General features: G+C 35.0%; 3 protein-coding genes and 2 pseudogenes across 4 annotated transcripts; 1 reads left to right on the forward strand and 4 right to left on the reverse strand.

Annotated features, from left to right (window-relative positions):
- Positions 1 to 22,924: 22,924 nt before the first annotated feature.
- On the reverse strand, positions 22,925 to 24,074 carry LOC18446991 (cytosolic sulfotransferase 5 pseudogene; annotated as a pseudogene).
- Positions 24,075 to 26,106: 2,032 nt separating this feature from the next.
- On the reverse strand, positions 26,107 to 27,830 carry LOC105421651 (cytosolic sulfotransferase 12-like; annotated as a pseudogene).
- A 16,495-nt stretch (positions 27,831 to 44,325) lies between these two features.
- Positions 44,326 to 46,299, forward strand: LOC18446993 (uncharacterized). The gene has a single exon (XM_006857095.3). It carries the CDS (start codon positions 44,727 to 44,729, stop codon positions 45,918 to 45,920), a length of 1,194 nt encoding a protein of 397 aa, XP_006857157.2. The 5' UTR covers positions 44,326 to 44,726; the 3' UTR covers positions 45,921 to 46,299.
- FRO1 (NADH-ubiquinone oxidoreductase-like protein) lies at positions 46,264 to 57,831 on the reverse strand. 2 transcript variants are annotated; one of them, XM_006857096.4, is made up of 5 exons: positions 57,653 to 57,831; positions 47,890 to 47,978; positions 47,421 to 47,550; positions 47,076 to 47,105; positions 46,264 to 46,556 (listed from the first exon to the last, which is right to left on the reverse strand). In XM_006857096.4, the coding sequence occupies exons 1-5, from the start codon at positions 57,806 to 57,808 to the stop codon at positions 46,497 to 46,499; spliced, it is 465 nt and encodes a 154-aa protein (XP_006857158.3). In that variant the 5' UTR covers positions 57,809 to 57,831; the 3' UTR covers positions 46,264 to 46,496. The 2 variants fall into 2 exon arrangements, with proteins under 2 accessions (XP_006857158.3, XP_088709921.1); XM_088853795.1 differs by lacking the exon at positions 47,076 to 47,105.
- A 7,078-nt stretch (positions 57,832 to 64,909) lies between these two features.
- Positions 64,910 to 67,694, reverse strand: LOC18446995 (exocyst complex component EXO70I). Its single transcript, XM_006857097.4, has one exon. The coding sequence runs from the start codon at positions 67,122 to 67,124 to the stop codon at positions 65,088 to 65,090; it is 2,037 nt and encodes a 678-aa protein (XP_006857159.2). The 5' UTR covers positions 67,125 to 67,694; the 3' UTR covers positions 64,910 to 65,087.
- Between the last annotated feature and the right edge of the window lie 4,395 nt (positions 67,695 to 72,089).

The raw sequence follows: 72,089 nt of genomic DNA on the forward strand, positions 1-72,089 counted from the left end.
GTTTTTTTTTTTGTAATCCATGATTGAATTTTTTGTTTTTTGCTTTTTTTATAACCCATGATAGAGTTTTTTGTAATCCATGATTGAATTTTTTGTAATCCATGATCGAACTGTTTTTTTCTTTTTTTGTAATCCACGATTGAATTTTTTGTTTTTTTTTGTTTGTTTTTTTTTGTAATCCATGATCGAATTTTATGTAATCCATGATCGAATTTTATGTAATCCATGATCGAATTTTATGTAATCCATGATTGAATTTTTTGAAAATTTGTGATTTTTTTTTTTTAATCCATGATCAAATTTTTTTTTGTAATCCATGATAGAATTTTTTGAAAATTTGTGATTTTTTTTTTAATCCATGATCGATTTTTTTAAAAATTTGTTATTTATTTTTTTTAATCCATATTATTCAAAGAGAAAATGAGAGAGATGATGATTCTGAGGCCACCCTATCCCAGCCATATTATTCACATATCGAGTCCCAACAGCAACAGTGAAGGGTTGAGCACGAAATACTGTAAATTTAATGCTGAATGGCGGTTCATGCAGGGAAAGAACATATCAATATTCGCATATTCATTCAAAAACATGAAAATTCTTAATGGAGTACCCTCATTTTTTAATGAATTCCTAAAAAACAATATTTATAATGAATTTTAATAATTTTTTCGAATTTTTTTTAAGCTTTATTCTGACCGATTCACCCGATTCCTGATCCGGATCGTCGATTCGCCGATCCGGATCGGTTTTTTGGAAGCCCGATCCAGGTCACCGATCCGTTTTTTAAACCATTGCTATAAACCCATCCCGATCAGTGAATCTGTAGTTCGGATCAGGAATCAACCGAATCAGTCGGATTGAGAATCGATTGAATCGGTCGGATTCGGCAATAAAAAAATCCAAAAAATTTATTTATAAATGTTGTTTTTTAAAAATCCAATAAGAAATAGGGGTACTACATTATTAACTTTCATTTTTTTCATCAATTCCCTGTATGAACTTATATTAACCGTTAAATTTACATCACACAAAAGAAGAATCGTAGAATTATCATGGATGAAGTATATAATCATACATGGACAACAATAAATCATACAATTCGTAAAATATGGCCTAAAACAAAAATGAAATGTGAAGTTCTTCTTCTTCATTTTGATCACGTTATTCCTATTCATTAAATTCGTGTGACAATTCATTTACTCGATCTAGAAACAAATCATCCAAATTAGTGGCCACCTCATGTGGGAATTAGTTCCCCACATTTCCTGCATTTGTTAGTTGTCATTGTGTGTCAAACACGTCCACCCGATACCTAATCCGAACTGTCGATTCACCGATCCAGATGGATTGTTTAGGTGCTCAATCCGTTTTTTAATTATAATATAGTATTATAACTATTAATTATAGTATAGTATTATAAACATCAAACTAATTTAAAAATATTAGAAAACACTTTCAAATAATTTAAAAATAATTTTAATGTATATAAAAATAATTATATTGACATAAATTTAACATATTTATATTAAGTTATTATATAAAATTTTATTTTTGCAATTATATGTAATTAAAGTTTAATATATGTACTTTATATTTGTATATTATAAATAAATAAATAAATAAATAAATATATATATATATATATATAAATAAATATATATATATATATATATATATATATATATATATATATATATATATAATCTTAAAAAGGATTATATCTTAATACTAAATAAATTAATTAATCTTAAAATATATTATAGACCATTTCATTTGATAGATGTCCTTGTATAAGAGAGATCTATTTATAGAATCTTTAATTTATATACCATTGTATTAAATACACCATTGTACATATGAGAGAGAGAGAGCACTATTTATAAATTATTTAATTTACTTTAATGATGTTTGCAAGCACCAATGTTCGCAGAACCGGCCGGTTAGATTGCTACTGGTGGGGTGGCGATTCTATTTAGGGCCGGTTTTGCGGTATACATGGTAAGACGAAACTCTCCAAAAAACATCGAGACCAAAACCGGCCGGTTCAATGTCGAACCAGCGGTTTTTCTTCAAAACCGGTCTGGTTTGCTTTTGTTTTCGTGCGTTCTAATGCCGTATAACGCATCAAATAACAGCCGTTATTTGACACATGCCCATTATTTTCATAGATCAAGATTTTACAACTTTTTTTCTTCCATTCTGTATTTTTTTTTGTTTTTTAGTCAAATGTTGATGTTATACACTGTAAAGTTTCTATAGATTATCTATTATTGAATCAAAAGTCGAAAAACAAAGAGTTCTTGGCAGATTGAAATGAGGATTTTTCAAAATTAGAAATTTCCTCCATTATCAAATGTCGCTTTAATACCTTATAGATTTTCATAAAAATGGAGGGCTTTGATTGATTGTTGAAGGATTCAATGTTTACATATTTCAATTTTTCCAAAACAATGAAGATTTGAGGTTTTTTTGGGCCTGAAGAACTGTTTTTATCCAAACAATTTGATTTCTAATCGATCAATTGATCGATTTTTATAGAATTAATCACTGAAGTTTGATCATAAAGTCCTTATCTATCAAATAAACTAGTTATTTTGATTTACTATTGATTAAATTTTTTTATATCGATTTTGTTTTGCTGCATTTTTCCTGAAATTTTCGTGAAGTAAAAAATTCACAATTTTTTTAATAAAGATGTCAATAGTGAATAATTTTTCATGAAATTTGGAGCATTTGAATCTTAATTGAAGTATATATCATATCCCCATATCAATTTGTTCAAAAGATGAAAGATTTGGGGTTGATTTCGACTCTAAAGTTTCTGTATTCTTTGGCTCGATTTAGGTCTCTTAAAACAATTTTTTTTAATAAAATTACGTTTTGTTTTTATAAAAATATAAAATTTGTGATGAATATGAGAAAAAAGAATATCAATTTATATATTTTTGGTGAGCTTGTTGGTTTGTTTTTAATGTTATATATTTTTTTACAAAAATATGTTTATTTGTGATGAATATGAGGAAAAAATTTGTTTCTTTTTAATGTTATACATTTTTGGTGAGCTTGTTGGATTGTTTTTACTGTTTTATATTTTTTTTTATATAAATATATTATTTTGTGATGAATATGATAAAAAATTTATTTCTTTTTAAGGTTATTTTTGGTGTATGTTATTGATGTCTGTGTTCTCAACTTCTTGTTTAGTTGTGACTTTTTCTTCTAATTTTTTTTTTTATTTGTTACAAGCTATCTATCGTCAACTTCATACTCCTTAAATCTGTTTATTAGCCTCTATGAAGAAAAGAGGTAGAAACTAAAAAGTGTTTTACTCATCTCTCATGTTTCCACATGTTGAAATGGATAAAACTTAACCAGGTTTTTTTTTTTTTTTTTTTATAAAAAAATATGCATCTTATATAAAATTTTTTTTTTCATATTAAAACCCAATTCAAAAGGTTACTGAGTAAATGAGATTTGGCCATTTCAAAATCGATTTGGTCATTTCAAAATTGATTTGCCCATTTGAAAATCGACTTGGCCATTTGAAGTAGCACTTAACACCTTGACTCACACCCTGCATTTGATAACCAAGTTACTAAGTAAATGAGGTGCTCTCACTTACTACCTTGACTCACAACCCTTCGAAAAGTTGGGAACATTATGCTACAAAAAAATACGCTCTCAAACGTAATTCTAAACCGTATTAAAGGGTTTTTCAATATTAAAACAATATTTTTCAACATCAACATTAAAACAATATAGAAGCATATATTGTTGCATCATCATCCATTGTTAGTTGGACTTTGTAACTTCACCCATTGAATTTACGTGAAATTATAAATTGCCTTGCATATTTTCATAATATTCAAATATTAAATTATATAAAAAGTTTTATCAAATTTTTTTGTAAGATAAATGTATGTAATATGATGGTGTATACTTAATCTAAGTTTTCCTATTTGTTTTTAATTTTTTTTAGGATTTTGACCCATTTTTTAAAAAAAAACTCTACTTGACCGGTTAGTCCGATTAACCGCTCAGATTAGTCCGGTTCCAGTTCGAACCGCTCCCAGCCTCATGACCGATTAATTGTTTCGATTCGATTTTACGAACATTGGCATGCACTCACAATGTTTGATGCTATATTACTCTATATAAAACCAAGGCTTTGTGAATTCCTTCCATATTAGTTTCAGCTATTCTGGATCTTGACTTCGTCCCAGTCTGTAAACGCAATAAATGGGATTTTAAGTACATTCTTTTTAAATTTTCTAAGAATCTTAAACCTATTGCTCTGATACCATAATTGTCACACCCCAAGAATTTACAATACTGATATTCCTGAGATGTGACAGTCAAAACATATATACATCTCTTGATATGACAAATTTACAGTGGCGAATTCTTACAAAGTAACAAAAGAAAGCTTAGGCACAACTATAATATCTTCCAAAGTTGCCCTTGACGAGTACTCAAAATGAAACCGCAGTTATCCTGAAAAATATTTACCATAATTTGATGAGTTTAGCTACTCAGTAAGTGATCATCATAATCCTAAAAATAATCATGATTGAAATATATCAATATTTTCAAAAAGGAGATCTATTAACAAGAATGCATTAACAGTTTCACTTTCAAAAATGCATAATTAAGTATAATCCGAATAATTGAAATGCATATCACATTTTAACATCAATGCATAATTCAAAAGATTTCACAAAATACCCTACTGGCGTCCCAAGTAGGTCACCTATATACCCCATCAGCGTCTTGATGAGTCCACTTAATCCCTATCGGCGTCCCAGATAGGTCCACTTAATCCCTGCAAGTCCACTTATACCTCATCGGCGTACCGGATGAGTCCACTTAATCCCTACCGGTGTCCCGGATAGGTCCACTTATACCTCACCGGCGAACCGGATTAGTCCACTTGCATACTTTAAGTATTTTTAAATCTCTTTAAACATTCGAAAGCAGCAATATCATGTACTCAACATATCACTGAAATCATTAATATGAATTTCACTGAAACCATTAATAACAGTTACTTTCAATAACATTTCAAAAATAACCAATCAAATATTTTGGGCTCAAATTTAGAAAGGTAGCAGTTCGTAAAGACATTCTAGCATAATTGCCAATCTAATATGCATAGAAAAATTCTTATAGAAATTCAAGAATATGGAGTCATCACAATTTATAGGATGTCAATTCGTAAATAAATATTTCACAGACAATGCTATAATTAATTACAAAAATATCAAATTAATTGCAAAAATTACAGTTTTTAAATAACTACCATCCCATATCTAGAAAAACTACCAATTACCGAGGAGGACGGATAGCTACCCACACACGTAGATGTATATAGACAGAGTTAACTCCCATTACACCACTACTATTTCGCATCATCGTCTTCAACAATCCATCGAATTTGTTCACAGTTAAATTCTGCCTTGCAAATAAGATTTTTGAAGGAGGCCCAAAGGTTTTCAAGCATCAGACGTTATTCATTCCTCTCTCTCTCTCTCTCTAGAAATCCTAGGTAAAAATAGTGGTAAAAGGGGGTGATGGATTTGATCCTTTGTAAATGTGTTTCTACCAGCGTTTTAAAAATCGCCGAGTCGAACCGGACTCGCCCGGTTCGACTCGGAATTCACGAAAAAGGGACCGGATCGGTTCAAAAACCGGGAATCGTCCGGTTCTAGAGAGAACCGGACGATTCCGCACAGTGACTCGCCGATTCACTGTGCGGAATCGGCGAGTCCGTGAAGAACACGGGTTGCACAGTGTTCTTCACGGATTTTTTTCAAATTTGTCATTTTTTGATCATTTTTTTTGTTTTTTTCGGCACGTGATCTGTTTTTCAGGCTGTAAACAGCTTTATTCAGCTTTTTTAACGATTTAATGGTGGAAAAATTGGTTGTTTTTGGATCAAGAAAAATTCGGGGTTTAGGGTTTCCGCCATTTTTGAAATTTCATGCCAAATAGGGCATGAATCTTTCAAAATTTGTTGGCATATTGATCTTAAAGCTGTGAATCAAAATATTTTGTTACTAATTTGTGAAAATCGTTGAGAAAAACAGACTTTTTTGGAGATTGAAGGCTTCGGTTCACAAAAACAGGTAAGAACTTTGGGTTTTTTTGTTTTTCCGCCATTTGATTTATTTCATGGCATATTTTGAACAAAATGAGTTCAATAATTAGGGTTTTTAATCTTTATTGTGTCTAGTATGATTTAAAATTTTTAATTTTACGTAATCTGGTCAATTACAGCAAGAAATTTGATATGAACAGTGAGATGTCAGGGGAAAAAAATTCCGCTGTTTTTTTTTTTTTTTTCCGCCTTTTGATTTTGTTTTCATGATATATTAGAAATAATGTGTTAAAAATTTAGGTTTTTGATTCCTTATATTGTTGTTTATCAGAAAATATAGTCAATTGGATGTAATTTATTCACTTGGAGGTGAATTTTTGAGTTAAAATCGCTTATGTAAAACGACTCTGTGAAGAACAAATTTTTTTTTTTTTTTTTTTTTTTTTTTTTTTTTTTTTTTTTTTTTGTAGCCCATGATAGAATTTTTTGTAATCTATGATCGAATTTTTTGTAATCCATGATCAAAATGTTTGTTTTTTTTTCTTGTAATCCATGATCGAATTTTATTTTTTATTTTTTATTTTTGTAACCCATGATAGAATTTTTTGTAATCCATGATCGCATGTTTTGTAATCCATGATCGAAATGTTTGTTTTTTTTTGTAATCCATGATCGAATTTTTTGTTTTTTGTTTTTTATGTAACCCATGATAGAGTTTTTTGTAATCTATGATTGAATTTTTTGTTATCCATGATGTAATTGTTTTTTTCTTTTTTAGTAATCCACGATCGAATTTTTTGTTTTTTTTTGTTTTTTTTTTTTGTAATGCATGATCGAATTTTATGTAATCCATGAACGAATTTCTTGTAATCCATGATAGAATTTTCTGTAATCCATGATCGACTTTTTTGTAATCCATGATCGAATTTTATGTAATCCATGATCGAATTTTTTGTAATCCATGATCGAATTTTCTGTAATCCATGATCAACTTTTTTGTAATCCATGATCAAAATGTTTGTTTTTTTTACTTGTAATCCTTGATCGAATTTTTTGTGTTTTTTTTTTTTTTGTAACCCATGATTGAATTTTTTGTAATCCATGATGGAATTGTTTTTTTTTGTTCTTGTAATCCACGATCGAATTTTTTGTTTTTTTATGTTTTTTTTTTTTTTTGTAATCCATGATCGAATTTTATGTAATCCATGATCGAATTTTATGTAATCCATGATCGAATTTTTTGTAATCCATGATCGAATTTTTAGAAAATTTATGAATTTTTTTTTTTAATCCATGATCGAACTTTTTGAAAATTTGTTAATTTTTTTTTTAATCCATGATCGAATTTTTTGAAAATTTGCTGTACTTTTTTTTTTTATTTCTTTTTATCCATGATCGAATTTTTTGAAAAATGATGATTTTTCGAAAAGATGTGAAAATCGTGATAAAGTTTTGATTATCATGATGTATTAAACATTTAAACCTAATTTTTAATTTTTATTGTTTGAGTTTGCTGTAATTTTTTTTTTTTTTTTTTTCATGATCGAATTTTTTGAAAATTGATGATTTTCCGAAAAGATGTGAAAATCGTGACAAGGTTTTAATTATTATGAGGTATTAAACCATATTTTAAATTTTTATTGTTAAAGTTTTTGTTGAAAAAATTGTATGTTGATGGATTATTTATGCAAAAAAATGCATGTTATTATATTTTCAATACAAAACTGTATTTTTTTTATTTGTTGTTCATGGATTTTTAAGTTGGAATGACTGATGTTAGCCGGCTCTTTGAAGAATTGTTTTTATTATTAATTTTTTAATGCAAAAAATGTATGTTCTTGATAATTGAGTTGTAGCCATGATTGGAGCTTGCATTTTGTATTATTCTAAATGTTTGTAATTGATATGTACGAAATATTATTGTCAAAAAAGGTATTTTGCAATAACAAATAACAACGAATATGACTACATGAACTACCGCAACATATTATCACTACATATTGTGATTATTTTTCTTTTTGAACTGTCAGGTTAATTTAAACTTTTTACATCTTAAAACAGTTGAATCATGTCAAGATCTATAGAAGACCCTGCATGGCAACATGGGGTCAGACTTGATCTCAACAAGAAAGACAAAATTATTTGTAATTACTGTCAAAGAGTGATAAGTAGTGGGGTACATAGGTTCAAGCAACACTTGGCAGGGGTTAAGGGAGAAGTTTCTGCATGCACTAGTGTCCCTAGTAATGTAAAAAAACAGATGGTGGCAATTCTTAATGCTAGCAAAGGTAAAAAAATTGCCAAACATAGGACATATCAATATTCGCATATTCATCCAAAAACATGAAAATTCTTAATGGAGTACCCTCATTTTTTATTGAATTCCTAAAAAACAATATTTATAATGAATTTTAATAATTTTTTCGGATTTTTTTGAAGCTTTATTCTGACCGATTCACCCGATTCCGATCCGGACCGCCGATTCGCCGATCCGGATCGCCGATTCGCCGATCCGGATCGGTTTTTGAAAAGCCCGATCCGGGTCACCGATCCGGTTTTTAAACCATTGGTTTCTACTGTTTGCTGACTAGGAGGGGGGACAGCGATGACCTTTGATCTGAACTTTGTGTCATATATGGAATCATGGATTTTATTCATATATAAAAAGAATCATATTTCTTTTTGGTTTCTTGAAGTAATAAACTGTACTGGTAAAGCATGCGTGATGTCTGATACATGTGAACCACTCTGATAGGAAAAAGACAGGCACTGCAGTGAGGAGATAGAGACAAAGGTCACCTTGAATAGGGTGTTGGTTCTTCGATGGAACAGGAGACTCTCTCTCTATATATGATGGTTAGTGGCGGCCGTGGGGTCTGCGCCAACCAAAACAAAATAATGAGGTTTTGCAAAATAGAGTGCCCAGATGTTTGGAAGAGATTAAGGGATGAGAGAGATAGGTTTGTTTTTCTGTTGGGATAAAAATATAGTTTGTTATATGAGCAATGGTGAGATAGATTGATGAGAGAGATGAGCCCTTCGAGAGGGAATGGTGGAGAGTCCAAAGATCGAAGAAAGAGATGAGCCCTTAGAGAGGGAATGGAGGAGAGTGAGTGGAGAGTCCAAAGACCGAAGAAAGAGTTGGAAGGGTGGAAATATACCCCACAACACAAACTACTTCACTTTGAAAGTGATGTTTGAAAGCCATGAATGTATTCATTGCTTAAATTTATCACTGTATCTGTCAAGTTTTAGCAGTAAATCTATGGGTTATGACTGTCAAGTTTTAGCAGTAAGTCTATGAGGTTATGACTGTAAAGTTTTAGATCTATGAGGTTATGAGAAAAGAAAGTGATGTTTGAAAGCTATGAATGTATTCATTGCTTAAATATATCACTGGATCTGTCGAGTTTTAGCAGTAAACTTCATCAAAGGAATTCGGGAAGAGATTAAAAAAAGGAGAAAGGGATTCGGGATGAGATTAAAAAATTTCCTGCCCTTATGAGGAAAGGGATAATCCGTCAAGTTTAAACCTCAGTAAACCTCATATAGAAGGCATTCGGGTAGAGATTAAAAAAAATGAGAAAAGGGATTGGGGTTGAGATTAAAAAATTAACTGAGGTTATGAGAAAAGGTAGAAAAGGTATTCGGATTGAGATTAAAAAATTCTACAAGGTTTCTATGAGGTTATGAGAAAAGGAATAAGCGAATTCGGGTAGATAAAGAAAAAGAATGAGGTTATGAGAAAAGGAAGGAGGGAATAATGAGGGAATTCGAGTTGATAAAGAAAAGGAATGAGGTTACGAGAAAAGGATTGAGGGAATTCGAGTTGATAAAGAAAAGGAATGAGGTTATGAAAAAAGGAATGAGGGAATTCGGGTTGACATTAAAAAATTCTATGAGGTTATGAGAAAAACAATTCGGGTTGAAAAAAAAAAAGAAATGAGTTTTAATTCTATGAGGTTATAAGAAAAGGATTGAGGGAATTCGAGTTGATAAAGAAAATGAATGAGGTTATGAAAAAAGGAATGAGGGAATTCGGGTTGACATTAAAAAATTCTATGAGATTATGAGAAAAACAATTCGGGTTGAAAAAAGAAAAGAAATGGGTTTCAATTATATGAGGTTATGAGAAAAGGATTGAGGGATTTCGAGTTGATAAAAAAAAGGAATGAGGGAATTCGGGTTGACATTAAAAAATTTTATGAGATTATGAGAAAAACAATTCGGGTTGAAAAAAGAAAAGAAATGAGTTTTAATTCTATGAGGTTATGAGAAAAGGAATTCGAGTTGAAAAAAAAAAAGAAATGAGATTATGAGAAAAGGAATGAGGGAATTCGGGTTGATATTAAAAAATTCTATGAGGTTACGAGAAAATGAGGTTATGAGAAAAGGAATTCTGGTTGAAAAAAAGAATTCGGTTGAGAAAAATATTCTATGAAGTTATGAGAAAACGAATTCAGGTTGAAAAACTGGATTCGGTTGAGAAAAAAATTCTGAGGTTATGAGAAAAGAAAAGGAATTCAGGTTGAAAAAAGGACTTCGGGTTGAGAAAAAAATTCGGTTGAGAAAAAAATTCGGGTGAGAAAAGGAATTCTGGTTGAGAAAAGGAATTTCGGTTGAGAAAAAAATTCTATCAGGTTAAGAGAACAGGAATTCGGGTTGAGAAAAAAATTCTATGAGGTTATGAGAAAAGGAATTCGGGTTGAGAAAAGGAATTCGGGTTGAGAAAAAGAATTCGGGTTAAGAAAAAAATTCTATGAGGTTATGAGGAAAGGAATTCGGGTTGAGAAAGTGAATTCGGGTTGAAAACAGGAATTCGATTGAGAAAAAAATTCTATAAGGTTATGAGAAAGAGTATTTGGGTTGAGAAAATGAATTCGGTTTGAGAAAAGGAATTCGGGTTGAAAAAAGAAATTCGAGTTGAGAAAAAAATTCTATGAGGTTATGAGAAAAGGAATTCGGGTTGAGAAAAGGAATTCGGGTTGATAAAAGGAATTCGGGTTGATTAAAGGAATTCGGGTTGAAAAAAAGAATTCGGGTTGAAAAAATAATTCTATGAGGTTATGAAGAAAGGAATTCAGGTTGAGAAAAGGAATTCGGGATGAAAAAAAGAATTCGGTTGAGAAAAAAATTCTATGAGGTTATGAAAAAAAGAAATCGGGTTGAGCAAAAAAAATCGGGTTGAGAAAAGGAATTCGGGTTGAAAAAAGGAATTCGGGTTAAGAAAAAAATTCTATGAGGTTATGAGAAAAGGAATTCAGGTTGAGAAAAAAAATTCGGATTGAGAAAAAGAATTCGGGTTGAGAAAAAGAATTCGGGTTGAAATAAAGAATTCGGTTGAGAAAAAAAATTTATGAGGTTTTGAGAAAAAGGAATTTGGGTTGATAAAAGGAATTCGGGTTGAGAAAATGAATTCGGTTGAGAAAATGAATTCGGTTGAGAAAAAAATTCTATGAGGTTATGAGAACAGGAATTCGAGTTGAGAAAAGGAATTCGGGTTGAGAAAATGAATTCTATGATGTTATGAGAAAAGGAAATCGGGTTGAGAAAAAAATCTATGAGGTTATGAGAAAATGAATTCGGGTTGAGAAAAAGAATTGAATTCGGTTTGAGAAAAAGAATTCGGGTTAAGAAAAAAATTCTATGAGGTTATGAGAAAAGGAATTCGGGTTAAGGAGTTGGGGTTGAGACAAATATTCTATGAAATTAAGAGAAAATTCTATGAGGTTATGAGAAAAGGAATTCGGGTTGAGAAAAAAAATTTGGTTAAGAAAAATATTCTATGAAGTTATGAGAAAAGGAATTCGGGTTGAGAAAAAAATTCTATGAGGTTATGAGAAAAAGAATTCGGGTTGAGAAAAAGAATTGGATTCGGGTTGAGAAAAGGAATTCAGGTTAAGAAAAAATTTATATGAGGTTATGAGAAACGGAATTCGGGTTAATGAATTTGGGATGAAAAACAAATTCTACGAGGTTATGAGAAAAGAAATCGGATTGAGAAAAGGAATTCGGGTAGAGAAAAAGAATTCGGTTGAGAAAAAAATTCTATGAGGTTATGAGAAAAGGATTTCATGTTAAGGAATTCGGGTTGAGAAAAAATTTCTATGAGGTTATGAGAAAAGGAATTCGGGTTTAGAAAAAGAATTGGATTCGGGTTGAGAAAAGGAATTCGGGTTGAGAAAAAAATTATATGAGGTTATGAGAAAAGGAATTCGGGTTAAGTTATTGGGGTTGAAAAACAAATTTTATGAGGTTATGAGAAAAGAAATTCGGGTTGAGAAAAACATTCTATGAGGTTATGAGAAAAGGAATTCGGGTCGAGAAAAAAAATTTGGGCTGAGAAAAGGAATTCGAGTTGAAAATTGGAATTTGGGTTGAAAAAAGGAATTCGATTAAGAAAAAATTTCTATGATGTTATGAGAAAAACGAATTCGGGTTGAGAAAAGGAATTAGGGTTGAGAAAATGAATTCGATTGAGAAAAAAATTCTATGAGGTTATGAGAAAAGGAATTCGGGTTGAGAAAAGGAATTCTACGAGGCTATGAGAAAAGGAATTCGGGTTGAGAAAAATATTCTATGAGGTTATGAGAAAATTCTATGAGGTTATGAGAAAAAAAATTCAGGTTGAGAAAAAGAAATCGAGTTGAGAAAAAGAATTCTGTTGAGAAAAAAATTCTATGAGGTTATGAGAAAAGCAATTCGGGTTGAGAAAATAATTCTATGAGGTTATGAGAAAAGGAATTCGGGTTGAGAAAAGGAATTGGATTCAGGTTTAGAAAAGGAATTCGGGTTGAGAAAAGGAATTCGGGATGAGAAAAAAATTATATGAGGTTATGAGAAATGGAATTCGAGTTAAGGAATTGGGGTTGAAAAACAAATTCTATGTGGTTATGAGAAAAGAAATTCCGGTTGAAAAAAGGAATTCGGGATGAGAAAAGGAATTCGTGTTGAGAAAAGGAATTCGTGTTGAGAAAAAGAATTCGTGTTAAAAAAAAAATTTGTGTTGAGAAAATGAATTCGTGTTGCGAAAAGGAATTCGTGTTGAGAAAAAGAATTCGTGTTTCTCTGAGGTTATGAGAAAAGCAATGGAATTTGTGTTTCTCTGATGTTATGAGAAAAAGAAATCGGGTTGAGAAAAGGAATGAAATTCGTATTTCTCTAAGGTTAAAAGAAAAAGAATTCGGGTTGAGAAAAGGAATTCGAGCTGAGAAAAGTAATTCGCGTTTCTCTGAGGTTATAAGAAAAGGAAACGAATTCGGGTTGAGAAAAAAATTCTATGAGGTTATGAGAAAAGGAATTCGGGTTGAGAAAAGGAATTAGGGTTGAAAAGGAATTGGGGTTGAGAAAAAAATTCTATGAGGTTATGAGAAAAGGAATTCGGGTTGAGAAAAGGAATTCGGGTTAAGAAAAGGAATTCGGGTTGAGAAAAGGAATTCGTATTGAGAAAAGGATTTCATGTTTCTCTAAGGCTATGAGAAAAAGAATGGAATTCGTGTTTCTTTCAGGTTATGAGAAAAGGAATTCGGGTTGAGAAAAGGAATGGAATTCGTGTTTCTTTGAGGTTATGAGAAAATGAATTCGGGTTGAGAAAAGGAATTCGGGTTTCTCTGAGGTTATGAGAAAAGGAATTCGGGTTTCTCTGAGGTTATGAGAAAAGGAATTCGAGTTGAGAAAAGAAATTCAAGTTGAGAAAAGGAATTAGTGTTGAGAAAAGGAGTTCATGTTGAGAAAAAGAATTTGGAATTCGGGTTGAAAAAAAAGTTCTATGAGGTTATGAGAAAATGAATTCGGGTTGAGAAAAAGAAATGGGGTTGAAAAGGAATTGGGGTTGAGAAAAAAATGAATTCGGGTTGAGAAAATAAATTCGGGTTGAGAAAAGGAATTCGGGTTGAGAAAATGAATTCGGGTTGAGAAAAGGAATTCGTGTTGAGAAAAGGAATTCGTGCTGAGAAAATGAATTCGAGTTGAGAAAATGAATTTGTGTTTCTCTGAGGTTATGAGAAAAGGAATGGAATTCGTGTTTCTATGAGGTTATGAGAAAAGGAATTCGGGTTGAGAAAAGAAATGGAATTAGTGTTTCTCTGAGGTTATGAGAAAAGGAATTCAGGTTGAGAAAAGGAATTCGGGTTTCTCTGAGGTTATGAGAATAGGAATTCGGGTTGATAAAAGGAATTCGTGTTGAGAAATGGAATTCGGGTTGATAAAAGGAATCATGTTGAGAAATGGAATTCGTGTTGAGAAAATGAATTTGTGTTTCTTTGAGGTTATGAGAAAATAAATGAAGGAATTCAGGTTGATATTAAAAAATTCTCTGAGGTTATGAGAAAAGAAAAGAAAAATGAATGAGGTTATGAGAAAAGGAATTTGTATTGAAAAAAAGAATTCGTGTTTCTCTGAGGTTATGAGGAAAGGAAAATTCTATGAGGTTGTGAGAAAAAATAAGAAAAGGAATGATGTTATGAGAAAATGAATTCGTGTTGAGAAAAGGAATTCGTGTTTCTCTGAGGTTATGAGAAAATGAATGAGGGAATTCGGGTTGATATTAAAAAATTCTATGAGGTTATGAGAAACGAAAAGAAAATGATTGAGGTTATGAGAAAAGAAATTCGGGTTGAGATTAAAAAGTTGTATGAGGTTATTAGAAAAGAAATTCGGCTTGAGAAAAGGAATTCGGGTTGGGAATATGAATTCGTGTTGAGAAAAGGAATTCGTGTTGAGGAAAGGAATTCTTGTTTCTATAAGGTTATGACAAAAGAAATTCTGGTTGAGAAAAGGAATTCGTGTTTCCCTAAGGTTATGAGAAAAGGAATTCGGGTTGAGAAAATGAATTCTCAATTCGAGTTTCTTTGAGATTATGAGAAAATGAATGGAATTTGTGTTTCTCTGAGGTTATGAGGAAAGGAATTCGGGTTGAGAAAATGAATTTGGGTTGAGAAATGGAATTCGGGTTGAAAAAAGGAATTCGGGTTAGAAAAAAATTCGTATTGAAAAAATGAATTCGTGTTGAGAAAAGGAATTCGTGTTTCTGTGAGGTTATGAAAAAATGAATTCGGGTTGAAAAAAAGAATTTGGGTTTCTCTGAGGTTATGAGAAAAGGAATTCGGGTTGTGAAAAGGAATTCGTATTTATCTGAGGCTATAAGAAAAAGAATTCGAAAGGAAGGTTATGAGAAAAGGAATTCAGGTTAAGAAAAAGAAATCGGGTTGGAAAAAGGAATTCGATTGAGAAAAAAATTCTTTGAGGTTATGAGAAAAAGGAATTCGGTTTGAGAAAAGGAATTCGGGTAGAGAAAATGAATTCGGTTGAGAAAAAAATTCTATGAGGTTATAAGAAAATGAATTCGGGTTGAGAAAATGAATTCTATGAGGTTATGAGAAAAGGAATTCGGGTTAAGGAATTCAGGTTGAGAAAAAAATTATATGAGGTTACGAGAAAAGGAATTCGGCTTGAGAAAAGGAATTGAATTCGGGTTGAGAAAAAGAATTCAGGTTAAGAAAAAAATTCTATGAGGTTATGAGAAAAGGAATTCGGGTTAAGGAATTGGGGTTGAAAAAAATATTCTATGAGGTTATGAGAAAATTCTATGAGGTTATGAGAAAAAGAATTCGGGTTGAGAAAAAAATTGTATGAGGTTATGAGAAAAGGAATTCGGATTGAGAAAATGAATTGGATTCGGGTTGAGAAAAGGAATTCGGGTTGAGAAAAAGAATTCGGGTTGAGAAAAAAGTTCTATGAGGTTATGAGAAAAAGAATTCACGTTAAGGAATTGGGGTTGAGAAAAAAATTCTGTGAGGTTATGAGACAAGGAATTCGGGATGACAAAAGGAATTCAGGTTGAGAAAAAAAATTCGGGTTGAGAAAAGGAATTCGGGTTGAGAAAAAGAATTCGTGTTGAGAAAATAAATTGGTGTTGAGAAAAGGAATTTGTGTTGAGAAAAGGAATTCGTGTTGAGAAAAGAAATTTGTGTTGAGAAAAATAATTCGTGTTAAAAAAAGGAATTCGTGTTTCTCTAAGGTTATGAGAAAATGAATGGAATTCGTGTTTCTCTAATGTTATGAAAAAAGGAATTCGGGTTGAGAAATGAAATGGAATTCGTATTTATCTGAAATTATAAGAAAAGGAATTCGGGTTGAGAAAAGAAATTCGTGTTTCTCTAAGGTTATGAGAAAAGGAATTTGGGTTGAGAAAAGGAATTTGGCTTTCTCTAAGGTTATGAGAAAATGAATTCGGGTTCGGAAAAGGAATTCGGGTTGAGATTAAAAAATAATTCGGGTTGAAATTAAAATATTCTATGAGGTTATGAGGAATTCGTGTTTCTATGAGGTTATGAGAAAAAGAATTCGGGTTGAGATTAAAAAATTCTATGAGGTTATGAGAACCTTTTCTCTGAAGTTCTGAGAAAAGGAATTCGTGTTGAAATTAAAAAATTCTATGAGGTTATGAGAAAAAGAATTCGGGTTGAGATTAAAAAATTCTATGGGTTATAAGAAAAAGAATTCGGGTTGAAATTAAAAAATTCTATGAGGTTATGAGAAGTTATGAGAAAAGGAATATGAAGTTATGAGAAAAGGAATTTGGGTTGAGATTAAAAAATTCTATAAAATGAATAATTTGTGTTTCGCTGAGGTTATGAGAAAAGGAATTCAGGTTGAGATTAAAAAATTCTATGAGAATATGAGAAAAGGAATAATTCGTGTTTCTCTAATGTTATGAGAAAAGGAATTTGGGTTGAGATTAAAAAATTCTATGAGGTTATGAGAAAAAGAATTCAGGTTGAAATTAAAAATTTCTATGAGGTTATGAGAAAAGGAATAATTCGTGTTTCTATGAGATTATGAGCAAAGGAATTGGGGTTGAGATTAAAAAATTCTATGAGGTTATGAGAAAAGAAATTTGAGTTGAAATTAAAAAATTCTATAAGGTTATGAGAAAGGAATAATTCGTGTTTCTCTGAGGTTATGAGAAAAAGAATTCTGGTTGTGATTAAAAAATTTTATGAGGTTATAAGAAAAGGAATTCGGGTTGAGATTAAAATCATAGTTACCTAGAATGGATCATGAATAATTAGAATTAGTACCTATAATGGATCATGAATAACTAGAAGACTATGAAGTTCCCAACAATACAGAGGAAAAAACAATTCAAAGAGAGAGGAGAAAAAGAGAAAAATTGAGATTAAAATCATAGTTACCTAGAATGAGAAAGCAATACAAAGAGAGGGGAAAAAGAGAAAAATTGAGATTAAAATCATAGTTACCTAGAATGAGAAAGCAATACAAAAAGAGAGGAGAAAAAGAGAAAAATTGAGATTAAAATCATAGTTACCTAAAAAAAGATAAAAATGGAGATTAAAATCATAGTCATGAGTAACTATAATTAGTACTTAGAATGGATCATGAATAACTAGAAGACTATGAAGTTTCCAGCAATACAAAGAATCAGTACCTATAATGGATCATGAGTAACTAGAAGACTATGAAGGTTCCAGCATTAAAAAGAGAGAGGAAAAAGCAATACAAAGAGAGAGGAGAAAAAGAGAAAAAAAGCACCAGCAGGAAAAATTCCCAGCAATACAAAGATAGAGGAGAAACCAATACAAAGATAGAGGAGAAAAAAAACAATATAAAGAGAGAGGAGAAAAAAAGCAATACAAAGAGAGTGGAGAAATTCCCAGCAATACAAAGAGAGAAGAGAAAAAAAGCAATACAAAAAGAGAGGAGAAAGCAATACAAGGACAGAGGAGAAAAAAAGAACCAGCAATACAAAGAGAGAGGAGAAAGCAATACAAAGAGAGAGGAGAAAAAAAGAACCGGCAATACAAAGAGAGAGGAGAAAGCAATACAAAGAGGCAATACAAAGAGAGAAGAGAAAGCAATACAAAGAGAGAGGTGAAATTCCCAACAATACAAAAAAAGAGGAGAAAGCAATACAAAGAGAGAGAGAAGAAAAAAAAACCAGCAATACAAAGAGAGATGAGAAAAAAAGAACCAGCAATACAAAGAGAGAGGAGAAAAAAAGAATCGAGAAATAAAGAAAGGGGTTTGGTAGACAGGGAGAAAAAAAGAAAGAAAAAAAGAAATGAGAAATAAAGAAAGGGGTTTAGTGGACAGGGAGAGATAACGTGAAGAAAGGCGGTGTATTTTCTTAGTTTGTTTGACCTAAAAATATAATATAAAAATCGGTAAACTTGATCTAGGGGATAAAAGTTATGGGAAAGGTTTCTATGCTTCCCCTACAGCATAGAAGTTCTATCCTACCCTTATCATCCAGTCGTCCAATTTTGGTCGAGAGAATCACCTATCGTTTGATCTTAGATCTGACGTTTCAAAGTATTTTATTTTTAGTGTTTTTTATACAAGTTGTATGAATATAAAATTTGGTACCTGCTATCTTCTCATTGGGGTGCACCTATAAAAAATAATTTTTTGATAAAACATGACCAAAATACCCCTTGAAACTTTCAGGGGTATTTTGGTCACTTTATTTTATTGATTCTGTTTTTAAAAAAAATAAAATTCACTTGTGTAACTTTAATAAATACATTCCAAAATTTGGTATCAAAATAGATTATAGAAAAAAAATTAAAAATAAAATAGTGTAGAGACGTGACATTATGATTGGGGCAATCTTTAGCCCTCCATTTAGAATGGACAATTAGATAAAAGGGAGGATAAATAGAAGAAGCATAGAAAGCTTGCCCAAAAGTTATAAGGGTGCAGTTGGCATACAGATGCATCGGTAGTTGTAGAGGTAACATGCACCTTCCGTAAGGTGCACCTCCAAATTTTATCATGGTATATAAGTAAAATATTCTTAAGATTATCTCAAAATCTATTTTTATATCTAATGGTAAAATTTAAAATTTAAAAAATGGTTAAAATCAAGTAAATCTATAAACGTATGAAAATGGAAAGTGTAGAAAATATGTTATAAAATGCGCTATTTATGGGACTTAAAATCTTTTTATTTTTCATGGTCATACATCTCGATGTCGAGATGATCAATCAAGGAGTTTTTCAACATTAAAACTACCTTTTCCGATGGATTTTTGAGGTGAATCAGTAGTTTTACATTTTAAGGTTGCATTCTTATATAAATTTTTTCCAAGTTATAATTGATAGAATCTTAATGATGTTAGATAGGTTTTGAAATCATGGGTCTATAGAGAATAAAACTTAGAAATAGCGTATACAAAGATATTTTTCTTTATAAATTTTATTTTATAATAGTTAAAATTAATTGGATTTATTAATGAAATAAAACAAAGATTTTAAAGATATACTCACAAAACAAAATTATTTTAATTATGTTTTAAATTTTTAAAAATTGCTAAATTTGATTTATACCATTTAAAACAATATCGATAAATAAAATTAATTTGAAACTTATCTAAATTGAATATGTATTGTTCCTATACTATTCAAATTACTTTCAATGTGTGTTACTTTTTAAGAAATTATGAAATTAGTGATATAATGTTTAAAATTTATAAAGGGCATGTTGTCATTTGGTCTTATGATAATGGTACTTTTTTCAAAAAAACTAATAGTTGAATGTCGGACATGTGGGCACCGTAGTACCACAACAACCATGTGCCCTTTTCGTGTTTTGCTATTTATTTTTTTTAAAACAATTTCAAACCACTCACCGTAAGAAAACAAAATCGTGCGGAACAATTTGTTCCCAATCACTAATTATAAAGATTTAAAATAGTCTAAAACTAATAGTTCTGGGCAACTCATGGCAATGCATTAAAGTGGTCTGGATTTTTGTGCGTGTGTATTATGCAAGTCCTTTTTTTTGAATAGTAATCCTATTAAGGCATAAAATGTTTAAAAAGAATATCTAATATTCTAAAGCATGTTCTTCATACGTCAACATGCCCAACGTATCACATGGTAAACACGGCACAAAAAGAAAGTAAATGCAAGCAACCCATTCTCCAAGGATAACACCTCCCCAATTGAGTGGTGGACAACAGTTATGGTTTGGCCCCTCTTACTCATTTGGGTCCCAAGTCTAGCTTGTCCATTCTTTTCTTTGGAATTGAGCTTAGTGCGTAGCCTTGTAAATCGTCAAGCCGTGATCAATTAAACCCGAGCTCTTTTTTTAAATAACATATATTTTATTAAGCTTGGGGTCTAATACATACTTCAATGAATATATATATATATATTAGAGTAGATTCTTCCTATAAAATTTCAATGGGAGATTATTGCAGAATTTAGAAATATGGACTCATCATTGAGAGGTACCAATTTTGAACCTACAAAATCTAGGAACTGTACACTGAGTTCTGTGAATATTTTCATCAAGCAAATAATTTTATTTCTAAGTAATATTTCCGACTCATAAAATTTGAGTCTACTTTAAAAAAAAAAAACTTCAACCCTTGTAACAAAATTTGTTTCAGTGACATGAATGTCATGATTTTATTTCAATTTTTAACATAATGTTTTGAGGCCCACACTGAGTTCTTAAGTTATCATTTTGAGTTCAGTTTCTAACAAAAAATTATTTGAGATATAAATTTCTGTGGGAAATAAAAAAAAAAAATTTCTTTATTGAAAGTGGGTCATCCTGAATTTTGGCAGTTCGGTATGTTTCATTGAGATGTGAATATCTATATTTGTCAAGCCTACTTAACGGGCCGCCTTTTGAAACTGCCTGATCGCACTTTGTATAATGCAAGAGCCCTGTTGCCGGCGAGAGCCTTTTGCCAGACAGTATTTTACACATTATCCGAGCTCTACTTCCAAATGGTACTTTGCACAATATTGGAGCCCTACTACTGGATTGCATTTACACAGTGCCGGAGCTCCTTTTTGGGTGTAGAGGAGAGGGGTGAATAAAGTTAAAGTAAAGAAGGGTAGTTTAGATATTTTTTTTGGTGAGGGGTATTTGTATAAAGAGTGACTTTTGAGGGTAAATTGCATAAAAAATATAGTCCTGGGCTTTTTTGGTAATTTACCCTCGTAAAATAGAAACGCTCTTCCATTTAGGACGTCTGAGCTTGAGTGGTCAATCCCTATTGTAACCGGTGGACAAAAAAAATTCATTTGAAGCAAAGCTTTACATGGTTGAATGGGCAGATCCTATTCTTTCTTCTTGTTTTTGTTTTTTTTTGTTCGAGATCAGTTGTCAGGTCCGAGAGGTGATCTCCAAAAATTTGTGCCTAAAATGTATTTCTGAAGTGAATTTTACCCGAGAGAGTAAACGTACAACATCCTCCCATGGGAGCAGCGAATCTTTTTACTTGTAAGACTTACGTCTATCCGGTATTCACTGAGATCTAAGGAAGGCAAGGGCGAAACTAAATCCCTTGTTTCAAACTCTTTTAAACACCGACATTTTTGGGATAGGGTGAAATGCTGCCATTTGGAACCTTTTTTTTAGCTTGTTTTTATTGACATCAAATTCCAGAGAAAATTACCCAAAATTTCTACAGTAGAAAGATTGGGAAAACTTAAGAAAGAAGTGAAAAGACCTCGAATTTATTGTTTGCAAATTAGGATTCTGATATGATTTACTGGATTTGTTTGTTTTGTAACATATAAGGTACGCCACATGCTCCCTATGCCTTACTATTCTCGAGGTTGGCTAGTAACCAGACTCATAGAATGCTTTAGTCAAGTTAAAAAAACAAAAAAAAAATTGTCTACAAAGAGACCATTTATCTTTAGGTGCTGTTTGTATAGAGCCGAGGCTTTGAACAATCAAATTTGAGCCCACCTTCAAATAGTATCAAGAAATATGGTTTTAATGCCGGAAAGTTTTGCTATAGCCTTGAATTATATTTTCATCTTTAGTTATAAAATTTAAAGCTTAAAAAATAATGTCGATCGATCAAATCTATGAAAACTTGAAAATCTTAAAAATTGATGGCCGAAAAATGCGTTACAAGATGCCCTATGTCCAAAACTTGAAATTCATCTTGATGTCGAGATAATCAATTGGATGATATTCGAGCATCAAAACAACCTATTCTAATTAATATTTTGAAGTAGGCTCTAATTTGATTGCTAAGAGCTAGGCTCTATATAAACTTTTCCTTTTATAGAGGTCACAATAATTGTTGTTTCTTAATTTTAAAATGGGTAGTTGTAAGAGTGTCATTGAATAGATATAAAGTTCCAAAAAAACCTCTTAAACTTTGTGATTGACGACAAGCCATCAAATGTGATATATGATAAGTGGAATGATTGTGACCACCTTGTACAAAAAATAATAGTTTCTTTGTCGACAATCCAAACAAAAAGGTTAGCTTAGCTAGTCTGGAATTATTGAGAAAGAATTTAAGGGTCAGAACACCCATTGAAACGGACCGAAATGTAGAAATTCCACTAGGCCGGGCCCGGCCTGGCTGGGCTTGGTCTCTATAAGACCAGCCCAAGCCTCGCCCAGGTAGGGCTAAATATAATCAAATAAAAAATGAAAATAACTATCGGGATATGTGATCCAAGCCCTAGCTTTTTAGTATCAAGCCAGGCAGACCCCGACACATCGCTAGCTGAACAGACATAGCCCAGAGAGCAAGCAAAAAGTCCATCGCGAGCCAAACTGACATGGCCCAGAGAGCAAGCAAAAAGTCCATCGCGAGCCGAACTAACATGGCTCAGAGAGCAAGCAAATGGTCGGAAATCTCATACTGTTTTAGAGAAACCCAATCTAAGTAACGTGAGCTTCGTTTTGAGTCAATGCTGAACGACATGTAGCATAATGAGTCGACGACATTGAATAAAATAGTTTAGATGAGATAGAGGAGGGAAGTAGCAGAAACATGGGGAAGCTAAGTAGGCCAATAGCAATTGCTTTATTAAAAAGGAACAAAGATGCTTATAAGCACAGCAGGTGACAGAATTGGAAAACACACATAGCACACGGATTTCTCATCTAAACATTTCACTGCAAACCAAAACCTGATGAAAAAAACACAAAGGAGTGGAAAAACTGCTGGTAAAGAAAGAGTTGTACACATCCTAATCGAACCTAAACTCAAGTCCTGACCCTTGGAGCTTTTGCTGAGTGATGTGATCGAGCCGCTCCATCATCTCAGGCGTAAAATGGTTCATCCAATCTCCCACCACCCCCTTCCTGAAAAAGGCGCTATTGGGAGGTCATTTAGATGTTTTATCCTCAATCTTGTTCACCTCCAAATTACTCAGCTTTCAAAACTGCACATTTCCACTATCTTCTCAACCTCTTTCTCTTCCTCAACTGGCCTTCCAAGGAAAGCAGCCACCCTCTTCACAACTTCTTTTGTATCAGCGATCATTTCCTCATAGGTAAGAAACATAATCCTTTCCTGCTTGTCCTTGCTCTCCTTCCAGTACTCTAATACAGTTTCAAAAAAGGGCCCAAAGGGAAGAGCGCCTTCGCAAAATCTCTCGAATGTCTCCTCAAAACTCAAATTTTCAAAACCATATAAGGGGAACTTTTTCATGTACTGCCAAAACTGAGACTCTAGGATTCCTCGTTACATAAACAATTTGGCAACCACAGTAAGCGAGGTGAGTGGTAAAAAGCCTTGGAGATGGGATACTAGTGATATCGGAATCAGGTCCTTTAAGTATATATCGAGCTCTAGATTGGGAATTAGGTCATGCGGGCAGGCAGAAAGAAGAGGGTTTGGTGACTCTTTTTCTTGCTTGAGGCTATGTTGATTGATGATGGAGAAGATTAGCGACTTGAGCCAAGTGGTGCCACATTTGAGGTATTAGGCCACAAAAAGGTCCGTAGAGCACGCCGAGAAGTGTTTATAGGCAGCCATTGCTCCTTGGTGGAGACGGGGGCTGAGCACGAACCCTCTCGATTGAAACATGTTTGTTCCATCGGGCAGCTCCGCCTTGGGCAGGGAGGACGATATGATATCTTGGGGAAAGGTGAAACTATCCATTAGAGAATGTTTAATCGCTCTTTCCTGTGTTTATAGGAGTCTCCCACTACAATTTCAGGCACACTATTAAATATCCTTCTCCCTGTTTAATAACATTTGCTAGTAGTTGAGCCAGCTATATTATTGCAATATGATGTTACATGTATGCTTATTTTCACGAGGACCACAATAGAGTTCGATATTTTAAATCGTACTAGCACCACATGAGTTGAGTCCTTTCCACATAAATCAAAAGTTCAACTAGAAATGAGAAAAATATGATGTTAGAGAGAGATTGTTCAATATAATAAATGAATAGTACGGTTTGTATAGAGCCTAGGCTCTAAACAATCAAATTAGAGCCTACCTTCAAATAGTGTCGAAAAATGTGGTTTCAACGCTGGAAATCTTTGTGATAGCCTTAAAATATATTTTTATCTTTATTTATAAAGTTTAAAGCTTCCAACATACTGTAGATCGACAGATCTATGACAACTTGAAAATCTTAAGAATTGACGATCCAAAAATGCATTACCAAATATACTATGTTCAAAACTTGAAATCCATTTTTTTTTCATGTCCATGCATTTTGATGTCGAGATGATCAATTTGAGGATATTTGGGCATCAAAACAATCTCTTCTAGTGAAATTTTTGAGGTAGGCTCTAATTTGATTGTTTAGAGCTTCGGCTCTATATAAACTTTTCCCATAAAAGAATTAATATAAGATTAAAATACGATGTGGTGTGATCCCTCGTGTGAAATTTATTATTTGAGATTATGAATAAATCCAATGTACATTAGATAAAATTTATAGAGAAGACTTACATTTATGAAGTAGGAACCCAAATTTTGGGGATAGGATAACACCGTAAATGGACCTCGCTAGTTTTCTTTTACACTCATGTGTGTAGAACCTCAAATGATCACCATTAAATTTGGTATAGATCTCTAGAAAAGTTATCACATGGGTGTGGGAGTTGACTTTTTTAGAGATCTGTACCAAAATTAATGGTGATCCTTTGAGGTCCTACGCACATGGATGCAAGAGGGTCTTATAGGATCATTACTCACATATATATATATATATATATATATATATATATATATATATATATATATATATATATATATATATATGTGTGTGTGTGTGTGTATTATGCAACTCCTATTTTTTGAATAGTAATCCTATTAAGTCTTAAAATGTTTGAAGAGAATATCCAATCTTCTATAACATCTAGTCGTTTCATGTTCTTCATGCGTTAACATGCTCATGGTATCACATGGTAAACATGGCACAAAAAGAAGTAAATGCAGGCAGCATGCTCAAGGTATCCATGTCTGTCGCTTAGTATAGATAACACCTACCCAATTGACTGGTGGACCGCTATGGTTCCAGCTTTTCCATGATACATGTCCTGACTCAAACCGAAGCTCAGATTAGTTGGATTGGGCTTCTCTAAAACAATACCAGATTTCCGACCATTTGCTTGCTCTTTGGGCCATGTCAGTTCGACTCACAATGGACCTTTTGCTTGCTCTCTAGGCCATGTTTGTTCGGCTCGTGATGGGTCAGGTTCTGCCTGGCTTGACACTAAAAAGCTAGGGCCTGGATCACATATCCCGATACTTCTTTTCATTTTTTATTTGATTATATTGAGCCCTGCTAAGGTGAGGCTTGGGCTGGTCCTATAGAGACCAAGCCCAAGCCAGGGTAGGCCTGGTCCAGTAGAAATTATTCGTATCAGTCTGTTTCGGTGGGTGTTCTTACCCTTAAATTCTTTCTCAATAATTTCATACTAGGTAAGTTAGGCTTTTTTTATTTTTAATTGTCAACAAAGAGACCATTATCTTTTGTACAAGGATGTTACAATCTTGCATGAGTCAAGAAGTCTAAGAGTTTTTTTGGAAATTTATGTTTATTCAATGACACTCTTACAACCACCCATTTTGAAATTTAAGAAATAATAATGATTGTGACTTCCATGTGCAAAAATAAATGGTCTCTTTGTATCCAATCTATGCGTTTGGTTACTAGCCAACCTCGAGAATAATAAGACATAGGAAGCATGTGATGTACCTTATATATTACAAAATAAACAAATCCAGTAAATCATATCAGAATCCTAATTTGCAAACAAGAAATTTGAGGTATTTTCACTTCTTTCTTAAGTTCCCAACCATGGTTTTCGAGAGAAACCCAATCCACCTAACCTGAGCTTAGGTTTGAGTCAATGCTGAACGACATGTAGCAGAATCAGTAGACGTTTCAATGACACTGAATAGAATAGTTTAGATGAGAGAGAGGAAGGAAGTAGCTGAAAAATGGGGAAGCTAAGTAGGCTAATAGCACTTGCTTTATTACAAAGGAACAAAGATGCATATAAGCACAACATGCGACAGAAATGGAAAACACACATAGCAGACTTATTTCTCATCTTCCTAAAAAATATGCTATTGGGAAAATAGGCGCTATTGGGAGAAAATCTTTTAGAAGTTTTATCCTCAATCTTGTTCACCTCCAAATTACTCAGCTTTTCAAAACTGCACATTTCCACTATCTCCTCAACCTCTTTCTCTTCCTCAACTGGCCTTCCGAGGAAAGCAGCCACGCTCTTCACAGTGTCTTTTGTATCCACGATCATTTCCTCATAGGTAAGAAACATAATCCTTTCAGGCTTCTCCTTGCCCGCCTTCCAGTACGAGTTTTGAAAAAGGCCTCAAAGGGAAGCGCATCTTCGCAAAATCTCTGGAATGTCTCCTCAAAACTCAAATTTTCAAAACCATATAAGGGAAACTTTTTCATATAATGCCCAGTCCCTAGGATTCCTCGTTACAAAAACAATTCGGCACAGACAATGTTTAACGATTCAGGCTAGCCACAGTAAGGGAGGTGAGTGCTAAAAAGCCTAGGAGATGGGATGCTAGTGATATCAGGAATCGGGTCCTTTAAATATATATCGAGCTCTAGATTGGGAATTAGGTCATGCGGGCCGGTGGAAAGAAGAGGGTTTGGTGACTCTTTTTCTTGCTTGAGGCTATGTGATTGATGATGGAGAAGATGAGGGACTTGAGCCAAGTGGTGCCACATTTGGGGTATGTCACAGAGATGCCCGTTGAGCATGCGGAGAAGTGTTTATTGGCAGCCATTGCTCCTTGGTGGAGACGGGGGCTGAGCATGAACCCTCTCCATTGAAACATGTTTGTTCCATCGGGCAGTTTTGCCTTGGGCAGGGAGGACGATATGATATCTTGGGAAAAGGTGAAACTAGCCATTAGAGAATGTTTAATCGCTCTTTCCTGGGTTTATAGGAGTCTTCCACTGCAATTTCAGGCACACTATTAAATATCCTTCTCCCTGTTTAATATCATTTGCTAGCAGAGGCTACTGTGGGCAAGCTATTTTATTGCAATATGATGTTACATGTATGCTTATTTTCACGAGGGCACTGTGCACATGATTTGAGTCCTTTAAAGATAAATCAGAAGTTTAACTAAAAATTAGGTAAGTATGATGTTAGAGAGAGAGAGTTCAATATAATACAAGGGCTAATATAGAAATAAAAGCAAAATACTTTCATACTTCTTATTTTTAAGTTTTATAGGTTTTATATCTCCATAGACTTATCGTTTGGAAACATATTTTGAGTTATAGATATCATAGGGTTTATATATTTTAACCCTCTAAACTAACTCTACCCACTTTAATCCTCTTTTTTAACCCAAATAAGTAATAAAACGACAACACTTACTAAACTACATCCACTCTCTCCAGGTGATATTCTCCTAATACCTATATCTTTCTCTCTCTCTTTCCCCGTGACTCTCCCCAAATCCCTTCTATTTTTCTCTCTCTCAATATTTCCCCCAACCCTCTCTCTCCCCATTAACTTCTCCATCTCTCACTTTCCATTAAGTTCCATCATGTCTCTCTCCCTCTTTCCATTAACTTCCATCTTCTCTCTCTCTCCGAAAGGGATGGGTAAGGCCCGTCTTCACCACTAAATTACCCCAATAAAATAAAATAAAAACTAAAGGGAAGAAAGAGAGGGGGCTAGTGGAGGCGTAAGTTCTATGTGAGAAAGGTAGGGAGGGGTTTGGATGTTCAATATTTGAAACTTGATTCTCTAATCATTGGACTTTATGGCACCAAAATTCTAGGATGGGAAGGCATATATATTTTTCCTTGAAACTGGCCCTCCTAAATTGTCTGACTCAAGAGCTTCTTTGTTCCAAAACCGGCTCGATGTGCTAGATCAGCCGAGTTGAAAAAACCTAAGGTATCTGAGTAAAGAGATAAAACCAATGAGGGTTTAGTAGGTTAGCCCATGATGAAGTCGAAGTATGCCCGGATAAGAGCCTAGGGACTGTGTGACCCTTGTGTGTGATGAATAGTCTATAGATATAGAACTAAAACATCATCGTTGTATCATCACATTGCATGTACATAGATAGTCGTATTGATATAGTAATTCACCATTTAGGGTGAAGTGTATACATGTACGAGAAATTACCCCTATGCACCATAGAGTCATGATTACATCATGGTCTCTCTCTTGGGGTGAACCTGAAATCCACATACTGGGATTATGTCCCCTAGCCCATTGATTGACTTTAGTGATCCAATCATGAGCCCCTGCAGTGGACTAGGGGTCATGGGAACCGCTGGGTGAGTTTGATAAAGCTAGTGTTGATCGTGGTCCACAGTTGAAGGTAGAGTGCTCTTATGCGTTGATTAAATTCTAAACCTATTCGGATCTGATTCCTATCAAAATTAATTTTAATTTAATTAATTTTATGTTATTTGATTTTTAGAATTTTTATTTGAATTTTTATAAATCTTCTGATATTTTAATTTTATCATTTGGATTTATAAATCAAGAGAAATTCATTTCTAAAGTTTTAAATAAACTAGGAGGTTTGAAAAATCTAAAAATCAATTTTTAATTGTTTCTAAAATATGTGGGACCCTCTATAAATTTTGGAGGTCCAATTAAATCACATGGGATAATTGGGTAGGGCCCATGAGTGGTCACCAAAGGGTGGCACGCCCCAACCAAGGGGATTGCATTTTCTTGCTAAAAATTGTGAGAGATATCTCATCCTCGTTGGCTTTCTTTTTGTGGAGAGAAGCCTACTTGAAATAAAGGAAAGAAATATGTAGTTTTAGAAAATCTTGATAATCAAGAAGATTTGATTGAGAAATAAAGCATGAATATTTACTATTAGAGAAAGTAAAGAAATATGTTCCTTATTTAACTTGTCTGATAGGAATAGGTTTCGAAATAGGCGGATAAAGTTCTAGCACCTTCTTTAGCATCTAGATGGTGGATCTAGAGAATAGATGGCTCACATCTCTCGCCCCACAAGTCTCTTAGATCGACGGTCAAGATTTGCTCCGACAATTTTATGGTAAATCCTAATGCTTAAAACATCTATAAACTGGATCACTTTTCTCCCTTGTCTCTACACCTCTTACTTACTCTCTCTTTCCTCTCCAAATAGAATCTCTCTCTCTCTAGCATCTCTAAGGAGCACGCCCCACATAGGTTTCTCTCTCTCTCCAAGAAACCTAAGAGGTCATGCCCCACTTTAACCTACCTCTCTCTCTCTCTCTCTCTCTCTCTCTCTCTCTCTCTCTCCCTCACACACACACACAAAAACTATCATAAGGGTGGCATGCCCAAGCTAAGCTTGGTTAAGCTTGAATCTCTCTCATAGGTTATAAATCAAGCTAGGTTTTGGTTATGTAATTTTGTGGGCAGCAAACGGATCATCCATAGCTAATAGTTTTCTTCCTCCTTTCTTGATTTCTATCTCTCATAAAGATCAAACCAATGGGTTTGAATTAGGCCTAAGCATTAAGACTTTAGGTCGGTGATTTTAGATTGGGATCCATATGCATGGTTTGGGTTTTTGCCATAAAAAGAGAAATCAAGAGACCGATCAAAGATCCCAAGCATCATCGGAAGAAGGTGACTCGACGTGAAGTGTACTAAACCGGGTTGAGGTAATGTCTGGTACCCTCTTTTGTTTCTTCCATATTTATTTATTACATCTTTTATTTCCAAATATAGGTTGTCTTTTCTTTGTTATTGAAATAAAAGTTTTAAATGGATTCAAGTTCTTGAGATCCTAACTTATTATTTTATTTTATTTTATTTGAAGTTGTTATATTGTAAAAGAACTATTTACAAGTAATCTAGACTGTGAAGAAAAAAAATAATTTTAAAAAAATATATATTATATACTCCGATTAGATCACACGTGTCCTTTCACCTAGGACTTTTTTTTCTTTTTCTTTTTTGAGAAATAGGCATGTCATAACATGGGCCATGGCGAGGAAAAGGAAGCTTTCAAAGGGTCCACTTGGTCGTATAACTATTGAGATGCTGCATTAAATTAAAAATTACACACAAGTGGCACCTCACTTTCATCGCAGATGTATAAATATTGTTCCCTTAAATTTATTATGACTGCTTTGAGAATAGGAAAAAGATTTGGTAGCTCGCGAGTCCACTATCAGTGCATCATCCAGCAGCCAAATGATATATTTATTAATTTCGGGGATCCTTATGTCTGGAAAATTTTGAATCATATTTTTCATGCCTATGATTAAATATTATAATAATAATAATTTGGATAAAAATACTCCGAATAAGTTGTCCTAACCACCCCCACCACCCTCCTTTTTCTTAAAAAAAAATCTAGATGTTTTTCCATTTAGAGGAACGATCAAATATAAGGATTTAAGAGGCTCCCAAGCATTTCTTTTTCTTTCGGGATCATTTATAAAATAGAGAAAAGATGTTCATAGAGGTAATATCTATGAACCGTAAAAATTCTGCTAAAAGAGTTGTTTCTCTCTAATTACTCGACAATATTTTTTTATTTCTAGTTTGTTTTGAATCTAGTGAAATCAGCTTCAAAAGCCCTGTACAAATTTGTTTTCCTTTTTCTTTAATATCGATTGATTTCATGCATCAAAGAGGTAATATTGACGAACTGTCAAAAATGCGCAAAATCAATTATTTCTTTCTAATTTCTTAACAAATTTTCTTATTATTAGTTCGTGTTTAAGCTATTGAAAAAAACTTGAAAACCCCTCTACTGGTTTGCACGTTTTTGCTCCAATATTGAGTGACTTAGTGCATCATAGAGGCAATATTGATGAATTGCAAAAATTTCACTAAATCTACTCCGTTCTCTAATCACTCAACAATTTGTTCTAATTCTTGATTTGTTTTAAAGTTATTGAAATCAACTTCAAAAGTACTCTAATGATTCAAGTTCTTTTTGTTACAATATCGACTGAGTTAGTAAAAGTTGGACTATGTAACCCCCACATACCCATTAAAAATTTTCTTTCTTTTTTTTATTTTCACCACGCAGATTACTTACGAATGTCCAAATACATAATGAGAAACAATAAAAACTAAAAGAATCTCAAGGACTCTCACTTGTTGTTACTTTAGCAAATCTTTTTTACACAAATAAAATTGTGTAAACTTGATCTTGAGATTATGAAACACATAGTACTCATGGGGACAAAAACATATGAGCCTGCAAACTATAAAAGAAGATTGTCAGAAGATTGCTTCAACTGGACTTTGCACACCCCACTCTGGATCTCCTCCTCCAATGGCGTATGGGATCGATGGTCTATCTCAGATTTTTCAAGCATAGATAGCCTTGTCTATAACCCTTAATCAATAGGAGAGCAATATGGTGAGAAAAGGACTCATGTGATCTAGCCGAAGTACATAAATTTTTTTTTTTTTTCAATTCTTTTTCTTTTCTTCATGGTCTAGATCACTCACAAGTAGTCTTTTTACAATATAATAACTTCAAATAAAATAAAATAAAATAATACAATAGGATCTTAAGAACTTTAAGCCATTCAAAAACCTTTCTTTCAACAATAAAGAACAGATACAACCTATGCTTAGGAATAAAAGACGTATTAAATAAATATGCAAGAAAAGAAAGACGGTGTTGGAGATAACCTTAACCGGCTACTTACACCCCACATCGAGTCTCCTCCTTCCAATGTTACTCAAGATCTTTGATCGGTCTCTTGATTTCTCCTTCTTATGGTAAAACTCAATCAAAGCACATGGATCTCGATTTAGAGCCACTCACCTAAAGCCTCAATGCTTTAAACCAGTGTTTGAAAAGTCGACGAGTCGAATCCGGAGTCGGCACCCCCATGCCGGTTCTAGCATAATACATTCGACTCGCCCGGTTCGACTCGAGGATGGTTCTAGCATAATACATTCGACTTCGCCTGGCTAGACTCGGGAATCGGCACCCCTGTGCCGGTTCTAGTATAATATATTCGACTCGCCCGGTTCGACTTGGGGGTGGTTCTAGTATAATACATTCGACTATTCTAGTTAGACTCGGGAATCGGCACCCCCGTGTCGGTTCTACCAAAATACATTCGACTCACCCAGTTAGACTCGAGAATCGGCACCCCCGTGCAGGTTCTAACATAACACATTCGACTCGCTCAGTTCGACTAGCATAATACACGAAACTGGCCATGTCTAGAGAGAACCGGGTGGTTTTAAACAGTGAACCGCCCCGATGACATCGTAAACCAACGGTTCTGACATCACCACTCAGATTCTACATGGAAGACATCACACGCGCAGCATTACGTGTACACGTACGACAAAATCACGTGACACATATCACACATAGGGTTGCCTCAGTGATTCTGCGTGCATGCTTCACATCATATTACATAGTTATTTATATAGCAAAGTTTAATACGCATCCTTCGATGTAGGATAATTTCCAAACATCATTAAATGAAGATGGATTTAAATATATTCTATTAATAGGCAGTATATCATCACAGGCGATGAGGAATGATGGTTATGACCTCTGCTCTTTTCCTTGATGTCCCAAGGTTGAATCCCCTTGGGCGTTACATATTATATTAATTTTTGTTGTACATAACAGTATAATTATTTTTGTTGTAAATAATATAAAAGGTATAAAAAAATGAAGAACGAAAAGTTTATTCGATTTGAAATCTCTCTCTTTCTACTAACAATCTCTTTCACTAAATTTATTTTAGAAACCTAAAAAATTAAATTTTTGAAAAATTAAAGTGTTATTTCGAAAATCTGTACGCATTTTGTTAGTTTTTACATTGATAACCAAATTTTTTATTTTATTTATTAATTTTTACATTATAAATCATATAATGTATTATTTTCCTTAAAGTTGTCAATAATAGATTTTAAATTAGATAATTTTATAAAATATTTTGAATTTATTATTATTTGTATACTAAAATAATTATAAAATGTAAACTAATAATTATAATTTCAGTATATAATATTATAATTAGTTAGGTTGTAACAATTTTGGATTATAGTTAGTTAGGTTGTAATAATTTGGGTTTGTTTAGCGGATTAGGGTTTTTCACCAAAACGAGATTTTAGTGGCCATTCTTTCATTAATTTAGTCTACTCTTTATTATAGTCCATATATAATTATATATTTTATCCATGAAAATTCTATGATTTTTCTTTTATGTGATGTAAATTTAATGGTTAACATAAGTTTATACAGGGAAAGAGCATCTCAATATTTACAAATTGATGAAAAAAATGAAAGTTAATAATGTAGTACCCTTATTTCTTATCTATTCCTAAAAGAAAACATTTATAATGAATTTTAATATTTTTTTGGAATTTTTTTAAATCTTAATCCGACCGATTCAGCCGATTCCTGATCCAGATCGCCGATTCACCGATCCGAATGGGTTTTTGGGGTGCCCGATCCGGAGTACCGTCCATTTTTTAAACCACTGCTTTAAACTAATTCAAGCCATTTGGATTGATGCTTATGAGAGATAAAAATCAAAGAGAGAAGGGAGAAAGCTATTAGCTAATAGATGATCCATTTGCTACCCAAATAATCACAAACCAATCTAGCTTCTTTAGAACCCACAAGAGAGAAAGAGAGAGAGAGAGAGATTAACATAGTCTAGGAGTGCCACCCAATATAGAAAGAGATAAAGGGTTAGGTTAGGGCGTGGTCCCTTAGGCTAGCTAGGGTTTGAGATAGAGAGAGGTAGGCTAGGTGGGGCGTGCCCCTTAAGTTAGCTTAAGAGAGATATATATTATCCTAGGGCTGGGCGAGCCCCTTAGAGAGATCCTAATCTTGGCGATAGGAGAGAGCTAAGAGGTGTAAAGATTATGGGAGAAGAATGATCATTTTTATAAATTTTTCATGTATTAGGGTTTGTCGTAAATTGGAATAGCAAATATTGACTGTCGATCTAATGAGATTTGTAGGGTGACAGATGTGAGTCATCCATTCCTTATATTCACCATCAAGATACTAAGAAATGTGCTAGAACATTATCTTTCCCTTCCTAAACCTATTCACATCAAATAAGTTAAATAAGAAAAATATTATTTACTTTTTCTAATAGTAAATATTCATTCCTTATTTCTCAATCAAACATTCTCAATTCTCAATATTTTCTTAAAAAACACATTTCATTCCTTTACTGCAAGTAGGCTTCTCTCCACTAAAGGAAAGCCAACTAGCATGAGATGACTCTCACAATATTTTAGCAAGTGGGCAACTCTACATGGGTCAGCGTGCCACCCATTGGGGCCTCTCATAGGCCCCACCAAATTCAGCAAAGTTATTAAATCGGCCCCCATGTGTCATGGTAGGTCCCACATATTTTTAGAAATAATAAAATTTAAAATTTTAGGATTTAAATCTTCTTAATTTATTTAAGACTTTAGAAAATGAATTTCTCTTAATTTATAAATTCAAATGACAAAATTAAAAGATCTTAAGATTCATAAAAATTCAAATCAACATTTTAAAAATGAAATAACATAATATTAATTAAATTAAATTAAATTTGATGGGAATTGGATCCAAATAGGTCTGGGATTTAATCAACTCACAGGAACGCTCGACTTTTAACTGTAGACTACGATCCACACTAGCTTTCTCAAACTGACTCAGTAGTTCCCATGACCCACAGTTCACTGCAGGTGCTTATGATTGGACCGCTAAAGTGAATCAATTGGCTAGGGGATGTAATCCTAATCTGTGGATTTCAAGTTCTCTCCTAAAGTCAAAATATGATCCGCTAGACCATGATGCAACCATAACTCTATTGTGCATAGGGGTAATTTCTCGTACATGTACACGCTTCACCCTCAATGGTTAATTACTATCTCAGTACGACTATCTATGTACATGCCATGTGATGATACAACAATGACGTTTTAGTCATGTCTCTATAGACTATTCATCACACACAAGGGTCACACAGTCCTTTAGTTCTCATCCTGTCATACTCCAACCTCATCGATGGTTAATCCACTAAACCCCCCTCGGTTATATCTTTATGCCTAGGTACATTGGGTATTTCCAACTTTGCTGGCCTAACACATCAAGCTTAATCTAAGTATCGATAAATTGTATTTACCTAGTATGGTCCACAAGAGGACCGCATTCCCACTGAGTTTATGTTTCACTATAAACAATCCTCATACAAGCTCTCATAAGGCCTTTAAATTCCGCATAAACCCAACATCTACCACTTGACCTTTGGAAGCCTAACAATCTCGCTTTCTCACATTCTTATTCCCCCAATTACAATCTCACTCTTGAGCATTTTTCATTTTTTCTCTCTTATTACATTAATCATGGCTTTTGCCATCAATTCTTTCATAAAGGATTTATGGAGGCAGCGCCTCTTTCTCTTTACTTCTCGGATCTCATCCCGAACATAGTCATAGTCCATCTTTCATATCGCATCGCGAATTATGGACCTGTTGTTGTAGAAGATCATCAGGTACCCTTGTTCGTATCTTCATGGGCTCAAAGGAGTTCTTCAATCAAGTTGCCCCCTTCCATAGCCATATAACCAGTGCCACTCATCTAGGTTCCATTGGTAAACAATATTATAGTCTACTGTTCCAGCTGGTCTATCAAATACTAGCAGGTGCTCCCACTGAAATATCTAGTTTATCTAGATCTTTCATGATAGATTACCTGTATATCTGAATATCCAAAGAAGCTCAAAAGAATTATGAAGCTATAGCAGCTCCCACTCAATTATTGCACTTATAACATATATATTCTTCGCATTCTTATATATATACCATGTAGTATAACAAGTCTTTATGCAATTAGTAATTCAATGCATGTTGGTTTCACAATATGCAAAACATTTCTAAACCACAAAGGTTCAACCACACTAGTCTTATTAGTAGTAAATCCATAAAAAAAGATAGTTATCTAATTAACACAACAAGTGTCGAAGAAGTCTAGCAAGATGGCCTTCCTACAACATTTTTTATGGTTTAAGGTCTTAGGTAATTGAGGATTTTAAATAACTAGAAACATGAGTTAAGGCATATGGGTATTTAAAAATCAGTGCATGAATAAATGACAGTTTCCTCACGAGTTTATAAATACCTTCAAGACTCAATATTTTTTCTTTAATTAAAAAAAAAGACTATATACTCGATAGATATACATTCACAAGCAATAGTTAGATAACAGTATGGTGGTCTAGAATGATTTTCAATAAAGACTTAACGGACCTTGCAAAACTATGGGGTTTTTTCGAAATCTTATTCATAGACTTAGATTTTTCTCAAATCATCCAATTTAATTTTAAATTACATGCTTAGTCTTCAAAAAAAATTTACCGCATTCACATTTTATTACCTACCATAATTTTATCCAAAATAAAACATGACTAAAGAATGGCTATCAAAGCCTGACAAAATACTTCTTTTTGACAAATATGGAGATTTTATCAAGATATCATCATCACATGCAACACATCATATTACTGAACATTATTGGAAGGATGGTCACTAAGATCGAGTTCCATCATAACACTCGCTTCATACTTATATATTTGAATGAGTCATACCCATATCTCATGTTTTATACTTAGGCTCAAAGCCCTTGATCAAATTACATTTCCATGTATCTCACTACCCTAAGTAGTTCATACTCGAGCATAATAAGGCACAAAAACATAGGGTATCCATAAACCGGCTCTTGCACATTTGTTAATAAGTACCTTTCATCTAATGTTCATACACTCCATACATATACAAAAAACAAAATGCTAAAATATAACTAAAAAAGTATATGAAACATAAAATAAATGGTTACTGAATCATCTTTCCCTATATGACCTTACCATGTGAACAGAGATAGATTTCATACTTCAAAAATATGTAGTGTGGTACTTGCACTTTCTTGATTCTTTGTTTTTTCTTGTTGGCTAGCTTTTGTGATATTAAAAGAGTACACAACTGATGGAGAATTTATCGGTCATCAGTTTCACATGTCACGAAGCATCCATCTCTTCGGCACTTGGATTCTCCCTTTCTCACACTGTGAAAAAATACTCTTCTTCAAACCATCATTCCAAATATCACAAAGATTCTCCCACTGATCTTTAGAGTTTTCATGTTGTCACTAAGTCTCTCTATATATCCCTTCATTTCGAAGAAACCAAGATATTTTTGTAGGTATTATGTTTCTTCTACTTTTTGCTATTCCCAGATCGAAAACTCTTCATATAGAGTGACATATCTCATCAACTCTGTATTACCTCTCTCTGAAGTTTTACTATTATAAACTATACTCATGGCACAATATAAAATTTTTAAATGAGCCCTAAAAATGTCTCCATTATGAGAAATCCAAAGTGTGGCTTAACATACAGCATATGATAAAAATATGATATCTCTCAACTCATAAAGAGTTTATCTCTAAATCCTTTTTAGTATTGAAATAGACCAAAAAATATAAAATAATGCTTAGTTTCATCCCTAAATCAAACCATTTAGTGGGTCTATGATTTAGCGAATTCTCATCACAATACAATTTTCTCAGCAGAAAATCAGTTCTCACACCTCTCAATAAAATTATTTGTTTCTCTCAATTCACAACGGATTTATTCTTGAAGTCTCTTTTGTTGAAAACTAGACTCAAAACTAATGCATAAAATTATGAAGTGAATCCCAAATAATACTCTTCTTCAGATAAATAAATAAGTGACATTCACATCACAAAACAAATCATAGAGCATAATTCTAGGATGAACACTATCTAGTAAAATTGTATTTTCTCTCTACCCTCATGAAGTTTCCCTTTCAAACCAATTTTTTTAAAAGTATACGCAAAATAGTAATATATATGTTTCTACGACCCTCATATCACTCTGTTAAGTAGGTTGATAAATATAGATATTCATGTTTCAATGAAGAATACACCAAACTGCTGAAAATTCAGGATGACTTCTCTTTAATCCAAACTTTTTATTCCTCTCTTTCTATAGATATTTCTTTCTCAAATAAATTTTATTAAAAACTATATTCAAAATGGAAGTCTAAAAACTTGGTGTGGGTCTTAAATTATTATGTTAAGAATGAAAATAAAATCATGACTTCTAAGTCATTGAGATAGTTTTTGTTGTAGAAAACAATACTTACATACCTTTCATTAAATTAACCATATCTTTCAAACCAAAAAAGTAAAACTTCATTAAACTATTCTATTTTGAAAGTAGATTCAATTTGATGAGCTATAGTCAAAGTTCAACTAAAAATAAAATCATATGATTAATGGAGAACTTCATGGAACTCAATGGACATTTCCTGAATTTTACAGGGTCAAAATTAACACCCTTCAATGATAAGTCCATAACTCTCAATTTCACTAGGATCTCCTACTGAACTTTTGTAAAGAGATCATTCTCTCAAAAATATATAATATCACTTTAGTATGGAATAGATAAATACCTCAAAATATTCTTCATATGCTTTAAAATAGCACATAATACCCATTCTACAGAGTACCATTTCGGGGTTCAAATATTCCTATAATTCTTTCGGAGGTATATCACTTGACCACAAAAGGTGTGGATAATCATATCTTATTCCCAAGTACAATCTAAACTCAAATAAAAAAAAAATACCAGTAATGACAACAAGTATATAGCTCTGATACCAATGAAAGAATGACTCGTGTGATCTAGCCAGAGTATATAATATATTTTCTTTCTTTCTTTTTCAATTATTCACTGCCTAGATCACTCACAAGTAGTCATTTTACAATATAATAACTTCAAATAAAATAAAATAATACAATAAGATCTCAAGAACTTGGAACCATCCAAAAACATAAATGTTTTACCATCTTATACTTAATATATTCAAACAATTTCTTCAAAAAAAAAAATGGATGTTTTAGCAGCTTGTTCTCATATCTAGAGAGAGTCTTTTGATGGCCATACCATGTTAGAGACAATGTGTGTGTCTTTTTTTAATGGTAACACGTTGTTAGAGAGACAATAAAAAAATTAGGAAGAATTACAAATAACCCCCAAGAATAGACTTCTTCTGCAACTTACCCCCAACCAAATTTTTTTCTCACTTTTTACCCCAAATTTAATTTTTCTAGTAAGAACCCCCAAGTCATAAAAAAGGTAAAATGAAGACAAAAATGCCTCTGGAAAGCATGCGGTCCAACACAAAATGATGGATGTCCAACACTTTGCTTCTGAAAAGTATGCAGTTCTACACATAATAGGGGCAGTCCAGCCTTTGCTTCTGGAAAGCATGCAGTTCTACACATAATAGGGGCAGTCCAGCCTTTGCTTCTGGAAAGCATGCAGTTCTACACATAATAGGGGCAGTCCAACACTTTGGGCATGTGGTCCGGCACAAAATGGGGGCATTCCAGCACTATGCTTCTGGAGCATGCGATTCGACATAAAATAGGGGCGGTCTAACACTTTGGGTATGCAATTCGACACAAAATGGGGGGGGGAGGGGGGGGGGGGGGGGGGGGGGGGGGGGGGTCTGGCACTTTGCACTTTTGGAAAGCATGTGGTCCGACACAAAATAGAGGCAGTCTGGCACAAAATAGGGGCGGTCTGGCACTTTTTCGTCAAAAAAATATGATTTTTTTTACTTTGGGGTATTTGCTAGAAAATTTTAATTTGGGGTAAAAAAACTTAAAAAAACTTTGTTGGGGGTAGGTTGTTAAGAAAGTCTCAACTTGGGGGTTTTTTATAATTTTTCTAAAAATTTATTTAATGACCACATGAGAAATAAACGGTCAAGATTTCATAGTATGAGAAGATAGGTGTTAGAGACAGAGAAACTTTTGATGGCAATATGAGAGAGAGAGTCTTTGATAGCCACGTGGAATGCACATGAGTCTTTTGAGAGAGAGAGAGAGAGAGAGGCGGACTTCAAAGTCTTTAGACACGTTTAATGATTTCTAGCGGGTTCGTAAATTCATATTACCCGTCAACTCATGTAATACGTTTTTTACCTATTGGGGTGGGTAATAAATTTCACAATTTTTTAGAAAATTTTGGGTAATGTATTTTAATTTTTGCTCATTATGTACGTATCCAAACACTAGAAATGGTGTATTTCCTCATAATCTATTTCCCTGTAATAGAAATAATATAGGTATCCATACATAACATGGAGGTGTTGGATTAGACCTTTCCTCTGTAATTTATTTCCCTGAAATCCAAATTACTTTATTTGCTTAATATTTTACTTCATGCTTGTAAAATGAGTAATGATGATTTTATGATTAAGAAAAGTGTGTTTCATATTTTTATAAAGGGTGTGTTTTATTAGGTTGCAACTTTAAAAAAAATAAAATTAAGACATACCTCCAAATTTTATCATAAATATAATTTTGGTGTCAAAATTTTTTAAGATGACTTGAGAATCTATTTTCATCTTTAATTATAAAATCTTAAACTCCAAAAAATGTCCAAATCAAGTATATTTATAAACACTTGAAAATCTTAAAAACGGACGGTTCAGATAATATATTACTAGATAAATTTTTTTTAGGACTCGAAATCTTTTTTTCTTTTTATATTTATGTATTTCAATGTTGAAATGATCAATATTCTCCCACATCAAAACAAGATGGATTTTTGAGGTTCACATTAATTCTACATTTTAAGGTTACAACCTTATATAAACTTTTGCCTTCTATTAAAAAGACAAAAAGCTTTTGTTAATTCTTTGACATTGTCAAAGAAACCACCTTCTGCTCGCTTGTATTGTCTATTTACTCCCTCAAATAAATCACTATTTAGGAGTGATTTTAAGACCCCAAATTTTGGGAATTTTGACTCTATAACCCATGGGACTCCCAATTAAAAGATTTTCAAACAGTACTCTCTTTGTACTATTGTTTCAAGATTGAATAGGCGCCATCTAATGTGGGGAGGGTGAGATCTAGGAGGTAGAAAACCTTAAATTCAAACATTTTCTTTTAAAAATAATCATCTAGGGATCCTTACGTGGTTATTAGCAATTTCATATTAAAAAAAGCCTCTCTAGTAGGTCTTCTGACTGAGGGAGTATGTATACAATGTATGCTGCCGAGGGAGCACAACATACTCCGTATTAATAAAGTACCTAGAGTCCCCCTGTGTAATTACCGTTCAATTTAGTCATAACATCAAAAGCTGACAACAATGTCTACGCATGGTAGAAAAGGGCAGCAAATGTAATTTAACAGAGAACACCTCATTCTAAATATAATAGGATTTTGAAGGGTATTAACCATAGAAAAAACAATTTATACATATTTTGAGTATTTTTTGGGCATGATGAGTGAACCCGCTTATCGTTGATTTAGGATCTAAAACCTCATCTAGTCACTTCAAAATGCATTTTTAATTTAAATTTATGATTTTACGGCTCAAAAAATAGCACAAATATATGCAAACAAAATAAAATTAGGGATTGTATGAAATGAGACCATTTACTTTTGATACAAGGTGGTCACAATTGCTTACAACTATTTAACATGAAGTTTGATAGCTTGGATGCATCACAAAGTTCAAAAAAATTTCTTTTAAAGTTTAAGTTTGATCAATAAAATAATTACAGCCACCCAATTTCACATCTAATAGTCAAGATTAATGTGACCACTTTGTTTCAAAAGTAAATGGTCTTATTATATACTTTCTCTTAAAATTAAGAGTTCAAAAGAAAGTTTAACATAGACCGACTAACAAAAGAACTTAAGTACTCTCACGAGGATACGTTTCTTCTTCAACCTAGCAACCAATCTAAAAAAATTTAAATACTCTCTCTGAGCCTAAAATAAAGAACATCATAAAATTAAATAGAAACCGTCAAACTTTTGGATATCGAAATCCAAAAATTCTTAGATAGATCCCAAAACATATCATCGTTCTCATTATAGCTTTTTTCTAATTAATTGAGGTCAGCTACACCAATCATAATCTGTTATTCTGCTTTATTATAAAGATCATACCTTCAATGAGACCATACATCTTTATATCTTTTCTAATTACTTTCAAATCACTAAATTCAATAACTTTTTCAAAACCTCTAAAGAGAGTAAGTTAAGTATGCAGCCGCAACAGCATAATACACACGTCGACATTAGAAATGAGATGGACACATGGGGAGTGTGCAAATAGTTGCTCATAGAAAGAGTGACAAATGTCTTGCACTCTATTGCATGAAGCCCATAGTGGGGACATTTTGAGTTGCTTTGAAGGGAGCAAGTACTATATGCTCCTGCGCAAGAGCATATTATACGCATCGATATTAGAAATGGGGCACATAAAAGAAGTTACAAATGCTAGGTCTTTAAGTAGCTTTAAAGAGGGTAGTACAGTATGCTCCCACTCGAGAGCATAATATACACTCCAATATTAGAAATAGGATGGACAAATCGGGAGAGTGCAGATAGTTGCTCATAGAAAAGTCACAAATGTCTGGTACTCTATTGCATGAAGCCCATAGTGAGGACATTTTGAGTAGCTTTAAGGGGAGTAAGTATTATATGCTCCTGCGCAAGAGCATATTGTACGCATCGATATTAGGGAATCGGATGGGCAAATGGGGCACCTAAAAGAAGTCACAAATGCTAGGTCTTTAAGTAGCTTTAAAGGGGGTAAGAACAGTATACCCCCACTCGGGAGCATAATATTAGAAATGGGATGGACAAATGGGGAGTGTGCAGGTAGTTTACTCATAAAAACAAGGTCATGAATGTCAAGTACTCTGGTGCGTGAAGCCCATATTGGCAATTAGTCAAGACATTTTGTGTAGTTTTAAAGGGAGTAGGTACAGTATGCTCACGCTGGAGCATAGTATGCGCACTGATATTAGATATGGGATGGACAAATGCGGAGAGTGCAAACAGTAGCTCATAAAAATGGTCACAAATGTCTGGTACTCTGGTGCATGAAAGCACAATTCATAATTAGTGTGGACATTTTGAGAAGCTTTAAAGGGAGCAAGTACAATATGCTCATGTGCAAGAGCATAGTACACGCGTGGATATTAGAAATGGGGTGGACAAATGGGGAGAGTGCAGATAGTTGCACATAAAAAAAGTTACAAATGCGAGGTATTCTATTGCATGGAAGCCATATTCGCAATTAGTGAGGACATTTGGAGAAGATTTGAAGGGAGTAAGTACAGTATGCTCCCACCACCCAGGAGCATACTGTACGCTCCGTTATTAGAAATGGGATGGACAAATGGGGAGAGCGCAGATAGTTGCTCATAAAACAAGTCAGGTACTCTAGTGCATGAAGCCAATATTCACAAATAGTGAGGACATTTTGAGTAGCTCTAAAGGAACAGAATGCTCTGGCACAAGAGCATAGTATACGCGTCTACATTAGAAATGGGATGGACAAATGGGAAGATTGTAGATAGGTGCTCATAAAAAGAGTTACAGATGTCTGGTACGCTGGTGCATGAAGCCATATTCGCAATTAGTAAACACATTTTGTGTAGCATTAAAGGGTGTAACTACAATATGCTCTCGTTGGAGTAACTACAATATGCTCTCGTAATTAGTGAGGATTGTTTGGGCAAATAGTTAGAAATTCTAACGCACGTTTCTTTGTCTCTCTCTCTCTCTCTAGAAAATAGAGAGTGACAGTCTCCCTCTAAGCAACGCCTTCCTTCTATGTGTTGGTCCGCATGCCAATTTGGTCACAGTTGTGGGGACGTAGTTGGGCGCATTAGAGGCAAGAAAACAGCACCCAAGCCTTATTCGCCAACCATCAAGGCAGCAGCCCCATACATCCCTTGCATAACCTTACACGTGCCGCACCTATCAACACACGTGACAAACCTCCGAAGCAATTTGACACGTGTGTACTCTCTCTCCCGCCTTGTGCATTTCACCAGTTAACTGTGATTCCCATGCTGCCCTCCTCCCATTGGCCACCTTGCCCCCAGCCCTAATCCTATAAAACACTGCAAATGCTGCTTCCTCACTCTTCTTCTACACCACCACCATCCTCCCTCCCCGTCCTGCATGTTACCATCTCTCATCCCCAAAGGGTCCCTCTCTCTCTCTCTCTCTCTCTCTCTAAAAGAAAAGAACTTCTTACAAGCTTGCTACATGCACATCACATATGTTTTCTATGTATACCCTCTTGAATCATCGACTCAAAACCCATTTTCTTACTTTCTTCCTACAAAATACTGCAATACTAAACTTGATCTTTCCCAATTCCAGCATCTTCTCTCTCAATTTCTATCTCCTCTCATTTACTCTCTCTTTTGCCTTCAAATCAGTACAGTGCCAACCAGATCATCCATAGTACACCAGTATCTTCTTCTGCTCATCGATATCTCTCCCCTCGTTCGTTTTCTGTCTCTTGTTTCGTCCAATTCCAGCACATGCACATGCACCTGCAGATGCAGTACTTGCATGCGCAGATCATGGGTCTCAGACCGGAGAACACAGCAGCCATAGTGAATCCCCTTAACATGTTCACCCCCTCTAAGACTGAGCAGATCATGTCAAGGTACAGGCCCATTGCGCCAAAGCCACAGTTCCAGCAAAGCCCCAGCCCTAATTTTGATTGCACAGCACCACTTTCTGAGAATCCACTCACTGCCGCTCTCTCTACAACCTTACCAGCTTCCCATCCCAAAACCAGGCCTGCAAGGGTTAGAAAGAGGAGAAATGGCGCTCAAGCATGTGGTGCTAGAAAGAAGGCAAAGACCAATATGTGGTTCTTCAATACACCACTCCCTGAACCCATTTCTCCATTTTCCCATCAGAACATTCTCCTCGGTCTTCCTTTCCAAGGTCTCACCCGAGGTTTCCCTCTCTACACCTTTCCGGCCACTGTTTCTCAAGGAGACTTGGAGAATTCAAGCAGAGTTTCTACAGATTTAGTCACACTACCATTGTTGCCCTTTCCTTCCACTTCTGTTGTCTCTCAATCAATCCCAGAGGAAGCCATGAATTATGACCAAAGAATGCCAGAAGGAAAGCTGGTTATGGAGAAACTTCAGGCACCCATAACATGCAAGCTTCCAACTACAAGTTCAGTTCCTTTTTCAGGGGTTATAACTCCCCAGCCTGTGAGACCAGTGGGTTCTAGCATTAGCGTGGAGTGCATCAGTGACTGTAACCATTTCAGCTCCTCTCTCTCCATGTCTAAAAAATCAGTGGAGGTTGAAGAAGAACTCGAATTGGAAGCTTTGCCTGGGGTTATTTCCGATGCAAATAACAAGGTGAGATTGGCGAACTCGGCATACAAGAAGATGGTGGGTCAACCAGAGTGTTCATGGCTCGAATCAACACTTTCTAGTCAGAGAAAAAAACCAGAAGAGCCCACAAGAATCAATGGTGAAGTCATGCTCATTTTAGAAGATTCTCTGGTTCCAATTTCTTCTAATGCTTTTACATGCAGGGTAAAGATCGAGTGGGCGAACAAAGGCCAGAGGACCTTAGTGAAGGCCCCTGGTAGAGTCATAAGACTTTCCTGTGATTCCAAGGATTATGTGTTTGCATGGAGATTTCTCACCGGCGATGCTGCTTGTGATAGCAAATATGTAAAGCCTCGTACTATCTCTGTGTAAATAATTACAAGAACTCGTGATGGTAACAAAGAGAAAACCTCAGTTTATCTTAAGAAAGTGACAAAATCTTTGCATGGAGAAGCTTCGATACGGAGACACCAATGGAAAATATGATCGAAGGAGAACCAGCAACTCATGGGTATAATTTCATGTCAAAGAACCAATCAAATATGCAAATTCTCAGATTACATCCACATGCAAAGATAAGAAAGCCCACTGGAGGTAACTAAAAATATTTTCCTAGTTTGAGAAGTCTTTTGTTTTTTTGGCCGAATTAGTTTGAGAAGTCTTTATCAATCAAATAAGTTGATCTCAATGTACATAGACAAGAAAACCATAAAGGTGACAAATGAAAACCCCAGTTTATTTCATTAAGAAAGTGTTGATCTTGTTCTTACATTGAGAAGTTTCTCAGTACAGAAATGGAAACTATAACGGAGAACCCGAAATCACGGTCAAGGATTACATCTCAAAAAACCAAGGAAATGGTACCATAATCAGAACTGGGGCTTCCCATGATCCTCTCTCCCTGAGCGCCACCCAGGAAGTGAAAAGTGAAAACAATCGAAAATGGAGTCACTCAGGCTCAGACATGGGAGGGCCTTTCCACTTAAAATTGTCAGAATAAGCCTTCGGCTGACAATAAAGTAATCCAATGGTCATTAGCCACAATTCAACACTCAAAATAAAAGCTTTACTGAAAAATTGTCGACATTATTTTCTTTAAATTGATTTTGTAGGAGTAAAAGGTGGAAGGGTTCAATCTATCACAAAACAATAACAAACAAAGAAGCATACCTAACTAAAAGGGAAGGTTGGAGAAGATCAATTCAAATAAATATTTATATCAACATTCTACTTAAGGAAGATCTTTTGATATGAAATCTTGAGATTATCGATCGTGTTCTATATTCATAAAACTATCGCAACAACAAACAAAAGGAAGCACGCCATTCACTTTCTTAATTATCCACCTGCTACTTATGATCCTTGCTCCCAGAGCACAGGGCCCAAATCGATTGGGATCACTGAGTGTTGGGTGGATAACTAAGAACGTGTGTGGTCGAATTGCTCCCTGAACAAATTGATGGTCAATAACGTATACAATATAAACAACTTGTGACATAAAGGTATTGTAGAGAAGAAATCACAGACCCTGAGAAGCGGTGTGTGACGCTTTCTGACCTGTGTCAAAACAGGAGCAAAGAGCTCAGATCAGAAGCAATTAAACACAATGCAATTTGTTTTCCTACAAGAAACCTAATACCAAAAAGTGCATGTTTTGCTCGCTATAGGGTTTAAAAAATGCCAGTTTTTGGTTAGAGCAAAGAGCTCAGATCAGAAGCAATTAAACACAGAATGCAATTTGTTTTCCTACAAGAAACCTAATACCAAAAAGTGCATGTTTTGCTCGCTATAGGGTTTAAAAAATGCCAGTTTTTGGTTCCAAACATTACAAAAAGATGCAAGTTGAAGCAATAAGGGCTTAGAATTTTGTACCTCGTAATCCCAACCATGTTTTTCAGCAAAGGCCTTAGCAGCCTCTTCGCTGTCAAAGTACAACGCTGCATCACCAACATTTGCATAGGGGTCCCCAGTAGATGTCCAGCCCATCAGTGGATTCTCCCACCTATATAAAATATAAAATAAAAGATAAAAAAGATAAAGCTAGGTTTTCATAGCACAACGTCCAAGTTCCAAACCTTGTCAACAACCAAAGAAAAAAAAAAAGAAGAATTTTCTTAAGAGAATCTAGAACAAAGTCCAAAACTACTACTAAGCCTATGTGAGAAAAAACAATTTGGCCAAAAGAGAAAAATTTCTCAAATGAAGTACTGGGAGTGCCTACACAAGGGAGCATAACTAAAAACTGACAATTGATTGCTTGTTCAAAAATGATTCTTCTTCCATGTTGAAACGCAAAAGATTAGTTTTAAAAAACGAATGAAGGGATGATAGAGGACAATACTTCTGTGTCGAGAGAAAATTGATTTTCCACTTCCCAACTTTTCCGGACCCTTGCTGTGATGCCGTTCGAGCTGGTGAGTATATTAAAACCTATCAAAGATAAATAGCAATTCAAAGATGAATCAAGAAAATATAATAACCCATTCTCGCATTTTGAAGTTGTTGCCTCTCTGAAGACAAAGTACCCACATCACCAAGGAAGATAAGATACGATATACAAGGAGAACTGAGGTGTCCGGTTTAAAAATATTTCCCTTACTTGAACAGGAGTATAAAAGCTGTGTCTCAAACAAAACTGAGAAGTTCCCAATCAACCTCGAATATTAAGAACGATGAAGACTCCATTTGGCAACACGACGAGCATGTAAACAGATTTTTCGAATTTTCCTAACAGTCATCATTCGGTAACATGACTCCTGCAATCCAATGCCAACAAGGGACTCGACAGCTAGGTGCTGTCAAAGTGGCGCAAGAAACTTTGATGCGCTCATTGTATACAAATCCTTCTAATAAACACAAGAAAATGTAGAGAACCATAAGAATCTTAATACAGAACTCCCTGGATAGGAACTGGATACCAATAAGCACGAATTATCCCTAATTTCAGCCTCCATTAAAAATAAGTCAAATACTTGTTCAAACCTCACACTAAGTGGATATAATTGTGAAATTCTAGAACAATCCACACCATAAGGTTGATCACAGAAAAGTGTACATAGCAGATATTCAATTAATTTTATTCAACAGATGACTACATACTCCACTATTACAGCATTCCAAGCAGCACATACTCATGTAGTTTTGCTCCAAAAAAAAAAAACTGAAATACTCCATGTATTTAGGCACAGTTTACTTTTCAGGCTGTTGCTAAGTGCTTTATCTTCCTTTTATTAATATATATCACAATATTCATCTTTAAAAGTTATCAATTGATGTATTCTGTGGGGCATAACTTACATTTTCAAAACTGTAGCCAAAAAGCAATACATACACCTCCAGCCAGCATGGTTAAAAAAGTGTCCCACAAAATAAACGTTATTATTCTTAAATATGGCATGACAACATGTTTGACATATCAAGCCATTCCCTCCCTCAACAAAAGCTCACCCTTGGTCCCCTAAGTATCTCCCCTTTTTCCATACGCTCTTTCCTCTTTGAGGGTTCACCACAACTGTTAATGTGGTTCGTCTCTCTGCAAGCCCAAACCGATAAACAATAGATTAATAGCGATGCAGTTCAATGATGTCCATGGCCTGATTTGAAGCAGCAAATATGAGTGTTTAAGGCAGCTCACTGCAGCAACCCCGTTTTCATATTCAATAGATTGATATCGTTGCACATTATTGATGTCCATCCTAAACAAGGTTTAAAGCAGCTCATAATAGTTGGATAAAAATTACAGTTAAAAAAGCATAATTTGCCACCACAATAAGATTGAAGCATAGCATTGGTCCCATATGGTTCATGGAAATTGTTATTATGTAAGCTATTTCTTTCTCTTGATCCTCTTAGGTTTCTTTCTCCAACATTAAGAGTATGGTGTTGGGGGAGAAGCAGCACTTCCAAGCCCATACAACTCTTTTAACCCTATGAATGAAATGTGGAGCAGAAGATAATCTAAAGGCATGATTAAGGACAAGGAACAAAAAGCAGTGGGCCCAAAATGCACAAAGTCCTTCGATGTAGAATCACATTCATCAAATCCAGCCTAAGTATTATTTTCTATTTATTTATGTCATTGTTCCAGATCCCTTTAGTGATTCTGACAGATTAGTGAGATTCACAGAATTTCCTCTGACAAGAGAAACAATTGGGAGAGGAAATATCATTCGGTCAAGCACGAAGATGTGTGCAAGGCTCGAGGAGTGAGAGGCTATGGGAATTAGAAGATTACACAAAGAGGCCAAAAAACCAAGTCACCTACAAAAATGGCTATGGAGGAGTGCCACAGAGGAAGGAAGTCTTTAGGTGAGATCCCTTATGGAAAAGTACAGAAGGGGATGGATAGGTTGGCAGTGAGGGCACAGGATAGATCACGAAGACGTCGGGGGTGTGGAGAAGCATTTGTATTGTGAGGCACCTATTGTGCAGTACCTATTTCAAGAGGGTATCAGGTTAAGGTTGGCAATGAGGAGAGGGTGAGGTTTTTGCTTAATACGTAGACTGGGGATCAGTGTTACATGGACACCAACACTTTATAAGTGTCATAAGTGTCTAGTACGTCCATCTAAAAAGTTAGTATAGATAGACATATTTATATATTTATTCATTATAAAATAGATAAAATAATGTATTTTAATCAATGTATAATAATAGTTTTCAATTTAAGACAACAATTGCGTGAATAGATTCATATTTAGTATGAAGTGTAAAGTAAGTATAGAGATTTAGAAGCTGTTGCCGAATGCTGCCTAGCAAACCTTAGGAGATGTCGTAGAGCAGGGGCTATTGAGCTCACACCTAGGTGGAAGGAGTTTGAATCTTAATATGAGCATGTTTTAATAAATAAGAAGATATCACATTAATATATAATCAGTGTTACCAACCTGGTGTAGTTTCCCAACCCACGTCGACACTTGATGACACGGCCCCACCATGTGACCATACATGTTGGGTAAGATCATCAATTACTAGTATGGAGTCGATGTTTTTAATAGAAATGTCTTCATTTTTACATCATAAAAATGGTAAAGGTTTACATCATATCCTTCACCAAGGCTGGGATCCAAGACCCACGGATAGCAACCTTTTTCCTTCCCGCTTCAAAATTGTAAGGGGAAAAAAACATATACTCCCCTCTCTACGATTATAATCTCAAATAAACCCCCAAGTCTATGAAAAGCCCATTGACCTCCTCCAAGTTAAAAGAAAATGATGTTTAACCCCCTCTATACCTTTCTTATTGTTCAAATTACAATATTTATCCTTTTCATTGTTTCTAATGACCCTCCCATCCAAACCATAGAAAAGTTCCCCTCTCTCTTTCTTCCTTGCCCATGAAGCTCTTCATCCCCTCCCTCTCTCCCCCCCTCTCTCTCTCTCAACCTCCCTTGAAACCCCATCTCTCTCTGTCATCTCATACCTTACAAGTAGGTTAAACGTAGCATCCCAAAATCCATTTGTACTATGTTTTTTTTTCTTTTTCTTTTTTCTTTTTTTTTTTTTGGGGGGGAAAGGGGGGGGGGAGGGGGGGACGGGGGACGGGTTGGGTAGTTCAGTGGGAATTGGATCCCCTACCCATGGTACAAATAGAATTCAAGACGTCGTGTTGTGGAGATCCACCACCCTCACCACCGAGCTCTGAGCCCATGCTTAAGCTGGGGTTATTAGAAAAAAGAATGCTATATGTTGTAATTTGGACAATAGAAAAGGAAATACGGGAGTCAAACTTCTTTTTCTTAACTTGGAAGAGGTCCATGGGCTTTCCATGTACCTCAGGGTGTATATGAGATTAAAATAATAGAGAGGGGTATATGAATTTTTCCCAAATTTCAATTACATAAAAGAGCTTCTAGTAGGAATGAACGTCCAATTCTCTACGGTCCGTTACTCCTAACATCATGCATTCACTGCTTGTATGTAATGAAAGGAAAAATAATATTATATATTAATATAATATCTCGTTAGTTGTTACAACATGCTCAAATCAATATTGGAAGTGGAACTCCTACCTCCTTGTGAGCTCAATGTCATGAGCACTAGCACCTTTCCATTCACGCAATTGTTGTCATAAATTGGAAAACAATATAATATATTAATTAAAATAAATTATTTTATTTATGCACATTAAATGCATGAATGTGTCTATTTGTACTAACTTTTTAGATGGATGCACTAGACACTTATGACACATGAACACCAATACCCGTGTCGGTTTCCATGTAACATTGTCTATAATTTTACTTTCCTTTCATATATGCAAGCAGTTATGCCATGATGGTAGGAATGACGCAAGGTGTAGAGTTGGACGGGGTTCCATTCATGCAACAAGCTCTTCATATAATTAAAATTTTGAGGCACAAAGGGAAAAGGTTGCTAGGAATGAGAATTGAACCCCGGTGAACGATACATAGCTCATTTACCATGTAGAACCCTACCTATTTTATGACATAAAAAGGAAGACACTTATATTTAAAGTGTTGACACCGTACTAATAATTGATGAAGTGACCCAAAATGAATAGTCATGTTTTAGGGCCATGTCTTCAAGTGTCGACTATGTCTAAGTGTCGATACGTGCTGAACGCAACACCATACCCCATTCAGAGTGTCAGGATAACACTGCTAGAGATACCCTGCTACAGTCACGCTTTTCGTGGATTGCCTGGTTGGCCCATGACCCCTCTATATTAGTCCAAGATCGCTCTAATCAGAGGGGATAGAGGGTGATCTAGCAATGCAAACACGAATTAAGAATAGAGAAGAATCAAAATATGAAGATCCAATTGAAAATTATAAGGGAGCTGTTAGGAATTCAGGATCAAGTTGGCATCTCACTAGTACACATTCCTATGCCATCCATTGTTATCAAATGTGGCTGTATAACTCATATGAGGGCTACATAAGCCATTATGCGGCCACACAATGTGTATGATGCGTTATGCATGGTCATATCACACACACACACACGCCTATGCAGGTTTTCGAGATGACGACTGATGCTGCTGCATATGCGACCACATCACAATGGGCGAGTTCCCATGGGCAGAAATTTCACCCACGAGCAACACATAACAGTCACCCACCCACCCACCCCCCCCCCCCTTCAAAAAACAAAAAAAAAATAGAACCATATTTCCAAGGATCTAGGGGGGTTCAAAAAAAAAAAAGATTCGAAATTTTTTTGAAAAAGAGATTGGGATTTGTTCTTGAATCTTTGGTAAATTGATTGATATTGTTTTGGTGCTCCATTTCAAAGGTTATATGGTGAAGACCCAACAAGTACTAGGACTCAAGGCCTAGGAGATTGAATCCAAGAAACCGAAATTTCTTTCGATTTATGGTTTGGAACTTTGGATCATCATTTTTCTTGAATTTTGTTTCCTATTATTTTTATTTTTTTTGGTTTTTGGAACAATGTCTTCTTCTTCATCAAGCAACAAAGATCCAGTATGGAATTACTCGAGACTTGCCAATCCAAAGGATCGAAATAGTGGTTTTGTATGTTATTTCAGAAAACATACACCGGCGGAAATTTTCCAGCAAAGACAACATCTTGCCCCAATTATCGCGAATTGACTCATTGGGATTCGCATTTTTACATTTTATATGTTTATGAATTTTTGGTCTTTGGAGTTTTTAAGTTACGTTAGGTTATGCATGTGAGGTTGTGCTCATAAACTTGTGATTGTGAATGTGAAGTATTTCTGGTATTTGGATATTATGCTAAATTGTTAATTGTCATTACAATTAGGATGGAATGGATTTGTTTACTGAGTTACTTCTTATCAAATTATCAGGGAATCAAGCGACCCAAACAGCTAATATATTGGAGAAAAATATTAAATTAAAATTTATAGCACACAAAAATATACATTGTCATTTTTCTATGCTTTTTTTATATTTTTATGATTTTTCTAATTTTTTAAATTTATTGACAAGAATACATGTGATGCACCCACCTCGGGACGACAATGTCCACATCGAACCACATCCCGGATCGGACCCCGAACCACATCGAGTCCGCATCCCATATATGATAACAATGGTGTCATCATGTGAGATTCATTTAGTTTATTATGTCTTCACTTAGAACACTTACCTATGGGCGACTAGCCACCTAAGACAAAATTGTGTTTCATGACCATCTTCACGGCCGAGGCCAATATTTCAACCAACGCCTAGGCGGGCGCCCAAAACTGGGCATCCCAGTATAAAGAAAAATGTCTCTATAGTCTCTAACAGTATAAATATAATTGTATAAAACATAAGAATTAGGGATTTAGGGCACATCAAACTTCAAAAAGTATACTACACAACATATAGGAGCACACACTCCATAAGACCATAACCATAAGTCTATATACAATTATGAATTATCTATAGTCAGATTGATAGTCCACAATCCACACTCCACAATCAAATGAACCTAAAACCCACATTTTTGCCCCTTTAGTATTAAAAAAAATGACAAAAAATGCCCCCAGCGAGTGGCTTTTCTGCCTCTGGCCGGGGGGCAAGCCCTGAGTGACCGCCCACGGCTGGGCGCGCCCGCCTAGGCGAGTACCCTGGCGCCTAAGCGGGCACTTAGGGATTTCCACCTTTTTTTGCCACCCAGGCCTGGGCGATGCGGTCAGGCCTTCTGGACAGGTGGCCACCCAGGCGCTGGTCGGTCCGCTTTTTAAATCACTGGCCGAGGCATTCAATTCCCCAAGCTATTTATGTTGTAGAGCACAGGAGACAGTGGACCACCGCCTCCTATATTGCCTCTTTGAGTGACAAGTAGGAAGTTATTACTTGGGAATATTTTAAACAAATTAGGTCATGCATTCATTGCTGAAGGCCTTGGTCACCGTTGGAAGGGTTGTCAACTTTAGCAGTTTTCCAACAATCATAATGGTAACTCTGGAACAAAATACCAAAGGCACACCATACCATCCTGAGCAACAAAATTGTGATGTCATTTCTCAAGCCCAGCTTTGCCCTATTTTTGAGATAACAAGTTTGAGGACTTTATCATTGACTTGGCAGTGGTGCCTTACCATTGCCTTGGTCAAAGCACATACTAGATGGTGACCTCGCTTGAGGCCATGAAGTTTTAACTTTGATTATAGTTCCTTAAGCAATCCTTGCCGGACCAACAGCTATTGGTCATGCATCATAAACTGACCACACTCGACATAAAAGGACATCATTCTTGGGTCCCATAGGGATATAGGAATCCAACCGAGTCTGCACCCCTCACAGGTTTGAAGCTTTATAAGCAACGACGAAAACACAACCTCGAGCTCGGAACAGAACAGGGCCTAAGGCCAAGACAACCAGTTCAGCTTGGTCAAGTCTATGAAAAATTAACACAATAACCTCGAGAACCAATGATACTCCGACGATTCCCAAAGTTTTTCAATCGGACCCAATACCTTGCAGGATCTAAGTGACTCGGGTGAGTCCGAGACCCATTTAGCAAGTTCTCAAACACTTTATAGAAAAATTTCCTTCTCTATGCCTCTTACAGGCAAGTGTGATTCTCCCAATCTCATCCAATGGGCAAGAAGGGAGTTATATTTTCATGGTACTCGGCAGATATCGTTGAAGAGATCATTGGGTTGAGAGGATCTAATAAGTGCACTTTCACACACATTTACAGAGAAACCAACAGTATACAATAACACTGCAAAGGCAGCAAGTTTGAGCTCTTTAGATGTTCAGGACCATTGGCATTCCATACCCCCTTCTTCAACCCCTCTTGCCTTCCCCTTCTATTCTCCATATCTTTTTCATATTTGTTCCTTTCCGTTTTCCTTGTTTCTATATTGTATATGTATCTGTTTGTATGAACTCTTATGAGTGCATCTTGACGGATACTTATTCCAGCTTCAATGAAATCTTATTTATCAAAAATATGGAACAAAATAAAATACATGAAAATTCAAATACTTAAAGATACTATACATATCTGGAAGAAGAGAATAGACCCTTCTCGTATAATTGCCATAAATCAATGGGAAGAACTCAAAGAGAATAAGTTAAGCAAAAATGCTATAAATATGATGAGTTCCAAGTTCAAGAGCCTCCAAGCAAAAGAAGCATGTTGATATTAAAGGTTAAGAAGAAAAACTTAACCCTTATTGGTGCTTGGAATTTAAAATCAAAGCTTCGACAAGATCTTACAAGCTCATATTGGTTGTAGAACATTTGAAAGCACAAACATTACTCAAGTCTATAGAGTGGATCTAGTTTCATCACGTACACGATCAAGCCAACAATGGCACTAAACCTAGTGCACTTTACTAAATTGATTACTATGCCCCCCAAAAAAAAAAGGTTTACCAAATTGATTGCCATTTTTATTAATTGGAGTTTCAAATCTATATGTAAATTTAGCATCAACTATAGTTAGGAAAGCATTATGTTCCATATTGATACATGGTAAAACAATGATTAAACTGTATTTCCCACATAAGTATTAAAATATTGTATAATTCATCTGGTTAGAATAAAGATTTAATATCAATATTAATATCGAGGACAAAAATAAGCATAAACAATAACATACTTTTCTCATAGCTAAATCTAACACTTCTTATAAGTGCTCCTCCTATACACCATAGTTCACTTTCGGATTCATGCGGTGCTATTCACATAAAATTTGAAAGAAACGCAGTGACTTCCAGTTTCTCTTTTGAAGGGTAACTGTATTTCAGTTAAAATGCATAAACCTTACAATATGTCACAAGTCTCACAGTGTCACTTATGAAACTTGGTGAATCATATCCCGAGCCATAATGAGATATCCTGTGAGCTTTGGTGAATCATACCAGAAGTATACTACCCTCCCCAGTCTTGCCTTAATCTTTGATTTAATGTCACGTCAAAAAGTATAGCTACAGAAATGCAAATGAACACCATTTAAAAAGTCTCATGCAAATGCTTTAAGTGTAAGCTGAATGAATCAATAAGTGCAACAGGCAGTTGGAGGCACCAAACTTTCTATGATGTAAGTATATCTCACTTCCTAAGTATCAGCCTGTTAGGCACGTGGCAATAGAGGTATCTAGAAGAGAAAAAGGTTGGCATATGAAGGGAACTTGTTTTTGTTTTTACAATTGAAAAGTAGGGCACATTCCAGGGTTAAGCATCAGAAAGTTCTCGCCCTGTATGAGATAATGACAGTGCCGACATCTACGCAATACTGGCACTACCCAGTGAGGAAAAACCTCTCACTCATGCACTAAGGAACCAAGTCTCTTCCTTTTTTTAGCAAAATTGACTATATAGTATTCAACTTAAGAAACACAGTTTACATCATGTGATCCCCTATGCAATTTGCAACTATAAAGGACTGTTTTTACAACAACAATGCCCAACTAATGATGCCATTCTCTCTATTTTCTGACAATATATTACTGTGTACATATGTTTACAAAAGCATCCTATGAGAGATGGGAAAAGGCATCCCACAGGTTGGGAAAGAAGAAGTCAATTGGCATTCTCTCTATTATTGGAACCATTTAAGACTTCATAGGGGCTAACACTCCTTTATGCTGGCAATATTCTACTGCAATTTTCTTATTATCAATGCCGAGCGTCAATTTTATTTTTCTATCACCATAGACCTAGAAAGCTTTCATTCGAATACTATACTCAGTTAGAAACAGAGGGGAATTTCAGGATGTCTCTCAAAGTAATCTTTCCAGAATTTCCTTAATCACGACAAAGTACAGGCGGAAATTTCAAGAAGTTTCAATTAAATAAGACATTTTCCCATTCTCCACCCATCAAAAAAATACCTGAAAACCCTCAAACAAATACATCCAATTCACCAATTTAAAAAATCGTCCAAATAAAACAAAATATACACCAACAACCAGACTCCTAACACATATCACTACCATAATCTATGACGAGAAACTATCTTCCGCCTAAAAAACAGATCAAACAGGTCAGACGGGATGAATTAAAATGAAAGAGCACCCTCTCTCATCAAATTATATAGCATAACCATTGAAGCCATCGAGTGCGAGGAATGGATGCAGAGAGAGAAACTTATCACCAATAGAATTTGAACCATGAAGGATATGAGAGAGAAAAGGAGGTACATCGTACCCTTCGGTTAAGGTGTTCTTCTGGAATTCCTGAAACCATACCGATTTCGCCCGATTTGATCTTGACGAGAGCGTCCGAGGAGAAAAATCTTCGCCGGATAATTTCGCCGGAACGCAAAACCCGATGAGAAACACTCCGCCCCAGAATCCCGGCCATTTTGGCGATCGGTGTACCCCTTTGCATCAACGATACACAGAGAAAGTGCCTTATAGAATGAAAAATAAAGTGTTTAGATTAGCCCATACATTTCCAATTAAAGACAATTTTACCCAGCTTAAGGCACCTTATAAACGTAGGGAAAAAGAACAATTATTGAGGACCCGACTGTCATTGGAACAATTGTTCAATTGTATAAAAAGTTTTTTTTTGAAAATTATCAGAAATATATATCTTAATTTCTATTTAATCGAAAAAAAAATTTCAACTTTAATAAATCTAGTCCACATTTTTTTTTTTTTCAATTTTTATATTTTTTTTACCAAAATAACCTTTATAATAATAGTATTAATAAACAGTACTTGACAAAGGCTCCATGATAATACGACTACCATTAAATCTATTTTGGTAAAAAAAAAACTCAAAATTGATAAAAAAATGTGTGGACATTATTTATGAAAATTAAAAGTTTTTTTCCAATTAAACAAACATTATGATATATTTTTAATAATTTCCCTATAAAAAATTTATGGGGCTAATAAATTTAAGAGTGGCAATGGGTCATCAGTTCGGGTCGTCGCCAACTCGACAAGGGTGATAATTTATTTTATGTACCGTAATATATATATATATATATATATATATATATACCCGACGGCCTTCTAAAATTTATTTTACACGTGGACCAAGGATCACAAATACATCTAAGCGACTTTAGACGTATTTCTCGTTTTCAATTTCTAAGACAGATTTTCAAGGAGACTCCATTTCAGTAAGTGCATTGGCTGACACACCAAAACCCCACCATTCAAATTACATTTAAGCTGGGGTTGAAAAACCGGCGAGTCGATCCGGAATCGTTCGGGTCAACATGAGAATCGGCAGCCCCGTGCTGATTCTAGCGTAAAAGCGAAACTCGGGCGGTTTCAGAACCGAACGCCATTTTTCGGTGATTAAACGCCACACTGACATCATCATTCGTGAACTCGAGTGGTTCACGCCTCATAGGATATTATTTCAATATATGATTAATAATTAATTAAGTAATTAATTGAGATTAAATATTTGTACTAACTCATAAGATATTATAAAACAAAAAATAATACTAATTCTAGTTTATTGAATATTAAAAAATATTGATTTAAAGGATATTTTAAAAGAGAAACGAAACACTAACTCATACCATTTTAGAATTTATTTCTACATTGATAACCAAATCTTTTATTTTATTTATTTTAATTTAGTTGTATTATAAATTGTGTAATGTGCTATTTTTTCTTACAGTTGTCAATAATACATTTTAAATTAGATGATATCATAAGATATTTTGGATTTGTTATTATTTGTATAATAAAATAATTATAAAATGTAAACCAACAATTTCAATTTCAATATATAATATTATAGTTAGTTAGGTTGTAATAACTTTGGATTATAGTTAGTTAGGCTATAATAATTTGGGTTTTTTTAGCAAATTAGGGTTTTCCGTCAATGTGAGATTTCGTTGGCTATTTTTTTTCGATTTAATCCATTCTTTATTGTAGTCCATGTATGATTATATACTTCATCCATGATATTTCCATGATTTTCCTTTTGTGTGATGTAAATTTAATGGTTAACATAAGTTCATACAGGAAAAGTACATCTCAATATTCGCATATTGATGAAAAAAATGAAAGTTAATAATGTAGTACCCCTATTTCTTATTGGATTATTAAAAAACAACATTTATAATGAATTTTAATTAGTTCTTTTGGATTTTTTTCAATGCTTAATCCGATCGATTCGGTTGATTTTCGATCCGGATCGCCGATTCACCGATCCATATGGATTATTGAGGTGCCCGATCCGAGACACCGATCCGTTTTTTAAACCTATACTTTTAAATAATTGTTTAAAGATACGATAGAAGTTAAAAAAAGTTATCTAAATTTCAAAATATAACCAAAGGTCGTGTCTTTGGTAGGAGGACATGCGCAAAGAAGTTTAAATACCCGTCTTCGTGCTGCATAGACGATCATAGCTCCTAGGGTTACACTGTACTATCGATGGATTAGTAGGTGATGCTGTGAATATCGTCCGTGCACTTTTGAATCGGTGATATGTGGTTTTTCTTGCCAGGATCGTTGGTGAAATAAGTTGAAATATATTTTTCCCCTAAGATGTTCCCATGGATTAGTAAGTGATGCTGTGAATATCGATCGTTTGAAACTGAAACTTAATCTATTTTTTTCAAAATTAAATAAAAATGCAATCAACAAGACTTGTAAGCCATTATCTAGACCGTCCATTTTCAAGATTTTTGTGTTGGCTCTGTTTGATTTGAACCATTTTTGCAGTTTAAAATTTTATAATTAGAAATAAATATAAATTCTCATACCATTCTAAGAACTTTCGACAACAAAATTGCATCGCATGACTTTGGTAGTGTACCTTAATTTTATTGTTTAAGGTCACAACCTTATTCAAACCACACCCGATATATCAGTAGTTGAGTGAATAATGATAGAGGGAGGGTGTTTACTTCATTTCTCATTCAAAATTATATGATGTGGATCAAACAGTTAGCAAAGCTTGGTCAAAATGTGACTTTTCTGGAAGGGTGCAGTTTATATAGAGCCTAGGCTTTAAACAATCAAATTAGAGCCTACCTTCAAACAGTGTGAGAAATGTGGTTTTAATAATGAAATTTTTTGTAATAGCCTTAAAATATATTTTTATATTTATTTATAAAATTTAAAGATTCAAAAATAGTGTAGATCGACAAATCTATAAAAACTTGAAAATCTTAAAAATTGACAGTCCAAAAATGTGTTACAAAATACACTATTTTCAAAACTTGAAATCCATTTTTTTCTCATGTCAATGCATCTTGATGTCGAGATGATCGATTTGAAGATATTTGAGCATCAAAACAACCTCTTCTATTGAATATTTTGGGGTAGGCTCAAATATGATTGTTTAGAGCCTCAGCTTTATAGAAACTGTTCCGTTTATGAAATGATCTGATTTCTCATATAAGTAGTAAAAGGTTCAATTTTCAAAACTACTTCAAAAAAACAAAAAGAAAATTCTAAAAAATGAAAGTTCATAATATTTGATCATCTTTAAAGAAAACTTTATAATAACTCTTAAACATTGCCTTAAATTCATTCTCCTTGAGCATCAAAAAGGTACTAATATTGTTCTCTTAATCGATTATTTACATTGTTATTACTTTTTCCTTTCTTTTTTCTTTTTTTCTTTTTTTCTTTTTTAACTTTTCTTGATAATTAATACAATTAACCTTGCACCCAATGTCCCTACAGTCGCATCACATGTTTTTTTAAGCTTGGTTTTTCAGTCAAGGGAAAAGTTTATATAAGGTTGACGCCTTAAATTGTTGAATTGAGGTAGATTTCAAAAATCCATCGGAAAAGACTATTTTGGCATTGGGAAACCATCTAATTGATGATCTTAATATCGAGATGTATGGATATGAAAAAAATAAGCTTTCAAGTCTCAAAAATAATACATCTTGCAATAAAACATATGGACAGTCTATTTTCAAACTTTTCATGAATTTATAGATCTGACTGATTTGAACGATATTTGGAGTTTAAAATTTTATAATTAGAGATGAAAATAGGGTTTCGACACCAAAACTACATCTTATGACAAAGCTTAGAGGTGTGCCTTACTTTTGATCGTTTAAAGTTGCATCCTTAGGCAAACCTCACCCTCTGGTCAAATTTGAATCAATTACGCTCTGTCACTGAGAAGTTTTTGACAATAATTTAAACGGACAGCAATTTGGATTAACAGTCCAATGCTTTAATCATTGTTAGGTGTAGTTCTTAAGGGGTTGGGCCAACCCGTAGTCTTTCGGCCCTGGCCCAATTTTGGGCAGTTTCAGGCCTCATTTTTAAGGCTCAAGTGCCGGACCTGGTAGGCCCAATGTATTTTTGGGCTGGTCCCAGCCTAGCCCAAACCAAGACTAAGACTATCCCAAAAACATTTACGTGCTTTTTTTTAAAAAAAATCACGTGTTTGCATGAGGCTTGGACCAGCCCGGCTAGATTTCTTTTGGACTAGGCCCAACATTTAATTTTTGGGCCCAAGCCTATCTTGCATGGTTGTGAGGCAGGCCAGCCCGGTTAATAGCCCCACCCTTAAAATACCTGAACCACCATTTGACCCATGCAAATAAATGTCTCATTTTCTATCTATAATGAAAGTGATCACAATTTTTCAATTTAAATACACGATCCCAAAATCATCGTCCTACCACACTTTAGTTACATATTAAAATAGTTAAAAGGTTTGACCTGTTGGGTGAGTCTTGTAATAAGCATTTTGATATAATGGAACATAAACTCAATATGAGTGTGGTCCTTCATAGACCATACTAAGTAAATAATATTATTGATACCGTACCGAGCTTTACGAACTAGGTCAGTCGGTTGGAAAAAACCTATGTTACTCGGGTATAGAAAATTATCGAGGTCGGAGTATATCCGAATGAGTGAGACGACGGACTGTGTAGCCCTTTTGTGTGACAGTGGCCTTCAGAGACGAGGGTCAAACTCTCATCCGCGTACCATCACACAACATACATATATGAGAGTCGTTTTGGGAAAGCCAACCACTTTTTAGGGTGAAGCTTATGCATGTGCAAGAGATGCCCCTATGCGTCATATGAGCTGTGATCGTATCAGGTATGGGTGATATTGGTATGTCTGTATGGGAGAACCTGAAATCCACAAACTAGGATTACGACCCCTTGTCCATTGACTAGACTTTGGTGACCCACTAATGAGCCCTTGCATAGACTGTGGGTTATAGGCAACACTGGGTCAGTTTGAGAAAGCAAGTATGAATCGTAGTCCACAATTAAAGGTGGAGTGCCCCAGTATTTATTTATTTAGTTCCTAGATCATATGGATTATTTTCCCATCAAATGAATTTAATTATGTTGGTTTTAATGATATATGATTTTTTTAGAATTGTTATTTGAATTTTTCTATATCTCTTGGTATTTAATTATTAAATTTAGATTTATAAAAATATAGATATTGATTTTAGATTGATTTAATTATTTAAATTGAGTTTTATGAATTTTTAAAAATCATATAATATTTTAATTAATTTGATTATTTCATGGGAGACTCAATAACCTATATGGGCCCACCATTGCAATGTGGGAGGGACCCATGAGTGCCACCTAGCGTGGCTCGACCCACTCCAAGGATTGACCTTATTTTTTTGGATCAAGCTTTGGCTTTAAAAAAAAGCTTTGTGATGTTTTAGAAAGCATTTGCCTTGAGGAAGCTTTAAATGGATTTTTGAAAAACATGTGGAGGCTTGTGCATAGTTTTGATGAGCACAATATTATGATGGAAATTATTTTATTTAATTTCTGGGAAAACGGTTTAGGAATGGGAGATAAAAGTTTTAGCACCTTCCATATGATGTTGATGGTCTATCCATGAAATAGATAACTCAAATCTCCCAACCCACAAATCACCAAAGATCAATGGTGCATATTCAATCTCACAAAAAGATTCAAGCTATGGAAAACCCAAAGAAACTCTGATCTTATTTTTGCACTATAAAAAGAAGACCCATGCCCAATCTATATACCAAAATATCTATCTTCTCTCTCTAAATATGTTCTCTCTCTTATTGGTAAGAATAGGGGGCTCGCCTCAACCGTAGGAGCTCTCTCTCTATAGAATTTTGGTAAGGGGCATGCCACCTCACTTAGATCATCTCTCTCTAAGTAGATCTAAGGGCACGCCCCACCTAGATGGTATTATCTCTCTATGGATCCTAAGGGTCGGGTAGTAGTAAGTAGTTGTTATCTCTCTTAAACTAGGCTTTATGGATTATATCTAAGTTTAAGATTTGTGATCAAGAGGAGTTCATAGTTCCATTGGAGAGTTTGACCTAAACTTGTTTTCCCGGTTGAGATTGAAGGTTAATCATGGATCTCGCGCTATCGAATGGTGGTGACTCGGTGTGGGGCGTAATAAGCCCGATTGAGGTAATCTCCGGCACTCTTTTTTTTTTTTTTATCATATATAATTATGGTGTCTTACATTACAAAGCATAAGAATTGTGGTTGTTTTCTTTGTTTAAAAAAAATTGATTTAGTGACATCAAGATTTTTAAAATATTAGATTTGTTAAGTTTTATTTTTTTTGAAACAAGCGGTTATTGTAATAAGATTACTTGTAAATGATCTATTTCGAAAGAAAAAAAAATGGGTGAACAAAAAGTATATATATATATATATATATATATATATATATATATATATATATATATACCCGGAAAGATAACATTAGTCTTCTTTTTGTCAAAAAAAAGTTAATATTAGTCTTTTCTCAGTTGAAAGCAAAAATGAGTTTGGCTAGAACCAGTCAAAACTAATGCTTGATTGGTTTAAGGTAGTCAGACCAGCCCATTAGGCACAAAATGCGGACTCAAAGACTTACAGACCCACCCCTTTGGTGGCCTTGAGATTAGTGGGTTAGGAATAATACTCTCTTTGCACTACAATTAATGGCGTTCTAGTTTGGCCTGCCACTGCTCAAGGGCACCCTTTCGTGCCTGCAAACTCCTCCTATAAGCAAAACGATTCCGATAGCAAGGATTTTCTGATTGTCTTCAAATTAAAAAAAAAATACTTTGGCCGGTATTAACAAAAGAGAAAGATATTATCAGATACCTATGAATGAAGCTGTGAGCTGAGCACTTATTCGCATAGATACCCTTACTGGTAAATAACCACAAGGCTGGCACCAGTAAACGTCGAGCGGCCTGGCTTAGCCCGGATGAACCCAACTTATAAAAACTAGGACCTGGGAGCAAAATATGACCCAAGGGTCAGGCCTCAGGCTCAACTTGGGCCAGCCCAGCCAGTTTGCCAAGATTTCCGAACAACGTCTTAGTGGCTAAGTCACGCTCTCAATGCCACTGCTTGCTCACACTCAAATTTTGAACATCTCGGTCACCAAACTGATTCGGGGTGGGTTCAAAAGTTCATGATTTTACCAAGAACTGGTGCAATTGTCTGTTAATGATATACAGTCACCAACCATGTTTGCTGGTCTTATCTCTCTCAACTACTCTCTTATTTAGCTTCTTTGACAGATCCATATACATAAGCAACAGAAAGTACTTTCCAAGAAGGAAAAGATAAAGCAAGAACCAAACACATGAAACACAGAAACAAGAGAGGGAATACCAAAACCATACAGAACATTTCTAAAACCCTGTCCCAATTCCTTCCTTTTCAGCCCCCTGCTTTCCCTACAAACAACCGCCCCAACCTCCTCTCAATGGAACCAGGAGTGGGAAAACCCTTGGTTTCCTCCACATTTTCTACCACCCCACCATATCTTCTCTTATAGTCCTCATAGGCCGGCACCACAAGCTTCACAATAGACCCCTTAATTTGCTCCCTCAGGTCTACATCTGGGACATTGTACCCATACTTCTTATGCCTCTCATAACATATTTCAAAGCTCTTTAAAAAGGCCTTCAAATTCTCTCTCATTAGAGCCTCAATTTCTCCCTTGTCATTGTAGTTTTCCTCTTTCAACTCCTCTCCTTCTAAATAAGCCACTGCTGACCCCCATGCATTCTCTTGATAGGAGTAAGCAGCCATCTCAGCTGCTGCCTTGAACTTCTCTCTGAGCCATGGCTCACCCAAAAGCCTCCCCAACTCTGTGTTTCTAGCCCTCATGTATACATACCAATGCGCGTTCATCGAGAAAATCCACGACAGAATCCGGTCTCTGTAAGAGGATTTCTTTCCATCAATGTACCTCTTCATTGCCTCCATAACATTCATGATTGCATCTTTTAACAGAGATTCTTCAGTGGCAGGCTTCGATAGGACACCCGATTTCCAAATTTGCTCTGTTTTGAGTGCCTTTGCCATGGCCGAGCTATAACCTTCGCTCGTTAAAGTTTTTAGGTAATTTACAGAGTAACGTATGAGTTTTGTGACTGCTCCATCGGAAGGAGGCACCCCGTCTTGTAGACCTTCAACGTGGAGGCCGAACTCATAAAACACTTTGCAGGAAGCATGGACAAGAAGTTTTTGCAGTTCCCTAAGTCTTGCACATATATCAATCCCTGCTTCTCCTTCAAATATATCAGCCACTTCCGGCTTGAGCCTCTCTGTTGACTCATACATGTCAAGAAGCTTGAAGAGTTTTTGTGGTTCCTTGCTGCTCCTCGCTACCCCTTCTCCAAACCTAAAGAAGACAGCCATGATCTTATCAGCGATCTTCACGAAGCACTCAGGCCACATAGAGCCCTCCATTATGTTATTGAATACTTGTTGACATAGCTTCTTCTCTGACTCAAACACTGTTTTAAGAGCAAGCTCGAAATGTTGAATCCATAGAGAAATTGCGGTTTCGAGCTTCTTCCAAGCCATTAAGTCAATATCTTCCGGTGCATACGTCTTGAGATAATCTGGGTTCAATTGCATCAAGGCTTTTGCCGCTCTCTTATAACGGATCTTCACATAGATGTCGATGCAGATGTCCAGGCAATCGTTAACGGAGAGTGTCTCGGTAATTCTTCTCAATACTTCGACTTGCAATTCTGACCCCAAATCCTTCCTATCCTGGTCTCCTTCTTCTGTGATTTTGAGCTTCAATTGATCCAGAATTTTCTCATAGTCATATTGCAAACTCAAAAGTGTCTCATCAAGTAACCCATCATAATTCATGGTGTCAATTTCATTCTCATACACAGCCTTAAGTGTCTCTAGAGCATCCTTGAGGCGATTGATGCGATAATTATCAGTGGCTCTTGTCCTACTGAGGAACTCAACAACCTCTTGTAGCCGTTGGATTGCCGGCTCACAATCTGTGGTGAGCAATTGAAGCGTATAATGCAATTCATCGATGATTTGTAACAATTGCAATATTTGATTGAGGTGATCATCTGAGACTGGGTTCGAGGGGTTGGCTGATTTCAAGACAGGATCAACGGTAGAACTGGGATTTGGGTTTGGGGTCTTTGACAACTTGGTTTGGAGATTCTCGGCAATCCGAAAGGTTTCGAGGACCTTTGTGGCTGGAGAGATGGCTCGATCAATGCGAGTGTCCAAGGCTTTGGTGGCCATTGCAATGGACTGTAAAGGGGCAATGACCCTTCTTGTTGTAGAGATGGTTTGTGTTATGGTAGTCAAACGCATCTCCATTTTGGTTAAGCTCAAATCCATGGAATTTGAGGCTTGGAGAATATCAAGAAGGTCGGATTTTGCACGAAATAGCTTCAAAGACATGGGGTCTTCATCATATGGCTCCATCACTCTTAAGTATGAAGAAATATGGTGGAAATTCTGTGTTTTATTTATGCTCACAAACTTTTCAAACCACTGAAACTCTTGACGAAATTATGCAAAAATGGAAAATCATGGAAAATGAAGTTTGGTGTTTGTTGTGAAATACTATGGGGCAAAAACCAAGAGATCCTTTATTCAAAATATTATATAATGTTGTAAAAATCTGTGAAAAACTCAAGAAAAAAAGGGTATTAGCTACTCTTTAGACACAGAGAGAGAGAGAGAGAGAGTTTGAAACCCTAATTACCATTGTATTATGTGCTCATCACAACTACACCTGGATTATCTGCAACCTGTCATAGAATTTTGAGAGAAAAACTAGCAAAAATTTAGCTTAACACTTAATCAAAAATCAAAACCAGCGTACATAACCATTCGTTTACACCATAAGTAACAAATTTCTCTCTCGTTCATTTCATTGCATTGGATAATTAAATGCGTGGCTTTGGTTTTCACGGAAATAAAAATAAAAATAGAAAAAGAATAATGACAAAGGGGAATATGAAGAATAGCTGTGTTTATGAAGGATGAAATAGAAAAAGAATAATGACAAAGGGGAATATGAAGAATAGCTGTGTTTATGGAGGATGAAGACAATAGGAAAATACCAAGATGAAAGACGTTACAAAAACAAAAGGCTTTCTAATATTAAACTAACTTAATAGAGGGAGGACGATGTTTTTTTTGTTTGAAGTGTGAGGCCAGTATAAGGTGCTAGGAGTGGCAGTGGAGACTCGGACCGACCTGGGACCCGAGGAGTAGGCATGTTCCAGGTCTGGGTACACATCCAAAAATTGGACCCGGTGGGTCGCGTTTGGGTCTAAATCTTGGACTCAAACACTATGGTCCGGGTCTAATAATATTTTTTGGGTCCCAATATATGAAAGAAAATGGTTTGATAGGGCTGCAACCCTATCAAAAAAAGCAAAGCCTCACCTTATAATTAGTCAAAAATTGCAATTCAAGTGTTGGAAAACATCTAAATCGATCATCTCAGCTTGAACATGATGGTTGTGAAAAAAATTAGGATTTCAAATTCTAAAAATAATGTCTTTCAAGCAACAAATCATCGAGATGGTCCATTTTTTCATAAAAACAAGTGTTCACAAATCCACAAGATTTATACCCTTTTTTAGTTTCAAATTTTATTGTCGGTATTGGAAAGTGATTTTAAAGTCATCATAGAGATTTCTAAGGCCGAAAGTACTATCCAGATGAGGATTTTGAGGTGAGGCTTTATTTAGTTTTCATAAAGAGTAGGCCACATAGAAATTTCATCCACATATGAAATATATTTAAATATAGTTAAAGGGTACGGTTTCTATAAGGTTGCAACCTTAAACAATCCAATTAAGGCGCACCTCCAAATTTTATCATAACATGTAATTTTGTTGTAAAAAAATCTTAAGATTATCTTAAAATCTATTTTCATATCTAATTAGAAAATTTTAACTCCAAAAATAGTTAAAATCAAGGAGATCTATAAACATATGAAAATTTTGAAAATGGATGGCCTAGATAATGTGTTGCAAGATGCACTATTTCTGAGACTCAATTTTATTTTATTTTTTATATTCATACATCTCGATGTCGAGATGATCAAATAGAGTGTTTTTCAACATTAAAACAACCTTTCCGGTAGATTTTTTGAGTTGTATTATAATTCTACATTTTAAGGTTGGAACCTTATATAAACTTTTCCCATAGTTAAATACATAGCTATTTTAATTTTGGGAAAAGTTTATATGGAGCCGAGGCTCTAAACAATCAAATAAGAGCCTATCTCAAAATTTTCACTAGAAGAGGTTGTTTTGATTCCCAAATATCCTCAAATTGATCATCTCGACATGAAGATACATGGACACGAGAGAAAATTGGATTTCAAGTTTTCGAAATAATGTATTTTGTAACGCATTTTTGGACCGTCAATTTTCAAAAATTTCAAGTTCTCACAGATCTGTCGATCTACACTATCTTGAAGCATTAAACTTTCTTTATTTATAAAATAAGCTTGAAAATACACTTTAAGGCTATCACATAGATTTCCGGTATTGAAACCACATTTCTCGAAACTATTTGAAGGTAGGCTCTAATTTGATGGTTTAGAACCTAGGCTCTATGCAAACCGCACCCTATAATTTTTGGGTCGGGTCTAGGTCCTACACTATATTTTTTGGTCCAGATCCCTTATCATTTTCTCTGGTTTGTATCCGGGTCCGACCCGACCCGTCCCGTTGCCACCCTCATAGCGCAAAGTGAACTTCAAAAACTTTGTGGGAAGACATAGTTCTGGTGATGAGAGACCTGGCTGTTGGCCTTTACTTGCGAAATATAGGTCCAGGAAAGTCAGGCTCAAAAGTCATCCAAACCGTTCGGCCAATGAGCATGCGATATGGGTCGAAGCAGATTAGAGTCCTAACCGCCTGCCTATGAGTATGGGATATGGGTTTGGGCAAGTTAGGCTAAAAAAGAGTCTTGACCACCGGCCTATGAACCCTTTGTGATGAATGAATCATTTGAATGATCAAAGACCTTGACCTCAGGAGAAGAAGTTGCCGCCATATGTTTAATGGGGTACTAAACCTACGCATGTTTTCGTGTAATTCATTTGGTGCATGGACTTCTTCGAATTGATGCTTACTGCCGTTCGCTAATGCACTCGGTCTGGGAGGATTTGCAGCCATGCGAGAGCTTATCCCTCGCATCCACGGGAACATCGATTTGTCGCTGCTTCTCGCGATAAGTCAGAGCGACTTGAAGGGGGGGACTGCTGCCCATTGCAACATTCACTTCCCTTCGAATCAACTTTCTCCAGCGACGTGTTTAGATTGTGCGAAAATACGCCCAATTGATGGTGCTGGAAATGCACATCGCACCGTGATAGTTCTTACCAAGAAGGATAAAGGCAGCCATATGGTAGCCCTTACCAAGAAGGATAACGCCAAGGCAGCCATATTTGTAGCCCTTTTTGATGACCTATGTAAAAACACAGAGGACTGATTGTCAATCAAAGTAAAGAGAGAGAGAGACTATCGTGAAGCTCAATTCTAGAGAGAGAAAATGCTGTTTTCCCTAGACTCTAGGTGAACCCCTCCCCAGTGGAGTCGCTATAGATTTGGTCCCTCCAGAAGTGTGCTAGTAGGAAATGCTTAAGTTACTATGATTCGAAGTTAGAAAAACAACTAGAGAACGAACACAAACGGGGCCAAATTCTCCCTTATGTTTCATATCATGAAAACAATAGTATTTTTTACATATATACCGGCTGCATGAGGAGTTCCAAGGACTTACAATCCCTGTTAAAAATTACATCAACCTGCAATGCAAGGTCTTTGTATCAACAACTTTTCTCTCTCTTTATCAGATTTCTTTACTACAGATTAGATAATGGTAATATCATAGGCCTATCTCTTGACCGATGGTGAATGAGTAGTCACCTCTCTTGTCTCTCTATCTCTTTATCACGCACAAAAATGTGGATGGGGAGTGTACTAATTTTGTCCTCTCCTTCTGCCTTTCTCTCGTTGAGAAGTGGAGTTTATATAAACTTCATGAAATGATAAGGATGAATATCAATCAAGCTTGTCCAAATCTTTGATCATTATACCTATAACTCACAAGTTGGTTCAAAATGATAAACATACATCTTTGTTTGAATTTGCAAATGCTTCCAGGTAGCTTTGATGATAATTATGTCCTTGTTTAGACTTGATCTTGTCCGATATTTGAATTTGAGTGCGCAACTGCTAAGATTCATCGTGATATTGCATGAGAAAACCAAAGAAATTGGTTATTCCTTACCCGTCATAAGGTCAGTCTACATAACAAAATTGACATGTCTATATTATCTTCTGCCTCTTTCTGATGACGAATCCATTTACCATGAAATTTGGAGTGACGTTAGAGGGCTCAAAGGCAAACACAATGGTTCAAGCCTCACTTCAAATGGATCAAGAAATAGAGAGATATGGCTCATCCAATTGAACCCATTTTTTCTGCAAATTACACCAAGATATATAAGGATTATGGGTATAACCGATTTCACCACAGGGACTTATTGAATACAAATGATGGGTTAGGCCATCTCCAAATGACTTGAAACTTTGGACGAGGGATATAACACCTCAAATATGATTTTTCAAGATTTTCGGATCAATCCCCAAAATATCAAGTTTGGTGTTACCAATCAAGGCATATCTTGACCGCCGATGAATACGAATAACGGGTTAATACAACTCTGAATGATGTGAAACTTCAATATGATGATATAATGCCTCAAATATTATTTTTCAAGACTTTTAGATAAATCCCCGAAATATCAAGTTTGGAGTTGTCAGTCAATGCATATCTTGACTGCCGGTGAATAGGGCTAATAGACTAAATGATGCCCAACTTGCATGATTTTTGGAGTAGAGATATATGAGGCCTCATTGAATATATTTTTAAGGATATACATCATTGTGATATCATATGGTGAGGTTTCCTTATGCTCCCTTTGACAAAACACTCCTTTGTTGGCAAACGACGGATTCAAAAGACATATCGTACTGCATCAAAGTCTTTCGATATCATGTGGAGAGGTGTATTATGATATCGGGATTGTATGTATCCCAGAGCTTGTCTCAAACTAAGATGGCTTGATGATCTCTTATAATCAATCATTAGCCAAAATGCACATATGTGACCGACGAAGGATGTGAAAGTGTCTCGTACCTTTTTTAAACTCTTTTAATATCATGTGGAGAGACATATCATGTATATGTATTCCAGATTCTATCTCAAATTAATATGGTTTGATTACTACCCAAGATATATGAGTTGATCGACGACCAGGACTCTTAAGGCATATTGGGGTCTTTATATGACGAGTCCCAGACATATCATACTCCATATATCACATCAAGAGCAAATCTTTGCAAATATCTTCAA

The sequence above is a fragment of the Amborella trichopoda genome, chromosome 12 (genome assembly GCF_054954075.1).
Source record: "Amborella trichopoda isolate Santa Cruz 75 chromosome 12, AtrichopodaSantaCruz75HAP2 v2.0, whole genome shotgun sequence".
NCBI lineage: Eukaryota > Viridiplantae > Streptophyta > Magnoliopsida > Amborellales > Amborellaceae > Amborella > Amborella trichopoda.

What these genes read in the sequence shown, in the direction of transcription:
- LOC18446993 (XM_006857095.3), top strand. Translation starts at nt 44,727, where the DNA reads ATGCACATGCACCTGCAGATGCAGTACTTGCATGCGCAGATCATGGGT.
- FRO1 (XM_006857096.4), bottom strand. Translation starts at nt 57,808, where the DNA reads ATGGCCGGGATTCTGGGGCGGAGTGTTTCTCATCGGGTTTTGCGTTCC. An exon ending in AAGAACACCTTAACCGAAGG is followed by an intron (nt 47,979 to 57,652) that starts GTACGATGTACC and finishes TATCTTTGATAG; the next exon opens with GTTTTAATATACTCACCAGC. An exon ending in GTCACACACCGCTTCTCAGG is followed by an intron (nt 46,557 to 47,075) that starts GTCTGTGATTTC and finishes CTTTATTGTCAG; the next exon opens with CCGAAGGCTTATTCTGACAA.
- LOC18446995 (XM_006857097.4), bottom strand. Translation starts at nt 67,124, where the DNA reads ATGGAGCCATATGATGAAGACCCCATGTCTTTGAAGCTATTTCGTGCA.